This window comes from Quercus robur, chromosome 4 (genome assembly GCF_932294415.1).
Source record: "Quercus robur chromosome 4, dhQueRobu3.1, whole genome shotgun sequence".
NCBI classification, from domain to species: domain Eukaryota; kingdom Viridiplantae; phylum Streptophyta; class Magnoliopsida; order Fagales; family Fagaceae; genus Quercus; species Quercus robur.
The window spans coordinates 23,444,930-23,517,018 of NC_065537.1; the positions used below are offsets into that span (position 1 = coordinate 23,444,930).

At 34.8% G+C, this 72,089-nt stretch overlaps 6 protein-coding genes across 7 annotated transcripts; 4 read left to right on the forward strand and 2 right to left on the reverse strand.

The window, feature by feature from the left end:
* The first annotated feature begins 4,105 nt into the window (after positions 1–4,105).
* On the forward strand, positions 4,106–5,033 carry LOC126720904 (uncharacterized). Its single transcript, XM_050423750.1, has 3 exons — positions 4,106–4,348; positions 4,495–4,564; positions 4,692–5,033. Exons 1-3 carry the CDS (start codon positions 4,207–4,209, stop codon positions 4,834–4,836), a joined length of 357 nt encoding a protein of 118 aa, XP_050279707.1. The 5' UTR covers positions 4,106–4,206; the 3' UTR covers positions 4,837–5,033.
* Positions 5,034–6,284: 1,251 nt separating this feature from the next.
* On the reverse strand, positions 6,285–9,900 carry LOC126720905 (SNF1-related protein kinase regulatory subunit beta-2-like). The gene is made up of 5 exons (XM_050423751.1): positions 9,745–9,900; positions 9,060–9,244; positions 7,937–8,118; positions 7,679–7,841; positions 6,285–6,798 (listed from the first exon to the last, which is right to left on the reverse strand). Exons 1-5 carry the CDS (start codon positions 9,746–9,748, stop codon positions 6,421–6,423), a joined length of 912 nt encoding a protein of 303 aa, XP_050279708.1. The 5' UTR covers positions 9,749–9,900; the 3' UTR covers positions 6,285–6,420.
* A 16,959-nt stretch (positions 9,901–26,859) lies between these two features.
* Positions 26,860–28,993, forward strand: LOC126720906 (uncharacterized). Of its 2 annotated transcripts, XM_050423753.1 has the most exons (2): positions 26,860–27,690; positions 28,341–28,993. In XM_050423753.1, exon 2 carries the CDS (start codon positions 28,424–28,426, stop codon positions 28,907–28,909), a length of 486 nt encoding a protein of 161 aa, XP_050279710.1. In that variant the 5' UTR covers positions 26,860–27,690; positions 28,341–28,423; the 3' UTR covers positions 28,910–28,993. The 2 variants fall into 2 exon arrangements, with proteins under 2 accessions (XP_050279710.1, XP_050279709.1); XM_050423752.1 differs by having other exon boundaries at positions 26,860–28,993.
* Positions 28,994–32,578: 3,585 nt separating this feature from the next.
* On the forward strand, positions 32,579–34,414 carry LOC126720907 (nuclear transcription factor Y subunit B-3-like). The gene has a single exon (XM_050423755.1). It carries the CDS (start codon positions 33,321–33,323, stop codon positions 34,035–34,037), a length of 717 nt encoding a protein of 238 aa, XP_050279712.1. The 5' UTR covers positions 32,579–33,320; the 3' UTR covers positions 34,038–34,414.
* Positions 34,415–52,732: 18,318 nt separating this feature from the next.
* Positions 52,733–53,113, reverse strand: LOC126721590 (uncharacterized). The gene has a single exon (XM_050424639.1). The coding sequence runs from the start codon at positions 53,111–53,113 to the stop codon at positions 52,733–52,735; it is 381 nt and encodes a 126-aa protein (XP_050280596.1).
* A 16,292-nt stretch (positions 53,114–69,405) lies between these two features.
* On the forward strand, positions 69,406–71,361 carry LOC126720908 (fasciclin-like arabinogalactan protein 2). Its single transcript, XM_050423756.1, has 2 exons — positions 69,406–69,990; positions 70,383–71,361. The coding sequence occupies exons 1-2, from the start codon at positions 69,475–69,477 to the stop codon at positions 71,055–71,057; spliced, it is 1,191 nt and encodes a 396-aa protein (XP_050279713.1). The 5' UTR covers positions 69,406–69,474; the 3' UTR covers positions 71,058–71,361.
* Positions 71,362–72,089: the final 728 nt, after the last annotated feature.

Consider the following 72,089-nt stretch of genomic DNA (forward strand, 5'->3'; position numbering starts at 1 on the left):
TTGATTCTTCTCTGATTTCTTGGCGAAGTAAAAAACAAACTCATGTGGCCCACTCCAGTACTGAAGCAGAATATCGTACCCTTGTTGATACCACATCTAAGCTTTTTTGGCTACGATGGCTTCTCAAAGACTTAGGTGTGTCTACATCCTCTGCTACTTCTCTTTCTTGTGACAACCAAAGTGTCATTCATATTGCTCACAATGATATCTTCCATGAATGGACTAAACATATCGAGATCGATTGTCATTTTATTCGTTATCATCTTGTCCATGATGCTCTCAAGCTAATATTAATCTCCTCTAAAGATCAACTTGTAGATATCTTCACCAAGTCACATCCTAAGGGACGCCTTCGTATTTTGGTTGACAACCTCAAGTTGGTCTCACATCCACCTTGAGTTTGAGGGGCGCTGTTAATGTGTATAGTATTATAGACTTTAGGCCCAGCTAAATTACTTGTATAGCACACATTCTTGTACTACACTCTTACTTGTACTGCACTCATATTCCTCCTATATAAAAACACTCGTGTATTCTTTTACCATGAAAATACAATATACAATTATTCAGTATTTCTAATAGTATCATTTGGTGCAAAGGGACACTCTCTAAAAGACTGTGAAGAATTCAAAAGGGAGGTTTAAACTTTAAAGTTTAATCGGCTGACATGTTATCACAGAAGGGAAGCAAAAAAGTTAACCGTTGGATGCCTATCAATGAACTGTGTGCTTGAGGATCTAGCTACAACAAAGTAATGCATAGAACATCAAGTCCATATGATTACTTAAGAATGAAATTGTAGACTTTTAGTGGAAATATTTAACAATAGTTGCTCCAATCACACTAAATATGGGTGGTAGATAGTTGAAGATGGCTCTTGTATTGGGGAAGGATGTGCATAAAACGATTGAGGTTCAAATATACCATGAGATTAAAAGTTATTATCTTGTGGAGCTGGAAAATTTATCCTTTGAACTTTAAAATTAATTAGCAATGGCAAAATGAGATATCGTTGATCTTTGAGCATAGCCAACGAGTGAAAAAATTTTGACTCCTTATTAGGTGGCCCAGAAGAGGTTGGATTCTAGCAATCTCAAGCTGGTCCATGTTGAGGTGTTGACGGACACATTTTGGCGGTCAACCAAGTATTCTTTATTAAGGAGACCAAGAAGTTAAGCAAATGATGCAGAAGTTTTGATAGTCCTTCATTTTTTTTTTTTTTTTTTTTTTTTTTTTGCTGAATAAATACTTTATTGCTCATCTCAAAACAGGGGAGAAACAAATTGAGCCAAATTTCATCTCTATCCAAAGCTTACAAAATAGAAGAAGGCAGATTTGATATGGGAATCGGCCTAGTCTAGCTTATAGGAGTTGTCCATTGAGCCAAAAGATGGGCAGAGATTGACCTCCCTACAAATAAAGGAAGTTTTGATAGTCTAGAGGTAATGTTCGACTACTTATAGATAAATTAAAGTTTGTATTTTTATGAATTCTTACACCATGTAGTTGACATAATCTTTTAAGTTCATTATAATTGGCAGTGACACAAAAAGACAGTGGATATGTGATGGATCCTATTCCAATGGAACTTTAAGCTACTAATCAATATAATGGTGGTCTAATCTATCCAAAGGCGAACATGGTAGATATTGTACTTTTCTACCCTAAAAACTATTACAACTAATAATAATTTGATGATAGATTAATGATAATCGTACATGTAATTGATCTACAAGATTTTGAAGAACGGTTGTATACACTTTATAATTTACTATAAAATAAAAAATAAAAATAAAAAAGAAACACGAGAAAGGAATAAATAGTCTTGTATACAATCGTTAAGAACTCTGCAAATGATTTGAAAACGTTTAAAACGATATCGTTCTTGAAATTAGGAGTGTAGTAAGGGAACATACTGAACATATGAACAAAAAGGAAGATTAAAATGATATAAAAAATTATTAAAATAAAATCGACAATAGCACCCTCATCTGAAATCCAAGACGTTAAGGGCCTGTTTTGTTTGAAGTTAACTCAAAACTCAGTTCTCTTTTCTCATTTTTCATTACTCAATCTCAGTATCCATAACTCACATCTATATCTCTACTTTTCCCCTACTTTATCATACTTTTGTTTGGTTGTTGTTCTCAACTTCATATCTCACTACTTAAACTCAAATTTTTGATAAATTGGTGGAGTCCACACACTGTGGTCAGTCAAACCGGTAACCCTTTACCCGTGTGCTTCTCCTCTCTCCTCTTTCCCATTCATTTTTTGTTGTCTCACCTCCTCACTTCCTCCAACAATCTTGCCAAAGATGAGTATAGCAGTAATACAATACCTAGGAATTTCATATAAAGAATAGCATTGATTTTCAAAAAAAATATATATATATACATTCATTTTCAGGCTCTAGTGATGTTAAACACTACTGCATAGCTCAAACATGAAGCACACAATACCCAAATATTTTCAGTAATGTGAATCAGGTAGCAGAAACGAAAAATAGCTAAAAAAATCCAAATAAAATTTGGTTTAGAAGAACAAATTACATAAAGTAAATAGAGAGCACAGAAACTAGAAAATTTGCATAGAGCAACAACTCTTTACTCCACAAAGACCTAAAAAACAAATTCATACAAAAGTGAGGAGAGGACAAGAGAGTGAGGGAGAGCTTCGGTTAGCTAATGGGTTTCGGTCTTCACAGCTGCTGCTAGGTTTTTGGGTTTTCTTTTAGATGGAGAGATTCGGGTGGTCTTCGGTTGCTAGGTTTCGTTCTTCACAATTGTTGGGTTTCTGGGTTTTCTTTTAGATGGAGAGTTTCAGCTGGGTATCGTTGTTCTTCAGTAGCAGAAGGGAAAAGTGAAGATAGGACAAGAGAGAAAGGAGTAAAAAATTTATGAAAAAATGTTGGTTTGCTGTTGGGAGAAGGAGAAAGGAGAAAGAAGAAAGAGAAAGGGAAACAGAGAATGCCATTGGAGAAAGGAGAAAGAAGAAAGAGAGAAAGAGAGTCATTGGTGCTGCTGACTTGATGTAGACATGTCTTTGATGCAAGTCCCACAAAGATGTAAATATTTACAATAATGTCACTATTACTCATTTTTCATCTTGAAAATATCAAAAAGTTGTTTTTAATTTCTATAACTCAAACTCAATTTTTTTATAATTGAGTTAGGAAACTAATCCAAACAAAGCAATTTACTATGAGGCCCACAAAATTTAGAAAATGAGTAATAAAAATTGAGTATTAGGTGATGAAAACACTTAAACCAAACACCCCCTAATTATCTCTAGACCTTGATTTGTTTGCACAAATCAAATAGATGCCTCGGTCCAAAAGCAAACAGATGGATCGACAATAATCGGTTTGTAACAATGCTGAGAAATTTGTAATTGATTTCTCAGATAGTTAAATAATTTATAATCACACGATTCTAATGACATGAAACCTATGTAATTTATTTTTATATATAAAGTTAGGATTAAACTATTTATTTAAAATTAATAGTTAAGATTTGATTTGGTATCTTACAAAAAAAATAAAAGTTTGGAAATTGTAGAATTAGCCTAGATTTAGATTAATAAATTAAATTGCCATCCCTCCCTCATAAACAAATGTTTTGATGGGTCAATTATATTCATCGTGACATTAAAACAACCCATAATAGTCCCCTATGAAAATTGAGCTCCCTAAAAAATGAAAGGAAAAAAAAAAAAAAAAATTCTTCAGAGACCATGTGGAAAATTCATAATAGGACTTCAAGTTTCTTGATTACTCAACCAGACGACATGAAACAATCCGTTATATTTTTTATTATTATTATAGAGTTTCAGTTTATAACATCCGCATATGATGATTGTGCTCTTTATTATTAAATCAAGACACCAATTAGTTTTTAGTTGTAGGTGAAAATTGATTTTCAAATCTCTTATTCAACCATCAATGACTTTACCAGTTGAGTTAACTGAAACCCTGATACACCAAAAATGCAAGATATGCAATGACTAGTTTTGTCCATTCACTCTAGCAGCGAATCTACACCACATATCTGAAGAGAGAGATTCACTTTGTGACATGTTGGTCATATATTGGTCACACAAGGTTATTGTAAATATCAGTCCCCACCACATCCATATCCAGAACTAATATATGTGATGGTCAAGAAATGAGCAAAGAAAGCATACAGGAGTTCCAAGGGGAAAAAAATGGCAGCCCAAATGACACTCTCTTCCTCTCTCAGCACCCAGTTTCTACTCCCACCTAAGCCATCATTATCATCCCCTTTCTCTTGCACTTATATTTTACCAAAGACAAGGGTCCATCAGTTCAAAATATGTGCAGACTTGGGTAAGAGATATTCTCTTATTATTGATATTTCACCAAATTTAACTGTATTTTCTCAATTTTCATTGTTATTGTTTGCTTTTGTTCAAATCTTGAGTAAACTTAGACTGAAATAATAACTTGAGAGGTTAAAATTTTGGTTTTGATAGGTGGTGGGGAAGGAGAAATCAAAAAGGAAGGAAAGAAGAAATTCATAACTAGAGAAGAAGAACCACAAGAGTAGGCCTTCCACCCATTTGTAATCTTTGCTTTAATAATTCAACCAAGTTGATCTTCAACAAAACATGTCATTGGCATTGCTAATGGTTCCAATTGGCAATAATTGAAAGGGGTTTACTAATTGCAGGTATTGGCAAACAGCAGGAGAAAGGGAAGGGGAGAATCCCATGATGACTCCTCTTCCTTACATTATCATATTTGGAATGGCTACACCTTTTGTAATCTTAGCCATTGCTTTTGCAAATGGATGGGTTAAGGTCCCTGTTCGATGATTTGATTGGGACGGTTGATGCAAGCAGCAGTGTTACATGTCATGAATGCTCAATCTTTTTAGAAACCAACAATTCTCAAAGCATATGTTCTTCAACAATTGCTTGAATATGTATTGAGTTTTTTTAGATGAAACGTAGCAAGTAAATTACTATAGTTATTTGCCTGTAATAACCATTTCATACCAGTTACATGTCCACTTGATCTTGCTTAAGCACAAATTTTGATGACAGAAGGGCAACAAGCACAAAGGGATTTCTTGACTTGTCTACCCTTTACTGCAATTGATTGTTTTAACAACTTTCTCTATGATTAAATTTGATTCAAATAGGATGGTTTAGACAGCATGTGAAGGAGAGAAAATCCTTTTAATTGATGACAAATATCTGCTTTCACTGTCACCAATTACAAAATTGATGATACATCAGCAAGTCCAAATTCATCCCACTTTGTATATTGCATAACAATATAACTAGATAATCTTGGTTGTCAAGGATTCTTATGAAATTCAAATACACTTCTTTTTATTTTTCTTTTTTCTTTTTCTTTTTTGGCCAAAATGCAAGCACAGAAGAAATGGTAATCTTCATAAACGTTGATTGCTCATATTTTAAAGCGTGTGCAGCATATAAACCTGATTAAACTTGTGCAGAATTTAAACTAAAATAGAATAGGCTTAAGATTCTGATCATTTCAAAGAAGGCCGTCGATTTAAAATTTTAGTTGAACAATATAACATGGGTTTCCCCCACCGCCCAACCAAAAGAAAGGGGTTAAGGTTAGCTCCATACCGGTTTGGAAGAATTTCCTCCAATTGATTACATTGCAGTTTATAAGATTATTCGTGTATAATACTAAAACAAATCAAGTGATGCACTAAAAGAATCATATTATTAAAACTACATATAGGAAGATACTTCCAAACTATACACTTGGGTTATACTCACTAGTGAAATCTCGCAAATGCAGTCATATTACAATTTTTTTGGAAGTCTCCTCACAAATAGGAAGCTCACAAATGAAATTAGAAAACATATAATTATGAACAAAAATGAATATCAATTACACCAATGTGTTATATAACAAAAGATCCTATTTCTTTACTTAACTCTTTTCTCAGTCCACTAAATCTATGATACTAAATCAATGAAAATAGTTAGGCCAAATTACTAATTTAGTCTTATAACCATGGGGTAAAGTTCAATATGGCCAGCCAAGTATTAATTGTGTTAATTTCATCCCTCAACTTTCAAAATCAATTAAATTTCATCTTTACATCTCATCTTCATTTAAATCAGAATAAAATTAATGGATGTGGTTAATTGAAATGAATATGGAAATTGTACAAATTCAAAATCAAACAAATTTTAACTATTAATTTTGTTGAAATTAAAATGGAGGGGAAACACAAGGATGACAATGACTTGATTTTACAAGTTGAGGAACTAAATTAACACAATTAATAATTGAAGGATTAAATTGAACTTTGTCCAACAGTTGGAGGACCAAATAATTTTTCCTAACCAAAGTCACTGATGTTAAATAAATCTAAATCTTGAAATATATAAAGGAAAAATAAGAGAAGTTCATGGTGGTTTGGTTTTAAAGGCGGGCTTGTATAATATTGTGGTAATATACTTATCAGCAAACCTCTCTGTAGAGCTGACTGTCACATACTGATCTTCGTTTTCTTTGTGACCGTATAGATGATTTACTTGTGAAAATTGAGGCCTTGGTAGAGAATGGTAAACATCAAAGGAGCATGATGGCATATCCAATATAGCTTCTTCTAGCTGTGGGGGTAGTTCTGGTGGTTGAATCTCGCAAATGTTACCTTCTTTGGTTCTATAATAAAAATCTTTGTCAGTAAAAAATTTGTTGTCATAACTTGAAGGTGGGGAAGGAGGAGATTCAAAATCAGACAGATTTGCAAAACCATTTGCAGGCGCTTGAAGGACATCCTCCTACAAGTGAAACCAAATTAGATTAAATAATGATTTAAATCCGTTGTAACAAGCTAAGAATCCAACTCCAGAAAGGCATTCAAAATCTGAAACATTCGAGGGAGAAAATTAGAATTTCTTATGCAAAATCACCAAATGGAAATAATAGCTGAAAAATATGAACAGATGTAAATGAAGTTCCAACACTTTTGAATTACAGCTAAGCACAAAATTTAAAAGATATCAACAATATACATTTGATTATACCATAGCACTAAAAGGGTGACTGTATAAGAGTGGAAATGATCGAGATAAAGGCTTTTGTGCCCCTTTTGCTAACTGTGTAGCAATAGCATCCATTTTCCTTTCATCTTTACCTCATGGATAAACAAAGGACTACGAGTTTTACGAGGGAGTTGAAATGAAGATAAAACATAAGCTAAGTTCCGGATCAAAACTTGTCATGACAATATCATGTAATTACAAGGGACCAGAAAGAGAACTGGTACTTCCATCAGAGTGTTCAAACAAAGGAAGTATAGAGACCGAGACTCTTATATGATGCAGCCTTATATTATTTATTTATTTGGCTGGGAGTACTTTCAAAGGAAAAGACATGCTATCAAATATGAACTATATACTGAATCCATAGCAATTGTATCCCTCAGGTGATAGGAGGGACAAACAATTTAGATATTTAATTTTATTATACAGGATATGCTTCCTACAATGCTATTAACATTGTTCTCATTGATATAACAGATGTGTAACATAAGTGAAACATAGAACATTGTCAATAACAAGAGAGTGTGTTTATGTGCTACCACAACTAATATTATTAATGACAAGAAATATTTTATCAATTTGTAAATTACACTCAAATAAAGAACAATGAAGTTACCAGTAAATATAAGATATTATAGTGATCTCCATAATTATCACAGATCCAATCCAAGTTTGAAGCGTATGTCAACACTCCATCAACAATAAAACAGTAGTAATGGATTCCAACTGGGAGCGCCATGGTTACCGTTGCATTTTTTACTGCATGTTCCAACAACTCCCTGGTTTGAAACAAAAGAAAGTTTAGCGTGTCAAACTATAAAGTGGAAGGATAAACATGAATCTAGTAGGAACTTGGAAAAGAAAAGTAATTTACATAGTCTGCCAGTTGCTCCATGACCCCACAAGACCTACTGAATTGCCACCATAGTTCCATGTGATCTTGACAAAAATCAATTTTCCAATGAGTTCTTCTTTACTATCCATTGTGCTTTGTGGCAATGCATGCACTTGGGACTGTATAAACTGACGAAGCGTTGGCATGGGAGTCACAAGCACCTATAAGAAGACTATTATATAAGCCAATATCCATATTAAAGTGTCTGTGAGTGTTTGTGCGTGTGGAAACCAAATTTCATAAGAAATAAAGATCTTATGGGCTGTAAGTGCGTGTATAACTAAAAGAATGAGTATTATATTTTGGATGAACCACTGAATTTATATGAAGAAAAGAACGCAAAACAAGAATGAATCTTTTAAATGTATAACTATAACCAGATTTCTTGACTGTCCTCAAGTGTGTCTCTCTATGATTGTGGAAACCAAAATTGTATAAAGGGTCATATGAGCATTTTTTTTCATATGTATAGCAATAACTCAAATTTGCTAGCTATCCACTTTTAGCATGGTTAAACAGGGGTACTTACTCTCCACAGATGTTCTTAACTTCTTATAGTCTTTAAAAAAATAATTTCTGAAATACACTCCTATTTGTTTTGTGGCTATATATGCACCATAAAACCTGCTTTTTTTATTAACTACCGAATAGCAAAGGAAACATACTCCCTGAGAAAACAAAACCAACTAGATTTAGTCCAAAGCAACTTCAAATAGGTTTCACAGCTTGACAATTCATCCTAATTTTGCAGCATGTAAGATCTTATATCTTTTCATCCAATTTCCCTCAGCAAATGCATAGGAAACTTCACATGAACCATCAAACTAATAATTGTCAAATAGTCAAAGAAGTGTAAAGAAACTGCACATAACACTGTATAACCACATATCCCACTTCCCATGTACATACAGAGCCACACTTTTCAATGAATTAAAGTAGATATCTCTTTTATTCCCTAAAATTCCAAATTCAAATAACTGCTATTGATATAAACAAACAAACATGTGCTATTTAAAGATTTCTTTCTCCACAACTTTTTAAAATAATAATATGCATAAGGACTAGATGTATCTGAAAATTAAAATTGGAGAGAAAAACTGACCTCTGGATTAAAAATGAAAGGTGGCTGGTAGGCTATGTGGTTATGGGGGGGACAATGAACAATGGGCATAGGTACCATCCCATAACCTTGTGTTGAGGCCATTAAATGGTCATGGTTGTCTTCCAAATTCTTAGCTCCAGAACAGCCTGTTCCATCGTTTCTCAAACCAGCATTATTTCCCATTACTGAAAGCAAACAACCCCAGTTATATTATTGACTATTATTGTCATAATCAGTGAAATCAGGATTCAAAACCATGTTTTTATCACAGAACGATATCATTCATTGATCATAAAAAATAATAATAATAATAAAAATCAGTACTTTCATAAAAAGAATAAATTATAAAAACAAAAACTAATGGAAGTAGAAAAAAATTACTATCCCCATCAACCGAAAAATTAGAAGAATAAAAACTATTAAAGTACAAAAATGTATCAAAAAGAAAAAAGAAAAAAAAAAAAAAAAAAAGCAAAAAGCAATGAAAACCACGCCTATAAACTAAAAACGATAAACAAAACAAGCTCACGAACAAAAATCAATCAAATTAATTGAGGGAAACCAGAAGAGCACAAAACCAAAGAAAAAAAATTCAAAAAACCCAAGAAAATATACAAGGTTGGAAACAGAAGAAACCCATAAAGAAGAGATTAAAGAAATACATAAGTCTAAGTTTGTGACATACCCATACAGTAGCATTATTATTTGTTGGTGTAGTCTTTAAAATCTCTCTCTAAGCTCTGCACTGTACAAGGACTCTGAATTGTGTGAATAACATCAACAGTGGCATTGTATAGTTTTTCTCCCACGAGTTGGGAAGATTCTACGCCTTTTTCTTTTTCTTTTTCTTTTTCCTTTTTTTCTTTTCTTCTTTTTTTATTTTTTTATTTTTTATTTTTTTAACTCAAAGATTCCATGTTTATGGGGTTAGAGCATCAGCATTGAGCCAGTCATTTGCCAAATATAAGGTACATTTGGCATTTAGGCCTAAAACATGTACAACAACTCTGGAAGGCCAAAATTGGAAAATGCTAAATTTTTTTGACATAATGCTACAGTACCATCTTAAATGTAAAATGGTATTGTAGCTGAATGGGATAAAAAATAAATAAAATTAATACTCTCTCTCCCCTTTTTAACTTAGGAATTTATCTCTCCTCTCTCATTATTTCTCTTCTTTTCTCTCTCTTCCTTCTCTCTTTCTCATCTACTTTCTACTCTCCTCAAACCCAAGACCACGAGGGTTTTGACAACGGTGGAATCGGATGGCTCTGATGGCTCAACGTGAGGGCTCCGATGGTTCCAATGGGTTTGAATAGAAGCTCCGATGGCTCCGATATTGATTCCAACGAGGCATCACTGGTGGGTTTCTTTGAAGGTGTGGTGGGTTTCTTTTGCATGTTTGATTAGTCTTCTTTTTTTTTTTTTTTTGGGTTTGAAACTCTTGGATTATGTTCTGTTTTTGTTTGGTGTGAAGATGAAAGAAAATAGGAGAAGGTTTTGGGTTTTGTTGTTGTTTTAGTTTGCCTTTTTGATGGATGAGAGCGTAGTTCAACTCAGCTTTGTGTGTTTTCTGTATGAATTTTCTTCTGGGTATTGTTTGTTTGGTTAGAAAATTGGGATGGAAAAGAAAGTTTTGATGAACTATGCATTCTATTTTGTGTGGTCAGTGATGGATGGCAAGCTCAAGATAACTTCTTAAAAAATAAATAAAAAAATTTATCAAAGTTTTCTTTGTGAACTGTTTTGTTTCCTAGAAAGTTGAGGAAGAATAGAGAGAAAATGAAACTTATGAATCTTGATTCTTAATTTTTATTGTCGTGTTTTTTCAAGAATGAAAAAGTTTGTTTCAAAAGAGTGATTACCTGTGTTTGTGTGTGTGTGTGGTGATGGGTTTGGATAGGTGAATCGGTGTATCATGGGTCTGTGTGTGTGTGGCTCTGTGTGTTGAAACCAGTGCTAGAGGTTGAGGGAGAAAGAGGGGAAAAGGAATTGAAAAAGAGAAATAGTAAAAAAAAGAATAAAATAGAATATTTAAATAAAATGGGGAAAAAAAAAAAGAATTTTGGGATATTGGGTGTGTTGTAAAATGGTATAGTATAATTGGTAAAGTAGGTTTTTGAGATGGTAAAATAAGATGGGATGGCATTTTCAGTTGGAGATGCTCTTAAACTTTGGGTTACAATCCTATTTTACTTGGTTTTCCTTTGCATCCGTTGGTTCTAGATAATCATACTGGACTAGTACCAACCTATCACTTCACTACACAAAATTACCTTTTTAGGCCTATTTGCAAATTGGAATTCTAAATATTGTGTTGAGAATGGTGATGTGAGGATGATTTAGTGGACTAGATTGTATTTTGCTCTTTTTTTTTTTTCTTTTTTTTTTCCCAACGAGTTTACGGACATAAGGGTTGTCCAAAGACCTACTCAAACGAACCCACCCACTCAATTTGATTCAAATAGTTGGGATTTGAGTGGTTTTAACCATGGTTTTAAATTAAAGCTTGGAATAGTCAAAGAATTGAAAAAGGGTTCGATTCCCAGTTGAACCATCTGTTTTTACTAAATTTGCTTAGGGTTTAGTTCACAATTGAACTAGTCAATCCTATCTGTTTGTTTTTAGACCCTTTAAATCACAACCAAATTAACCTAGTTATTTAGTCAAGTGATTAACTTAGGTAAATTATGCAGATCTAGGTTAACACAAATATATCATATCATGTAAAGCAGCGGAAATATAAAGAACACAATGATATAATGACTTAGGAAAACCAAACCGGTAAAAAACCTAAGGAAGATTTAACCTATCTATCCTCAAGGTAAAATGCAAATCCACTATGAAAGAATTGAAGTTTGTACAACAAAACTTAGACCACTGACATTCTATTGCTACCTTGAGTAGAAAACTTACTACCACGACCCCATGATAGCTCTGAGTCCACGAACTACTTCTTTCTTGGCATTTGCAACAATACAAGCTCACGTGCTTGTGACTTTGAGACTCCACTCAAAGGTTTTGGATCTTCTTAAACGTTGATCTTGTATGTAGCAACTTCTACAAGACCTGATCTTGAGATTCTTCAAGGAATAACACCAGTAGAAGACATTAGAGAGCTTTTTGGTACAAAACCCTATATCTACAAAAGAGGCACAAGATGAACTCTAATCTTCCTAAAAAACCTTATAAAAACGTGCTTAGGGTTTCCTTTATATACTGGGAGAAGTAGATTAAAAACCCTAATCCTTAATGGGCTTGAACTGCTGTTTGGGCTTAATTAAAATTCTACAGATACGACTTTCGATCGGTCGAGCCTGTCTTTCGATCAATCGAACCAGGTAGATTCTGAAATTTTCTTTCTGCAGCTTATATGTTCTCGTGTATTCACGATTTGCCAATTGTTCTAAACTTTTAGAACCTAACACTATCCAATTTTCAAAGCCATGGTTCGGTTGGCAAGAGGTAGTCAACGAAAAAAGTCCAAAGTTCCGAAACTGACCTTTAGTGAATTGAGTAGGATTTTCCCCACTTAAGAATTCGATTCAACTCAATCCTTTCAACACAAACGTCCAAAGTGAGATTTTTTATGAGACTTTTATCCAAATGTTGAAAAGATCACAAGATCATTTCTACCTCTCCCTATCACCACTAGCCCTTGACCATGATGTCATTGCCGAAGTTGCACTACTATCTTCTTTAGTCGGTTTCCATCAAATTCTACCACCAATTGTGGACACGTAAACAATTGAGTCGACATTTCTGTTCAATTGATGGTAGTTTCTACCATCTCCCACCAAATTATGTCAAGTTGAGTGTTGGGTTGAGTCCAAACCTGACTTGAATTAATCTATGTACACTTTTAAATATAACATTCTCCAGAAGTGTTGATATAGCCTGTTATGACTAATTGAAAATAATAAAATAATAATGCCATTGATGGACCTAGGTGAATGAGTCGTTACTTTAATCACAACAAGTCATGTCAGCAATTGTAAAAAATATTGTGTTTCTAACATTACTATTACTAGTAAGTGATAGGCCAAAAACGAATTGACCCCTTGTGATAAATTAACTAATTAATTTAGCCAAGTGAATTAATTAAGCTAATTAACATGCAAACGCGTGGTAACACAAACAAATCACCAATAAACTAAATATTCAGTAGAAAATAAATTTGACACGGTGATTTGTTTATGAATGGGGAAAACCTACACAACAAAAACCCCACCAGGTAATTTTCAGGTCACCACTCTTGAAATTCCACTATTATCACAACAAGCGGTTACAAGTAAAGAAATCACAGTACCTTATATCAACTTATAGTTGAACCCTTACCCCAATACCCAATTGAACTTGTTCTGTAGTGACAATTTCTCCTTTCAATGCACGGCTCCCAAGTACGTGACTAACCAATTGCGCGGATCCCAGTATGTAACTTCAATCACCAACTAGAGAAGATTGTTAGCTGCAAAGTTCTTCAGTTCATCCACACAATGAAGATCAAGAAAATACTTAGTCACAAAATCCTACGGTGTACATACACAGCAACTTCTTCAGAAGAGATGAACTAGGGCAAAATTTTGTCTCCGGTCACAATTTGCTTAAACAAACTTTTCTCAAAGCTTGTGCAACTTGTGAACTCTTTGACGACACTTAAAATAATCATTTTATATGTCTAGGGTTAGGAGAAAAAAAGTCCCAAAGACAGATTCACGGATTCCATGAAAACAGATCAGAATTTCTGTTTTTCTTAAACCTCGACAGATAAGAGGTGTTGAGTAGTTGTCAAGCAGGTGTTGAGCACACAGGTTGAAATAGCTTTCTTAAGCTTGATAGATGCAGCTGTCGAGTCAGCTGTCGAGTTTTAATGAATTTGTCCTTCTTAGCTTGTTTCTTGGACAGGCTTGATGACTTCAACACTTGATCTTGAGACCTTATTTCTTGAAGTATTAAAAACACCTAGATCTACCCAATTACAAGTAAAGTGCGTTTTGTCAAAGGATTAGTCAATTACATAAAATAGTGACATATGTTCCTAACAAGTGAATCACATATGTCCTAACAATATCCCCCTTTGGCAATCCGTGACAAAACTACAACAAACAAATGAACATATGAAAAAAGTCATAAATCATTCAACTCATATTCACTTGTTGAATACAATAAAATCTATCCTAACACAAACTCTTGAAAAACTTTGCAAGAAAAGAGTTTATGGCAAGTAGACTTTGACAATCTATATTTCTGAAACACTTTAAACAAAACTCATCAAGGCATCTTTATGTAAAACAGAAATAATAGATTGTATACAAATAATAAGAAGCATATGCATAAAGAGAGAAAAGAAACAACATATGTAAGGGGTAGGTGAAAGAAAAAACATACATTTACATATGGAGAAGAATAAGTACAATGTATGTCAATAAATGATCACAAGACCTAAGGTACAAGAATAATGTATCTATAAAAGAAAGAAAAAAAAAAGATACATAAAATCCTCACTACATCCCTCAAGACATCAACACTCCCCCTAACAAAAATGTCCTATATTAACTCTCCCCTTAAGTATGACTACTCTCATATTCCAAAACTACTCCCCCTTTTTGTCACGAGTGACAAATGGTAGAGTGTCAAGTAGACATCTCATTAGTAGAGCTAGTATCTCTATCATCATCATCAGAAGCATCATCGTCATCACCATCATCATCTTCATCCTCATCCTCAAAATCAGAATCAGAAGCCACTGGAGGAGGTGGAGGAGAAGCCTCAGGAGCAAAACCGCCAATGATCACCTGTCGTCTAGCAATGCGGCCAACACGGACATTCACCTGATACAACTCTGTAGAGAGTGTATTTAGGCAAGCATCCATGCACTGAAGTTGCGCCATGATGTCTCCTAGTGACACATCGCTCGTGGAAGAGGAAGGAGCGAATGTGGATTGAGTAGATTAAGATGGAGCCGAACGAGAGGGAGAAGTTGCTAAATCCGATTGTCACGACCTGAACTGCATCCCGCTACGTTTAACGATAGCATAGTCTATGGAACAAATATGAGTGAAGTTGTCGGACACAGGAAAAGGGATGAAAAAATGCCGTAATATCCTCGTGATAGCGGAAGAAAAGATAAGTTTATCACGGGACGCCAAATCTAAATGAACATTTATAATGGAAAGAATAAAATAAGAAGGGAAATCAATAGTAAGATGCTCAAGGAGGGATAACAAAAACCGAACACAAGGCTCTGTGATGGAGTTATAATGAGAGAGAGGATGGAGTACAAAGGTCATGACCATGTTCAAAAATTAAGGGCCTTTTGCAAAGCCCGAACAATAAGTGAACTGGTGCTCACCCCACTCGGAAGGATACTTACAGATAGTGGATTTGTGCTCATCCTTGGACACAGTTCGCAGACGCTCACAACCAGGGTAGTTAGAGAACTTTACCCTAAGAACTCGAAGCACATCCGCAACAAGCTGTGGTGTGACAGGATTGCGCGTACCTCGAACGCGAGTGAAGAAAAGAGGTACTGAACAATCAATCTCGTACATGTTGGAGTAAAACTCCTGGATAAGCACGAGAGGACAAGTGACCGGGACGTCAACAGTGACTCCCATCCCCGACTATGAATGACATCGAGAAGGTCGGTGTCGGCGAAGTCCGCCAGAATGACTTGGCGTTCCGAATGAATGTCGCGTCTAGAAAAGTTCTCCAAGAATGACTTGTGGGCATCATCATCATGGAACGGAAGAAAGATAGGAGCAGAATCAGAAGATGAAGAAACTCTGGAACAAAGAGGGTTCCAAGTCGGAGTAGATTTATGCTTAGGTGCCATAGACATTACTAATGTAAACAGAAAGAGAAGGAGAGACGAAGAGACATAGAGACAAACAAAAAAGCTCCAAAACAATTCAAATAAAGCAAGTATAGTGAAATGAAGTACGTATGCATGGGAAATGCATGAACATGTGACATGTAAAGTAAATTGCATCATGAGCTCAACTCAGTCCAATCCTACCAGCACACAATCAATTATACACATCTAAAATGCATGATAATACAGTTATTATGCTAATGTGATACAATGCATGAAATTTTAAACTCATTTAAGTAAAACCCATCCAAAAATTTCAACAAACACTCATTAATTTTGAAAAACCCCAAAATTTTTCAAAATCCTCAAAACCTAAGTTTCAAAACATGAAATGCATGAAGAATGAGAGATTAGAAGCTTACCAAGTGAAGAAACTCTTGAAAAAGCTTGAAGAAACCTTAAGGAGAAGATTGGGAGTGAGATTAGAGTGTTTGGGAGATAAAGAGATAGAGCTATTGAGAGAGAGAGATCGAGAGAAATGACGTTCGAATCGCACAAGGAAGAATATATAGAACCTCAGTAAAGCTCAACAGATAAAGGTGTCGAGAAGTATCGAGCAAGGTGTCACGCCAAGTGTCGAGGATTTGGCCGTCGACAGATACAGGTGTCAAGGTACAAAACATCAGACACAAGAGATGAGGCTCAATCGATCCACCAGGTGTCGAGAAGCTATCGAAGGGATAGGAACTTTCTCGATCGATCCACCAGGTGTCAAGGAGGTGTCGAGATTACGATAAGAAAAAGCTTGGAAGCTCGACGGATAGCCAGGTGTCGAGAAGGTGTCGAGCAAGCTTTTAAAAACAATTTTTCGAGAAGAGAAAAACATAGACATGAATGCAATCAAGTATGCGACTCAATCAATGATCCAAAACACCATATTAACCTCTCAAAATCATCTCTCAACAGCAATTTTAAGCATATGAATCCCAAAAACACACACACATACTAAACAGGTCTAATCAATTTTATATTTCAAAAATAAGTCAAGACAGTTTAATGAGTATACATTAACACATGTAAAAACTTGAGATGACCAAATCACATTGTACCTGCACATGTATCAAGAGTAGCAAAGAATATTGCGTGTGAAAAATATCGCAAGATTGCATAAGTGTATACATGTTATGACGATTTGAGATATGAGAAAATCATTTTAACTCACACACAATTATAACTGTTTGATGGGGATTATCACTTTCGAGGTACATCATATAACTCTCACATCTCCTAGAATACACGCTTGCAATCATATTTAAAGCATTTTGATATTTTTGCTTTTTATTTTTTCATTGCATATTTTTCTTTTAAGCAAATCATGCATGGACATATAAGAGATAGAAAAGAAATACCCAATTATGTTAGCTAAACATCACAATTTTGCTATGTCTAAGCATACAGATGTTATATCATGATTGGCGGGCAATAGTGGTGAGATGGTTATTTATGCCTTTCTCTTAGGATTTTCTAGTCCTTCCCGTCAAAAAGAGTGATACGAGTGTTAAGTACAATAGATAACTTAATCTTACTCATCACAAACAATAGCCACAAAGCTCACTTGTGTAGTTGTGTATGGAGATGTTCATCTAAGCTACAAGAGATACAAAGTTTAGAAAATTTTGTTTCAATGGCCATCCAAGGTATACAAGTACCAATGTACACATAACACACACTGTTTTTGTATTTTTCTAATTTTTTCAATTTTTATATCAAAAACAAAATAAAAGCAAAACTAAAAAATAACTAAACAAAAACATGTTAAACAAAACAAAGCATAAAACTAGACTGACTCAAAACTTGAAAGCAAAACACACAAGTAATGCACACACAAAAACAAGAAGGGAGAAAGAGAAAAGTGATAGAATCACTTGGAGTCTTTTTTTCTTCCACACCTTGGAAGAACATTTCCTTTAATTAATCCCTTGAACCGGTGGTGAGAGGGAAGAATTGAAATTGTTCAAGTTCGAAAGGAACATGAGGGCTTTGAGAAGATCTCCATGGGGAGCAAGAGAGAATTAAAGCTAATTCTAACATCTATATGCTATCATGCTGTCACTTTATTGAGTGGCTAGCCACTTATAACAATTTGGTCAAGTATGGCCGGCAACTCCACAATGATGACAGAGATGTTGCTTCTTCTGTTTAGGCTATTGAGAGTTAGCCTTCTTAGCCCTTAGGTTCTTAGCTTCCTTCTTATCTTGCTTAAGGGGTGCTCCTAAGATAGATTTACCCTTGTTTATGTTCTCACTAGTTAAATTAGTTTTAACATCATTGTTCTTAATTTCAACATTATTATTAGGAGGAACAAAAATAATAGTACTACTAAAAGCAATATTAGAAGAAGAGAGACCATACCTTAAACCTGTTAGATCATAAGCAGATTTCTGAAGACTGAGCATCTCATCAAGCTTTGCACTTGAAGTCCTCTCCAATTGAGCTCTAACTTGAAACAGCTCCACTTCAAGCTTCTTGGTCTTCTCAGTCAAGAAATTGTTCTAGAATCTCAGTGCTCCAATAGTCTGATTAGTTTCATCAAACTTTGTGGAAAGCTCTTCACGATTAAGTTCCACATCACTGAGCTTCTTGGTGGTCAGCCTATAAAGTTTCTCATGTTTCTCAAAAAGCTTGTATAATTTCTCATAGGCTGTATGGATATCATCTTGATCATCCATCTTCTCAAACTTGGACTCCACCAATTCCTCTTCTTCATCCACATCTTCAACAATCCCATCAATAGGATTGATAGTGGCAGTAAAGGCATTCAAGATTCCGTCATCCTCATTGTTGGAATCATCCTCAGGCTCGGTGTCACTCAAAGTAGCAGCAAGTGCCTTGCTTTTCCCAATGCTCTTGAGATATATAGGACATTCCTGTTTTATGTGACCGAAACCATGACACCCAAAGCACTTAGGTCCTGCGGGAATAGTGTACATACCACCATCCTTAGCCTCCTTCTTCCCTTTGTCTTGGCTCTTAAACTAAGAAGAACTGGATTGCCTGCGATCCTTGTCAAAGCCCTTTCCATTGACATTCTTCATAAACTTCTTGAACTGCCTAGTGATATAGGACTTCATCTTGGAATCTTCACCGTCGGAAGACTCATCTGTGTCACTGCTCTTAGCCTTCAATGCCATACTCTTGCCCTTACCTGTATTGCCAATCCTAGTCAATCCTAGCTCGTAAGTTTGTAGATTACCAACCAGCTCAGTCAAAGGAATTTTGTCAATATCCTTTGATTCCTCTATCGCCATGATCTTGGCATGGAATCTCTCAGGTAGAGATCTGAGCACCTTTCTCAAAATCTTGGGTTCAGGAATGGTTTCCCTAAGATTGAAGGCTGAGTTCACTATGTCCTTGAGCTTGGCATAGAACTCATCAAACGACTCATCCTCCTCCATCTTAATCTCTTCGAAGTTTGTAGTGAGCCTCTGAAACTTCGAGTTCTTGACAGCCTTAGTTCCTTCATAGGTTGTCTAAAGGATGGTCCATGCCTGCTTAGCAGTTTCAGTAGAAGATATCTTCTTGAACTCCTCATTGGTGATTGCATTGAATAAAACATTCAATGCTCTACTGTTGAAGTTTGCCGCCTTGATCTTGGCATCATTCTAATCGATCGGCACTTCCTTTGGCTTGGTCTAACCAATCTCTACAGCTTGCCACACCTTCTCATCTAGAGACTGCAAGAAAGCTCACATACGTACTTTCTAGTATGCATAGTTAGTGCCATCAAATAAAGGAAGTATAATTAACGACTGTCCTATATCCATGAAAAACAGGGTTCAATGGATCAACACAACAAAGATTAAACCCTAATCAGAGTGTGCTTGCTCTGATACCACTTGATAGGCCAAAAAAGAATTGACCCATTGTGATAAATTAACCAATTAATTTAGTTAAGTGAATTAATTAAGTTAATTAACATGCAAACGCGTGGTAACACAAAAAAATCTCCAATAAACTAAGTATGCAGTAGAAAATAAATTTGACACGGTGATTTGTTTACGAATGGGGAAACCTACATGGCAAAAACCCCACCGGGTGATTTTCAGGTCACCACTCCCAAAATTCTACTATTATCACAACAAGCGATTACAAGTAAAGGAATCTCAGTACCTTATACCAACCTACAGTTGAACTATTACCCCAATACCCAATTGGACTTGTTTTGTAGTGATAATTTCTCCTTTTGATGCACGGCTCCCAAGTATGTGACTAATAAATTGCGCAGATCCCAGTACATGACTTCAATCACTAACTAGAGAAGGTTATTGACTGCAAAGTTCTTCAGTTCATCCACACGATGAAGATCAAGAAGATGCTTAGTCACAAAACCTTACGGTGCACATACACAGCAACTTCTTCAGAAGAGATGAATTAGGGCAAAACTTTGTCTCCGATCACAATTTGCTTGAACAGAATTTTCTCAAAGCTTATGCAATTTGTGAACTCTTTGACGGCTCTAAAAATAATCCTTTTATATGTCTAGGGTTAGGAGAAAAGAAGTCCCAAAGACACATTCACGGATTCCAAGAAAACAGTTCAGAATTTCTATTTTTCTAAAACCTCGACAGATAGGAGGTGTCGAGCACACGGGTTGAAACAGCTTTCTTAAGCTCGATAGATGCAGCTGTCGAGCTTTAATGAATTTGCACTTCTCAGCTTGTTTCTTGGATATACTTGATGACTTCAACACTTGATTTTAAAACCTTGGTTTTTGAAGTATTAAAAACACCTAGATTTACCCAATTACAAGTAAAGTGCATTTTGTCAAATGATTAGCCAATTACATAAAATAGTGTCATATGTTCCTAACAAGTGAATCACATATGTCCTAACAGTAAGTTGCCTATGCAATGCATGGATAATATTGTAATGTTTTATGTTTTTTTTTTTTTTTTTTTGGAGAATGTTATACATATATCATAGCATACTTGTTATAAAAATTTGTTAGTAATGAGTTCATCATAAGAAGTAACAATTATAAATTGCATGCACATATCTATTATAATTATTCTATTCAAGTAATGAGCAAAAAAATAAAAATAAAAAATAAAAAAAAACAAAAACAAAAACAAAAACAACAACAACTACAACAACTTTGGAGTAATATTGTATAAAAATAGTTGATAAAAGCATATTAATCCATTTCATATTATTGATCTTTATTATGTGATATAAAAAAGAGCTTCATTACAAAATCTTGTTTTTCGCTGTTTCTTCAGTGATTTGTTATTGTGGTATGACGATGCTTGTAAAACTTGTTGAGGAGTTTGTTATCATCATATGTTTCTTCATCTTCAATGTTTGAAGTTTGGTCCGACCCTATTTGTTTAATTTTTTAGCTTTCATCACTTTTTCCTTTTGTTGCATTATTTGTGTTAATCACTAATGAATTGGTATTGGAAGATTCTTGATTGGATCTTACAAAGTTTAGACCTCTGAATTTGTTGTCGTTAAGATTTTTCATAGGTATTTGCATTCATATTAAATTTCAGTGATATGACAGTTTTTTGTAAATGTTTTTATATTTTTTGTTTCGGTTAATTTAGGAATAGTGTAGCAAAAGCGTTAATATAGCATATTGGATTGTGTATTTTTCTTTTCTTCTATATCCTTTTGTCATTTGAAGGTGCATAAAAACTCTTAGTAACTGTGTAATTTTCAAAACTATCCTTTAGATTGAATTCATTCAAATGAAGTAGGAAAATGCTTTTTTTTTTTTCCAAAAATTTTCTTCAAATCATGTGGGATTCCTTCTCCAATATCAATTTGCATATGAGGAATTTAATATATATTATGACCAATAGTTTTATAATAATTTAAATAAGTTGTACCTTAATTTGTTTTTCAGCAAGATCCCTTGCAGATTTATTTAGGATTTTCTCAGAATCTTAATCAAATATCACAAAAGTTGTTTTGTCAGTTGTATTAAAAACTTCAATTTGAATCCTATATCTGAAGTACTTTGTAATTGTATATCTAGTAGTTATAGTGAGATGAATATATTATAAATATTTGGAAAGTTTGTAGTTAATGTGTGTGCCTCTAACCTTGGGATAGAGAGATTTGTTTTTATTTCACATTTTGCACACCAAAATAAGTATTTGATTAGTTAAGTAGACATTTAGTATATTATTTATGTGAGATGAGTGTGGCTATGTAGGCCAATTTAATACAGTGTCAATTGGTTGAGTTTTGTCATTTAGTTTAAAATATTTTTATAAAAATAATGACAAATAGATAATGACAACTTCATAAAAATAAAAATGTTATGCAAACTTAACAAAATAAAATAATCACACTTACCCACATTAACAATAAATAATGACAATTGATAATAAACCATTACATAATGATTTTAAAATATAAAAACTCTTAGAAGAAATTTGTAAAATTTCATGTATTTGCATTTTTTTTTTAATTGATAACTCGATATTTTTTATTAAATTTTGTTTGATTTAAATTTCTTAATCAATAACTTGAACAAAATTCCTAAAGCCACCACTGATGAAACGTCATGCCGTTATGCTTAGAGCCGTGCTGCTTGTAAATAAAAATTTTATAATGTAATTACTTTCGGTGTTGAAGACAAAGTTTTCTTAGGTCATATGTTACTTTTAGTAATTTTTTTCTATTTTGTGCATCTAAATTTATGTTTATTTGATATTGGAATATGTCTTTCATACTTTACCTTGAAGAATAGTTTATGATGCTTGAAAAAAAAAAAAAAAATATATATATATATATATATATAGGGATTCATGGAAACCAATGTTAAGGAAAAGCATACCTTAAGATGTCATTCTTCTTTTTTGCATGTTTGAGATTTTTTATATAATAATTTTTTGCACTTTATTCTTGTGTTGGTGACAAATTCCTGCGTAGTGCATCATGCCTAGATTGGAACTTCAAACTAACATAAATCCTATAATTAAATAATAATAAAAAATAGAACAAGAAACATGTCAGGTCTAAAGGATAATATGCCTCTATTGTCTTGGACTCTCAAGTCTCCACCAGTTAATACACTATCTAGTAAAATTTAGATTAATCCAGGGGAAAACATGCTTTTGAGTTTTGCTGATTTTTTCTCCCCTATCTTTTGGGCACATCACTCTTACCTAGTCACATAGTTTGGATTTTTGCAAATTGCTCCAAGTCTTTTGAGTACTAAATCAATAAAAATAGAAGGGTGGAAAAAAAAAAAAAAAATCTTAAAAAACCTAGATGAAGCAACCCACTCCAAGGCCTCCTTTAGAATAAAAATGATGCAAAATGTATGGTAAGAAATCAAAAACATCATGTGATTAGTTTTCTTTTTTCTAAAGTAGCTATCGGCTACTTTCCATGACTGCACCTATGAAGCTATACTAACTTTTTGAAAGAGAATATGTACTACAAATATATGCCTACTTGAGCATGCTTTGATTACCCCCATTGCGAAGAATAAGTAGCGAGCTAGAGAGATACATGTTGTACCACTAGAGCAAAGTTCGGTGGGGAAGTGGGTATCTCTTGTTATTTATCCAATCATTTATAAGAAGCTCAAAGTAATGCAGATGCTAGCAAATCTTAAGTTTAAAATTTCATCTTTTAGGTGGGTTTCACTTAACTTAAGTGATAAGGTCTGGAGTTTGAATCTTACCTATACCAAAAACCAATTAATATCTTAATCTGATGATATAAAACAATTATAATAGAGCTGGCGCCATTGATTAAAACTCGATCACATCTAAAAATAAAAATCATCTTTTGGCCTTTTAAAACATTGGAGTGAGAATTTAATGAGGGTGATGAGTGATCTTCTACTTCAAGAATCATTATGGGCTCATTCTGTGTAGTGAAGCACATGGGTCTAAAGTCTAATTCAAATAGAAATGAATTCTAGGCTTTGGGCCGGGCCCAACCGGTCTAGCAAGATGGAATGGGCTTTGAAAACATTTTGTGTAATAATGAGTGGGTCCAATTCTTTTTAAGATTATTGGTAAAAGCCCAACCCATATAGGCCCTAAAAAAATCCTCTTAGGCTCTTTCTTTAGTGGCCAATTTTAAATTTCCCATGTGTCAGCAATTCTTGCTAACATGTCATAATTTTCTCAACGATGCTATGTGTGGCATTTGGGGGAAAAAATAGTTTGGTTTATTTTAAGTACTTTTTTAACTGAAAATCTTTTGTCATTTTAAATATACATTAGCAAGTAGCAGTAAGTTTTAATCTCCACGTTTTATTTAGTTAATGGATGATATGACAGTTTCTCAATAAAACCAAAAAAAAAAAAAAAAAAAAAAATTCTAGTTGAAAAAGTATAAGAGGTAAGCCATACTAAAAAAAAGGCCCTAAAAAAATATTATTATGATAATTTTTATTGTCATCTTTCTATAATATTATTTCATTATCCTCTCTTTTTGATGAATCTAGTGTTCATTTGGGAAATTTTCATCTAAATTTTATGTTATATTTTTTCATATTTCTAATAACAAATTTATCACGAAATTTTATTTTAAATTCAACTAATATTTGTATTTCTCTCTCCTTCTGTATTATCTTTTTCATATCTAGATTTATATTTCTCTAGGTTAAAAAAGATTTATTAATAAAAGAAATATTATCTACAATATAAAATTATACAATAACAATAAAGAAGAATAAATACTCATAACTCTCACGAAAAAAAGTCTTAGCTCTAGATTCAAAGCAAGAATATATTATCAATTCTCCTACAATTACAATGAAACATTCATCAAAACTTAGATATGGTCCCCTCCCATTCACATTAATCGATATGCACACAACTAAAACATTCCTTATGTTACATTCCCCAACACCGGTTGGGTTTCTTGATCTCATTTCTTCTTTCAAGATTAAAGGTTTTTTAAGCTGGAAAAATATTTAATTAAATAAAATTCAAGAATTATATTAAGATTTTTTGTCTTGTAGTCAAAATAAAATGTAGTGCAAAAGATAATCCAGTTAGGGTTTCATGTGACACTGCTTTATTTGTGCAACTAGCACCTGCAATTGGCCGACAAGTGGCATCATCTTCGTTTCATTTCTTCCCTAGCACAATTTACATCTTATAGGAGGTTTTTCTCCTTTTTTTTTTTTTTTTTTACTAAACTATATTTATTTTTATTTTTCTTGAAATAGTTACAGGAACAGTTCTCAATAAAAATAAAAAGTAAAATATAGTACGAATAAGTGAAATTTTAGAAATAACTTCAGTCGAGGTTAGAGAATAGAAGTCTTTTAAGACAGAACTAAAATATGATACTACTCGTGTGAAATTAGAAATAACTTCAATCAAAGTTAGAATAAGAGTCTTTTAAGATGGTTTAGTCATGCATAACAAACTAATTAAAGAGGAAACTGACCAAATAGCCAAACAATATGCAATTGACCAAATAGCCAAACAAGAGAAAATTGACTATTGAGGCACTAGAATAGAATATATTGTGGTTTTGTAATTCTTTTCCTTTTCATTTTTTTTTTCTATGTTGAGATTTGAACAAAATTTTCGGTTTTTTCCTCTTAACAAACCAAGTTGACTGCCTTTTAGCCCTATTGCAAATTGCTGTCAAAATTATGGCTTTGAAGGATAAATCAATCAGGGTTTATATAAAAGATCGGAAATTGAGTTGTATAATTTGTATTGATTTCAATGAAATATAATTTTGTAATTATAATGAGACATTTTTGGAGGACTAAAATGAAAAATGAACAAAGAGAAAATGAATCAATGAAAGGAATGAAATGTATAGATATAATCTTGCAATTTTTTTTCTTAATTATAATTAGTAGTGTTATATCTTCATTGCACAAAAAAATTTAAAAAAAAAAAAGAAGAAAAAGAAAAAGAACAAGAGAGAGAGAGAGAGAGAGAGAGAGAGAGAGAGTTATATCTTCATTGGTTCTTGGTCCCTATCAACAAGTGAAGGGCCAATTAATGATCTCAATTAGCACAACTTGAACTAAAATATGTAGAAATCTTACACTCCAATTGACATCATTTCATAGAGTGGTGGAAGACTAGCTAGTAAGTAGCCCATGCGCCACATGCTTTGAAAGACCGTGTTATATTATATACACTCTTCAAGAAAATGAAAAATCAAGGCTGTTGATTTAAGCCAATCTCTAAGATTGCATTTCACCTACAATGGTGGGAGTGGGGCTAAGCATTTTTGGTAGGTACATATAGACACTGATGGCCCATATGTTAAAGCATACTTGAAGCCATCATTAGTGGCGCAATCCTTAAACAAAAAAAGCATGTATCATAACTTAATTTTTTAACCCTAGCTATACTCTAGGGCAGGAAGAGTTTGCGATAATATCAACTATGAATTTTATAACAGGTTGATTTATAGATAGGTGTTTCCATTCTATTTGGTTGAGGGTCAGACTATGGACTTTATTAATTTTTTTTTCTAAGTAATTATGCCATGAAAAAAAATTATATTATATATTATTAAAAGCTCCTATTTTTTTAATCTTGTGTTGTAAAGAAGAAGTGACTACCACCAGCTAATATTAGGATAGTACTATATTTTTTTGGTACAAATTATTAATTAATGCAAAGCATTTCTTTTTTATCTCAACGAATATTCACATTCACAAAATGAATAAAATTAGTCAATGCAAAAAATTACCTGAATAATGCAAAAGATTGAAATGAAATGAAGTACTTGGGTGCATGACTGTATAGGAACTAGAATAATTATTGTTTTAAGTCAAACACATTCATTTATTTGAATTTTTTATCAGTTGAATTGGTTTTTGTCTGAATTTTTGCTTTGTGCTTGTCACTGAGTTTTTGAATGGAAAAAAAAAAAAGCTCCACTTTCGTTTGTTATGTCTAGTACGATCACCTCTTTCTGCACTTAAATTTTAATGAAAAAAAACATATAATAACAAAAGGTGGGATATAAAACTACAACTTCTTTCTTCATAGGACTTGGTGTGGTACATATAACTAATAGATTCATGGATTTTCTATGTCTATACAGGTGGTACATGAGACACGTGAAAATACTCATTTTTGTTGATTGTATATAAAGATTTGATGTCATTGTAGCAAAGTTCCTGAATTTAACTAAAAGGTCTGTTCTTCTGAGCCTAAGCAAAAGAACTGATATTCTTTCAGCTACAATGATAGTTTGAATTCAATAGTACATAAGTGTTTGAAAGCAATTTGGTTTCTGCACAAAGTTGGTTTTGTTTTTTTTCCTCTATTTTTGGGTGTGTTAAAAGTCAGATGAGGCATTTGAATAGAAGACAAACAAGCTGTTATTGGTTAGAAGGAAAAAATGAGCAAACAATGAGCCTTTGATGAAGCTTCAGGTATGGTTGTGATAATAGTATTCTTGGAGTACACAGAAGCAGAAAAATAATATTGTTTTTTGTGGTCTTTTTAAAAATTTTCTTTCATCCCTAGTTTTGTTGCATTGAATTTGGAGGGAAAGTGCCATGTGGTGAGCTGAGATATGTGCACATGGCTTCTCTCATTTCCAAGCTCTGAGACCATAAACCAGTAGTGGGAAACCAGGAGGTTTTGTGATTTTCAAGAGAATCAGTTGCAGAGGAAAACGACCTGATTGGTTTTAGGAAGTAAAAACCCAGTTTTTTAGGAGCAATGGGGACTGGGGAACTGTGAGTCTGTGATAAGAGTAACAGCCCATTATTTTCAGTACAAATCCAATTTTATAAGAAAGAAAAAGAGGCAGTTTTCTCGTAGCTTTCTTCTCCTGTGCTAGCTAGTGCAGGTACATCTGTCACTCAAATCTCAAAGCACAGCTTGGCATCACAATGTTTCTTGCTTCCTTATGCATGCCATTTTCATATCCCTATTAATGTCATCTGCAGATTCTGTTTGAATCCCATGTAAAAACCTTTCCTTTTTAGCTAAGTGTTTTTTCTAATATTTGAACAAGAAAAGCAGTGGAGCTTTAAACTGTCACATGCCCTTCTTGTGTCTACAAAACATCTTATCCTCACTTGTAGTATTTGCTTTTTCAATCTATAGTAGATCCACCAATCAACTTTTATGGTATCTTCATAGCTAATTTTCTTATTCATATGCCCTTGATCTATTTTATAGCTTATACTTAATCCTTATGTCTTACTAGAAGTTTTATCTTTTCCACCCATTTTATCTTCCATTTACTGTTCTTGCAGTTGAATAAAAGGAAAAGTTCTCCTTTTTTCTTGCATAATTACTTTTCTCGGGATTACTGATTAGTAGGCTAGGCTTTTGTCTAATTCATGAACTTGGAAAACACAGTTAAAGATCAAATGGCATCTCCTTTATGTTGCTTTAGAAACCCACTACCATGGTTTGCTGTCCTTGCTCCACTGCTAATTTCTGCTGCTATTTTGGTCTTTGGGTTCTCATTCATCCTCCTAACATCTACAGTATTGATCTTTTCTACCATTTACTTCACGTTCTCAAAGCACAAACCAGCTGCAGCTGAGAAATTAGTCCAAGAAAAGGTTCAGATGGAAGATGTAAAACCAGAACCTCAGCCTCACAGTGAAACTATAACACTAAAGAAGGAAGCTCAAGAAGAAGGTAACAGTCAGATTGATGACCACTTGGTCACATCATTTGATTCACTTTCAGAGAGTGAATGTCTCTATCACTTATCGACTAGTGAGGAATCAGAAGTGGAGTGGCCGTTTCATGATAATGTGGATGATCAGAGTCCAGATTACTCCGATGGTTCAATTTCCGACGAGGAAAGCCTCATTGAAATTGCCCTTCCAAGTGGGCAGTATGTTGGTCATAAGGAAGAGTTGCCAAAGGTTAATAATCATAAGCAGCAGATCAAACTGCCAGATTTCTCACCTGAGTCCATTTTCCAGCAACATTGTCTAATGGAGCTCATATCAGAGATAAATGAGATGAATGAGGAAGAGAATTTGATTGAGATTGACATATCCATGGGCTCCATCAAGTGTTCAAGGTTTGAGATTGAAGCATGAATTTAGTGTTTTGAAAGTTTTTGATCCATCCTGGATTTTGTTGAATTTAGGATGTCATACTTCTTATCTTCCTTTACTTTGTTATATTGTTGTGAACTGTGTAGCTTTTTTTTTTTCCCAAACATTGGATACCCAGTAAGGCACTTGTATTATGGTCCTTTGTTTTCTCTTAATGCACATTAAAGTATTAAAAGTTTGAAGGCCATAGGCAATTGATGGAATCTCACTTGCATTTCTCTTTTCACTGATACTTTCTTTTTGTTCATTTGGCATCATCCTATGTTTTAGAACTATTCTGTGGGTTCCAGAAGATGAAAAAGCCCTAAAGACTAAATCTTGATGTTAAAAATTTATTATTGACTACATGTGTTCAGATACATTTAATGTAAATTTATTACCAACAAATTAAGTTATGTTAATTAAGGTCAATTTCAAATGATGGAAAGTTGTTAAACATATTACTTTTGCTTTAATCTGCTTTTGAAAAGCTCTTTGAAATGTAGAATTTTGCACCTGCAAGGAGCCAATCTTTCTCCACTAGTGCTTTTCTCGGGTATTTCTCATCGTATGTATAAGTTTGTTCTTGCTGCATATCAAAGCCTTTTGAACTTTCTTAGTCAGCTTGTGATCAGTCATCCATGACTCCTTGCAGTTTTACCTTCTTTATCTGTTTGCTAGTTTTACTATTCTCTTCTTAAGTCATGGTTAGTCTTAGTTATGCTACATCTCTTTAAAATGTAGCAATTAGCAGCTGTTAGTAGCTGATCTATCTCCACTTGAGCTTTGCTCGAGTATTCTTATTCATTTCTATGAGATATTCTTGCTGCGTATCATACCCTTTCTTAATTTCCTTGATCAGATTGAGGTGAGCCATTCATGATTCCTGGTTGTTTTTACTTATTTATATTTATTTACAAGTTTTACTTATCAGTCATGGTTAGCCTTATATTTGATTAATGGGGGACTATGTGGCTCCATCAGTCTCATCATGACACATTTTGATTAAAATACCTGATTGATTTCCACCTTCCACATACAGCACTTATTATATCCACCAAGGAACAAGGCATAAAATCAATAAGGAACTTCGTTTATCCATTGGAAGTTATTGAGGAATAATATATGGAAGTCCATAATAAGTCATCACTAGCTCGATCCAATCAGTCAGTCTTCATATACAGTAATCAGCACTTGCAAACAGTTCTGAAACTTTCATGATACTAATTAAAGCTAATCATATCTTTCTGCTTAAGGGCCCAAAAGTACATTCACAAATGTATGCTAAAAATTTTATAAACTTTAGATCAACTGAGAGGAATTTTGTGAGAGTTCTAATGTTTTTCAACTCTTAAAAAAGAATTATAAGAGAATGTATCCCTATCAATATGTAAATTGCAAGATGAAATTTACAAAACCCTGAAAAAGAAGGAAAAAAATTAAGGAGAGTGTCCAAATTTCTTCAGGCAGTCATACTTGTTATGGACTAAAGGTATTGTATCTTTCCTTCTTTCTTCTTCTTCTTTTTTTTTTTTTTTTTTTTTTTTTTTTTTGGGGGTCAAAAAGGGATATTTTATTTATTTATATAAATTATTTACATAAACAAAGTAGTTATAGAGCACTCTCTCAGTGTGCCCAGATTCATCAAGTCCTAACAAAACAGTGATATACAAAAGAGGGACAACTGTCATATTTTTATGCATTGCTCTCTTGTTCTCGACCCTTTTCACCAGCCGATTCGCACAGCTATGGTATTATAACTTTATTAAAAAATAAATAAATAAATAAATAAAGTGCTTGCACTAATTAACCATGCCTCCTCAGCTGCTGACTTGTACATTAGGTCACATACCCTCTTTGTTTCATTATGTAGGCATAAATTTGACCAACAATTTTGAAATGATCCAATAGCAAATAGAAACTTCCATATGACTTCCACCGAGTTGCACATATAGGTTTTATAAGCATGCGTCTACATCCTTTGAGGCAATTCACCAGAACTTTTGGACCACAATCTATAATTAAATTTTGATATTCAGAGATATGTGACATGAAAGGCTCCTTGGCAGGCATTGAACTTCCTGGCCTGCCACTATGAATTAGGATTTCAATAGAGATCTTAAAAGATTTGTGGACACCAACTTCACTCAGTGAACCCATACTATTCCTCAGAGCTAGCTCTGTGATGCCCATTACAAAACATAAGTCTTCCTTACTTTTTACTATGGTGTTCAAATCTCATAGTATAAAGAATACATACCAAACCCAGGTGAGTTGGTCAAGTGGTTGGGCACTTGATCTTAAAGTGTTTGTCCGAAGTTCGATTAAGTGTGCTTCCCAATTCAAGTCCAGGTACCTACACTTTGAAAAATCCTCTTGAGCCAGCAATTTACTCCACTATGATTCATCCGTCGCGAACAGTAATTAGTCTCTGGTTGAAAGTTTTGAGGATATGTGAAAAAAAAAAAAAAAAAAAAAAAAAAAAAAAACAATTGTTACATGTCTAAAGGGAATGATCTACAATATTAAGCCTTAGCATAGCTTTTAACAAATTTTAATCATCAAATTTAAGCCTTAAACATGATCAGATCAAAATGCTATATTATGGGCCATAATTTATTAATCAAGTGACCATATTCATGCACTGTTGTGTTCTTTTTCCCTTGCTAAGTGAAAAATTTTCATATACTATTTGAAAGCACGAGGCTTGGATTGAAACTGTGCAACGACAAGAAAGACATTGTCATATTGTGTGAGTGGAAACGTTGAAAAACCCACAACAATCTCCAAGCAATGAGTAATTTGTTTAAACTAATAACCAAGTCAACAAAATTATTGTGGCCATTGTGTTAAATGAATCTTTAAAAAGTAAAAAAAAAAAAAAAAAAAAACTACATGGTGATAAGTGAAAACTTTGGTTTATATTGAGAAATAATTAGGTACTTTGAACAAAGTTCACTCTCTTCCTATAAAATCATGTGGACCCTATATAAAGGACTGATGAATAGATCCCACCTTCAGATAAGTGGTGGATATATTCCATCCAGATAACCTCATAATTTTATTTTTACCCCTAATATTTTGTGGCACTGAAATATAAGATGATGTATTAAACTGTCATCCAATGCATAAATTTACTGTACCAAAATCATGCTCGATTTACAAGAAGTTCTTTCAACACCAGTACTTTCAAAAAGTGGAATTTAGGACCCACCCTCAATTTGCAACGATGTTTTAGGTTGACAAATCAACAAAGAGATTATAGCCATTGGATTAGCTGACTCTTTGAAAAACCAATTTTCAAAAAAAAAAAAAAAAAAAAGGCATTGCCTTCAAGAGTCTCAACATCAAAACGACACAAAAGCTACTGCCGTTTCACTCAAATAAACTCATCAACGGCTAATGTAATGCCACGTGTGTAGCTCAGAGATACAGACGGCTCAGATTTCATGAAATCGCCACGAGATTCTGACAAAAGTTAAAAACAGACAGTTCAACCCAACTTGACATAACCCACCACGTGTCAGCACCAGAACCGTCTAGATCTCCCAGCCCCCACTAACGATCAAACGGTTAGTAACAACCCACGTGACCAATTCTTATCGAGAAATAAACGGTGGAGAGAGACCCACGTGTCGCTCACGATGCAATTATTACCTCAACGATCCGACGGACCCCAATACCTCTCCCTCTCTCAACTCTCTCTCTCTGTCTCTGTCTCTCTCTCTCTCTCTCTAAGCTCTGCAAAACACAGAAAAAAACTCCACCCACATTCCCGGAGCTCCTCCATTTTTCCCGGCCAGTCCCTGCTATTTCCAATTCTGCCCCTCACCTTTCCTCTAAATCCCCTCCATATCCCTACCCCCTCATACCTTAATTTCTGCAAAAGAAAGAAACAAAAAATTCCCATAAACTTTCCAAGTTGTGCTTCTTTTAAATTTCTTTGTTTTTTAATATAAACCTTTTTGTTTTGTTTTTTGGTTTCAAAATAGTTGTGTTGGGTCTGGTCGTGTTAAGTGAAACAAGTTGTATAAAGAACACAGACAGTTCTGATAATGAAAGTTGATAAAAACTGTTACATGTCTAAAGGGAATTTTACGTACTTGACTGTTTTGTAAATTTGAATTAGACCCCGTAAAAATTTTGGATTTTTGGTCTGTTTTGTGAAAGTTTAAATTATTTTTGGTAACTTTTTTGGGAACTTAGTCTGACCCATATAGATTTACGGCGTGAAATTGTGGATTTTGGTCTTGTTTTTTTTTTTTTTTTGCTTTTTTTGTCTGAAACTTTGTCAGACCCATAATAGTTCTTAGCAGAAAGTTATTGAATTTTTGGTCCATTTGGGTTGAATTGGATCAGACCCAGAAAAGCTTTTGAAGTTTGAAGGTCAAAAGAGAGTTGGCTGAGTTTGGGGATGGCGGATTCGGATAACGATTCAGGAGGACACAACAACAGCAACAACGCGAACAGCGAGTTGTCAGCAAGAGAGCAAGACAGGTTTCTTCCGATTGCAAACGTGAGCAGAATCATGAAGAAGGCATTGCCAGCAAACGCTAAGATCTCAAAGGATGCTAAAGAAACAGTGCAAGAATGTGTGTCTGAGTTTATTAGCTTCATCACTGGGGAGGCTTCGGATAAGTGTCAGAGAGAGAAGAGGAAGACCATCAATGGTGACGATTTGTTGTGGGCTATGACTACTTTGGGGTTTGAAGAGTATGTGGAGCCACTCAAGATTTATCTGCAGAAGTATAGGGAGATGGAAGGGGAGAAGAGCTCTGTGGGAGGAGGTGGAGGAGGAGGGAGGCCAGGTGAGAAGGATGGAGGTGGTGGTGGCTCCGGTGGTGGCGGCGGCGCCGCAGGTGGTGGTGGTGGAAGTGGTGGGGGTGTTAGTTCGTCAGGGAATAGTGGTGGGTTTAATGGGGTTGGAGGAATGTATGCTGGGATGTATGGTGGTGTTATGGGTCATCATCAGGGACCCGTGTACGGTTCCGGTGGCTTTCATCATCATGGAATTCAGGGTATTGATAGTGGAGTTGGGGTTGGGGTTGGGAAGGGTGGCTCAGTTGTTGGTGGTGGCGGCGGTGGTGGTGGAGGTGGCAGTAACGGCGGTTCCATTGTGAGGTCAAGGTAGTTGGTAGGTGTGCTTGATTAATTTACTCTCTTAATTAGCAATTAGCATTTAAAAACTTTGTGGCAAATGGAAAATTAGAGAGAGGATCTTAATCTGAGTTGGGGTTAGACACTTGGATTATTATTATTTCTTTTCTTTTTTTTCTTTTTCTTTTTGGTACTTGTTCATGGGATTATATGATGCATAGTAGTAGTAGTAAAAAGAAAATTGTAACCTCTAATGATAGAGAGCAGCACTAGTACTGATTGAGGGAGAGGAAACATTGGGGAATGTTTGTATTATAACAATGATTCTCTTGTAGAGTTCTTTTCTGATCCCTCTAGTTCTATATGAAAGGGTTTAGTTGTTGTTGTATGGAATGGATGAATGATTTCGAAGTTTCTGTGTTTCTACTTTCATGGTACATTGGGAACTTGGAAATTGCTTGAACTGACAGGTTTTTATTTTTCTTTGGTTCTGACAGTTTTCTAAAAAAAAAAAAAAGGAGGGTTTGCATGTACATGTTCTTTTGAGGAAAGGGATTTATGTCCTAAGTTTGGCCATTTGTCTCTATGGTTACGTGTATACCCAATAGGGAAAGAGAGCTATTCCATTTAAGATTGGCCTGTATTTATCGTAGAGATCTACTTGATCAATGTTTCCATTTTAAGCTTATGGTGGCTGTATAAAGACAGTGTTGTGTCATTCATTCATTGTCTAGCTGAAAGATACCTTTATGAAAGCATATGCATTTTGGGGAAAACCAAAATTTTTTGTGGTGCTCATCTTTCTGGTTACCGAACAACATGGGAAACATAAAACAGGGAATTTTGTATTGATATTGAGTAGAAGTGTTGGTGTTTGAATTGGAACTCTTGTACGATAAGCAAGATTTCAAGCTTTGCTGACCACTTCTAGAACTTTGTTGGATAAAGTCTCTGTCTCCTTCCAACAGCTCATTCTAAAATTCAATGTAGCAAACTATCATCACTTATCACTGTTTTTATTTTTATTCTTTTATAATTTTTTATTTACTTATTGAAAGAAAAGTTCTAATTCCAACAACACAAAGCACTGATTACCAAAGATAATATTGACAAAGGTTCGACGGCCTGAAATCACATCAAAATAGTTTGGATGGTACCTCCCTAAGCACTTTAGTGGAGAGGACTCAGTTGGAGGGTTGCGTGGGATATATTTCTAGGGTAGGATTATATCTCCTTAAAGAGAATTTTATGTGGCCCACATTTGAGTGAAGGTGAAACTCATGTCTTAAGTTTCTTATTTCATGTCTTAAGTTTCCTATTTGTGAAAGTTACATGTTAGATGTAACATCTTTTAGTAATTCTCAAATGGTGTAACCCATTTGGTTAATAAACACCATGAAGTTACAACTTTTAAGCTCTTTGATGGAATGAGAGTTATGGAAATTTTCATTTAAAAGGGTTCCTAGTCTAGCCTATATATATAGCCTGTCTCCATCAAAAGGAAATATGAAAAGTAAAGGTCATAGACTAGAAGACACCTTTTATATACACTATCATCATAAAGTGAGTCTTCTTTTTCTCTAAACACTTAAACAACTATGGCTGAAGGTATGTTTATGTTGTTTTGTTTCCGCTGCACTCTAAATTTTGTCTTACATCTAAAACAGTTAAAAAATAAATAAAAAATAAAAAAGGAACCTAACCATGAGTTCATGAAGAACACTATCAGCAAACCTAACCCATGAAGGGCCTGAAATTACATCAAAATAGTTTGGATGGTACTTTAGTGCATGGGGGACTCGGTTGGAGGGTTGGGTGGGATATATATATATATATATATGTGTGTGTGTGTGTGTGTTTCTAGAACAGTTAAAATAATAAAAAATAAAAGAGGAGCGTAACCATGAGCTCATGAAGGGCCCTATGAGCAAACCTCTTTCACCTATGAACAAACAATAGCATATACACTTCTTTTTCGGCACCCCTCCCATAACAAGTGTCTCCAATCTCCTTCCTACTACTAGTAGTAAGCCATTTTAGCCTCTACTTACTCATATTTGTACTCGTTGGTCGACTTTCACTCACTGTGTCTTACGTCTTAATCTTATTAAAGACAAATTCAACATTTATTATTCTAGACTCTGACACACACACACACACACTAGCATACATCTAAGCATACAACATGACATTTTCATCCCAAACCCTAAAATACATCTATCACGCATCTCATCACATCTCAAACTCTAGCATACATCTATCACACATGGCATTATATCATATTCAAGGCAAAAACATAGACATGACAACAATCAAACAACATGTTACAGACATCTAAACATCAAGAACACATCATTTAACCAAGCATGTTCATCCAAACAAATGCATGCTCATATGAATGCATGACTTATCTTACTGCACCATAGCACTTATGCATCATTGCATGGTCATATCATGTGCATGTTCATGGCATATCAAATAAATAATAGAAAAGAAACCCTAATCTAACATGTGAAGTAAAAACAATAAACAAAACATGGAGGTAGAGACTCATAAGCATAAAAATGGACATGGCAGAGGCATATTGTATAAGTAAAACAAAGAAATAGAAGCAAAAAATGTTTGGATTAGGGTTTCTGGGTATGAGTATGCGTGTGCATAGATAGGGCTTGCGTGCGTAGCCCAGTTGTATGCATACGCATACTTTAAGTATGCATGTGCATGCATACGCATACATGCCTTAAACCCTAACCCTGAAACACAAGAACACAGAAGAATAGAAAACTTAAATCTAACAACTAGCATACTCAAAACGACAAAGTAAAGAAAACCTAAACTAAGCAGGCATGTTATAACATTAAAAAAAAAAAAAAAAAAAAAAAAAAAAAAAAAAAAAGGAAAAGGAGATCAAAGGCAAAGAAAAAAAAAAAAAAAAAGGAACTAGAACATTATGTCTCAAAACACAAAGCTCCTTAGCTTGATTTTGACCGTTCTCCTCAGTCAATCTATTCACAATCAAATAAAGAAGTTATTAGTAAGCTTGAAACTTAAAGATCAAGGTCAAAAAATGCCTCAATAAAAAAAAAAAAATATATATATATATATATATATATTGACTTAAGAATGTTTTGTGAAAAACCTCCTTTGATTCACTATTTCTAGTAAATCTTGTGTTTTCCCTTAGGATTTTCTCTATGTTTTGAAAAGGTACCATGTATGACTTCATATAGACAGAAAATAGGAGTTTAGAATGGTTCCTAAATGATGTGAGATTTGTTCCAAAACCATCTTTAATGCAGAAGAAACTTGCATTTCATTGTTTTTGGAACCCTAGCATGCATACGTATGCCCGTGTTTGCATATGCATACATTAAACATGTGCACGCAGACCATCTTTAATGCAGAAAAAACTTGCATTTCATTGTTTCTGAAACCCTAGCATGCATACATATGCCCGTGTTCGCATATGCATGCATTAAACATGTGCACGCATATCTTAAGCATGCGTGCGCATACGCGTGTTTGCGTACGCATGCCCTAGGATTTCCGTGGCTTTTATTTTTCAAAAATAGCTTATTTGATTCATAAAAGAGTTATAATTTTCCGAAAACACTTTTCGCAAGTCAATTTCAATCTAATCGAGCCTTAATCCAACCTTAGGATTTAGAATTTGAACATCATTGGGGAACAGAGGGCCAAGTTGTAAGAGGTACAAAATATGGTATTTACAGTATAGATTATAGTACATGTGATGTATAAGTAATATGAGTTTACTACAAGAATAGTACATTGGCCCTAAACCTAGTGAGCTAAACTAACATATATACTAACAACCCTAAAGGAGTGAACGTGCTAGCTCATTGCTCCCAAGCAGCCCCCATAGTCTGAAAAAGATGGAAGGGATGCATTTGGAGCAATGAACATACTAAGCGAGTGGCTTAGTCAACCCTTACAAGCATTAAAGCATAGCTCAGTGAAGTGTGCAGTAAGTTAGAAAACTTCTCCCTTGCTCTCTTTTGACACACGAGAAGAATTGGAAAGTTGTGAGCCTAATCATGATGTATTTTTTGAGTATTTTTTGAGATTTTCCATGTTGTTTGCAATTACTGAAGACAGAGAAATGTTAGGGAGAGAATAATTCTCATAGCATTTTTATGATTGGTTATAGAAAGTTGTGACTAGAGCAACATCACCTTCACATATGCCTATCCTTGAAACCATTTTTATAATTCATCAATCACAACATTCCATGTCAACAACAACCATACCCTAGCCTCAAAACTTTGGAGTTGGTTATGGAACCTCTATAAAATAATCATAATTGGCTATATGTATTCTTTTCTAATATTTTATCATATCATAATCATACTCTTTGTCACATTGTTAATTGAGATTTTTTTTTTTTTTCAATACTTCTGCTAATAGTCTCAAGTAACTCCCTTTCATCTTTTCATCAATAGGGTCACTTCTATCTTTAAGTGAATTTCTTCATTTGAATCTTATCTTTGCTTATATTTCAACTTATCCATTTTACTATTCTCATTTTAGATACATTCAATTCATGAACATGTTGCTTCTTAATATCACAACACTAAATATCATAGGGTGTAGTTGGTTTTGTAAGTTATAACAAACTTTTAAAAATTTTCCCTTAACGTAGTTGGTATTCTATTGTCACACAATACTTATTATGCACTTCTACTTTATCTACCCAGCTATTATCCTATGATTCACATCTTTCAATCTCTCAATTCTAATGAATTAATTCAAAATATTGATCTCTCTTGACCATCAAGTTTTATATCCCTTTCACCTTCGATTCTACTTAACTTTCATTTCATGTACTTTGTTTTAGTCATACTTAGCCAAAAACCGTTAGTTTGTAAATCATCCCTCCAAATTTGTAACTTGATATTAACTTCACATTTAGTTTTATATATTAAAATTATATCAATGCAAAAAGAATACACTAACGAACTTCGTATTGAAACAGTCTACTGAGCCCATCCATACCAATGAAAAAAACATTTGGACTTAATATTGATTTTTAATGCAAACCTATAGTGAAAACACACACACACACACTTACTTTTGATACATCAACTTGTTCTCACACTATTTACAATTTTGTCATACATGTTCTTAATCAATTTAATATACTTTAGAGCAACTCATTTAATCTAAACCTTACCAATAACCTCTATGGGTATCCATATCATATGTTTTCTCTAGGTCAATAAACCATTAGATGTCTAAGTAATAAAATAGTTGATAGATTGCCATAGCATAAAGCCAAATTAATTCTCTCGAATTGTAGTTTCCTATTTTAATCTATACTCAATCTCTCTCTCTCTCTCTCTCTCTCTCTCTCTCAAAGTTTCATAAGGTGACTAATAAGTTTAGTTTCACAATAATTCGTACAATTTTGAATATCTTCCATATTCTTTTACAAATGTATATGAGTGTACCTCCTCCACTCTTTGATTGTCATAAATAATGCATTTGACACAATTCAAGTCTATCGTTTTCATTTACTTGTCTTAGCAAGTTTATCATTATACTTTTCTCAAACCTTTCTCCTCAACTTGCTATATAACTCATCATAAAACTTAAATCTAGCTTCTTGGACATCAAGTTTTGCTCCTCTTTTCACTACTTAATAATTTTCATAAGTGATATTGTCTCCACATATAGATAGGCCGCTTTTATAACTCTCTCTTTTCAATCACATTGCTACTAGAACCTCCTTTTTTTTTTTTCACCACCTTGTCTTTTTAGTCAGACGCCCACATCTTTTAGATTCTTTAAATACTTCTTTAGTCACTATTTTAAAACAAATGGTCCTTTCATTCTACATCTTATCAACATTTTAGTCAAGACCACACTTAATTGACTTAAATAATCACTTTATCTTTAGGGTTAAATTCAAAGAGGCCCCCTATTGTCTGGATCATTACTAAATAGACCACCTGTGCTACAAATTTGATTTTTTAAAACACTAATGGTATTTGAAATAACATAATTGACGATTCTATTAGATTTCCACCACTTATATTGAGAGAAAAATTATCATGTGGGCATCACATAAGCCAAAATGCTTGCACATTATATAATTCATGTCTAGCACATATGTCCATGTGGTCATTTTCCGTCATTAAAAGTGATCAAAGTCTAATAGAATGGCCAATCATGTGTTAATTTGAATAGCACGAGGTAAAAAATGTCAATTTTGAACCATTGGAAGCCTTTTTGCATAGACAATTTTTTTTTCACCCCTTCAAACTCCATCTCTTTTTATTTTTTCTGAATCTTCAAACTCCATCTCTTAATTATTGAGCTTCTACTTTTAATATATTTTTGTTTTCTATATTCTAATACAAATATCTAGTGCCACCAATTAAACTATGTTGAGTGGTTACACTCTCTCTTGGTTAATTTTAAAATCTTTACACCTACTATCAATTGTTTGAATAAGGATGAAATCAATTTGACTAAATTAAATATGAATCCATTTAATTGAACTAACTGTTGGTTAATATCAATTTACCCTTGACCTCTATAATCTCTTTCAAATCTCACTTATTATTATTATCATTACTTAAAATATGATTATTTAGGTCTTCTTTAATATTTTTATCCCTCATTTGCTACACCTTGAATCTTTATATCTCAATCATGCTACAAACACAACAAATTTCACAATTTCTTTCACAACTTGCTAAGGTGATAGATTTTGATGAATACAACATTGTCTTGACATGTGACTATCACTGATATGATTTTTATTATATACCAATCATATACTGCTATCAAATTTTTTTTTTTTTTTGAGAAGACAAACTGCTACCTAAACTGTGAAAAATATCATAAAATTTGTTAAACCTCTTTAAAACTTATTGTAATATCCCTCAAGGAATTTCCACCGAGGTCCTACCTAGTCATTGTTGAATGAGATATCCATCCACCAAGGTCCAACCTACTCCACTTAACAAATATCTCCACCATAGAACTTTTTGCCTTTTTATCCCAATTCCCAAAAGTAAAGCCCACAAAACGACACTAATATATCCAAAGAAAATGAGGCCAAATATCTGCCTGTTTCAAATCACACTTTGTTATTTATTTACTTTTGGCTCATGTTCAAATCCGAATCACATTTTGTAAGTGCATTGTTAGAATGACCTTTTTAAACAGTTTGGCATTCCATGTTTGCCACCAAATAATGCACATAAATCAGTCCATTTTATAGGAAGACCACTTTTTTTTTGGGGGGCTACTATAGTACCCGTACCTAACTAGCTTTGGGCCTTCCTAGTGTTTGAAGGTTTTTACATTAAATTCATGATCAACATCATCTATTCAATCCAGCCACAACCGTACTAAGTTTTGATACCCTCCATTGTGGATGGGGGAACCTGCTACCAAAGGGCTATGTTCCACCAAGAGTGGTCACAAAAGGGCGGTTCAATTAAAGTGGATAAATTAAGATACCTACCAAGTCACACCTATAAGGCTACAACCACTTTAACAATCCATCAATCACAACTTTTTTCCCTCTTAGGATAGTGGGATTAGCCACTTCCTACTTGATAGGATCTACTACGGGCATCCCACATTGACCTACAGCCCAAAATACTAATTGTAACTTGAACTCAACCACTAATAGTGAGGCGAACCAGAACCTACTACTAGATTCTCACCCGGATTAATCACAACTTTTTTGTAACTATGACTCCATCTCAAATAAACAATATAGAACTATTAGCATTAGATAACAGCAGGATTTGAGGTAGACCATAAGAAATCAAATGATAGAAATGGAACAACAATTTTTTGCAGTAGAAATTCAATCACAATTCACTTTTTGGAAATAAAGAAATAAGCACGAGGGTTGGACTAAAAGGAATGGCACAGAGAGAAGGAATCCCAAACTATTGACATGTTAACTGGACCCAATGAAGTGAGCTCCAAGTTGAAAACAACAGGCTGGACAGGCAATAAAGTGAGCTACTAGTTTTTCTACGAGCTGAAAAGAAAATCCAAACCGTCAAGAGTATTTTTATAAGCTGATGTGGCACCGCCCAACTATTATTGCCCACGTGGCCCAGGCTTATACGCTATGAACAAGCCAGTCTGGCTGTTTTTGGAGTAAAGTGCTACCGACACATGTGGGTCTCTCTCTCATGTAAATGAAAATGAAAATGAATTAATTAATTCCCAATTACAGGAAAACGTAATAAAATAAAATAAAATACCTGGATTGGGATTTGGAAGTTTAGGAGAAATGGCAACATCAGTTAGCGTCAGGGGTTAAGCAGAGTTGCAGTTTTGCTGACATGACATTAAGAAACGACATTCTTAATAACAATTGTTTATAACAGGCGTTTCTGAGTGAGAGTGAGTGAGAGAGAGAGAGAGAGAGAACCGACAGTTTTTATAACAGCTACTTGGTTGACAGTTGAGACAAGTATTAAACCAGCTAGTCATTAGAATTGGTACGTTGGGAAGTGGGAATTGAAAAATAAAGCACGGATAAAAAAAAAAAATTTTAAAAAATAAAAGACATTTTAGTTTTTCTTTAGTGCTTGGTTTGGAGGTGAAAAAGTTTAGGGTCCGTTTGGTATATGTGTTTAAAAATTGAAAATTGTTATTTAAAAATTTTTGTGAAAATACGTGTGGGTGAAAAAGTGTGTGGAAATACGTGAAATATTGTTCAAAAACTGAAAATTGTTGTTTGGAAACACTCACCAAACACCCCCTTAATAATTGATTTTTTTTTGGTTAATAAGAAAAATAAGATAATAAAAAAATAATTTGTAAAAATTTACTTTTATACCCTTATCACATATAACATTTTCTTTTAGCGTGTTGATGTTTATCTTCCTCAGTGTTGTCTTGAGCACATAAAGGTTGCCACTCTCCCCTCCTACTCATTTATTCTTTTAAATAATATTACACTACATAATTTTTTTTAATTTGATGTCAATTTTAACAAATTCAGCATTGTATTACATTATTTTCGTATGTTCTCTAACCTCTATGCTTGTAAAATTTCAAGGTAATTAAAAATTAATAACCATGTCATCAATCAACTATTTAAATGACAAAATTTAGCTACAAAACTAGTTGTGACCTAAGACTACAACCTTATTTAATAAAATAAATATTATTACATATTTTGAAAATCTAACCATTGAAATTGCATGTTCTTTAATGTTCTTAATAAATATGTCAAATTTTGCATCAATTAGATATTATTTACTATATTATATATATATATATATATAAGCTTATATATTATGCATAATTTTAAACTACAAAAACTTGCAATTTAAAAAATTTATTAATGACATACCTATTTATAGGTATGATAGGCCCAATAGTATATATATATATATATTGGGTCGGGGGTCCGATCTAAGGACACCTAGAAGTTCGAGGATGGGTAAACGTTGTCATGGAAGTTCGCATTAGTAAATGAAGAAAGAGGTCTGGTCATGAGGGTTCAAGAAGGTGGTCCGAGAAGAAATGCCTCCTCAGCTGAGTAAAGCAGAGGTTAGAAAGTGTGGTCTGCCATCTAGAGCAACGTTTCGGGAGACTTTATTCATAAGGATACACATCAGGACAGCACAGGACAAAGGGAAGTTATGAAATATCTTACAGAAAATTACTACCATTGCATTGAATGCTCTGTAGCTAACTCTCTAGGTGCATTAATGTGGAAGTGATACCTGAACAGTGATTTTCAGCCTTATAGCTATAAGCTATTCCTAGAGACTTCAGGAAGGTGCTAATGGGACAAGGGTCAGAGCTAGCAACTTGATCTACACGTGGAGGGTGGAAATGGAAGGAAAAGGAGAGTATAAGAGAGAAAGAAGCCCCTGAATGAAAGGGATCGGAAAATTAAGAGGAAAATACTGTAGCAACAAGAACTAGATTTGTAGTCAAATTCAAAAGAAATATATATAAGAACTAACCTCCTCGGATTGAGTTGGGGACGATTTTCTTTGGATAAAACTAGTTTATCTTTGTTTTATTGTCATCTGAATCCACTAAAATTGTTATTCAACTCATTAGAGTCTAGTTTTCTAACCCACTCTTTACAAATTAATTGTATTGGACTATTTGGGCCTAAATCCTATTACCTTTTGGGCTTAGGAACCAAACTATGTCCTTACATTATTCATCTTTAATTTTCTAAAATTTTTGCAAGCATAGAGAATATAAGAAGAAGATGTAATCCAATTGTGGATTTGTCAAAATTTATCTCCAATAAAAAAATATTGAATAAGATTGTAACCTAATGCTACAACCAATTTTGTTGCTAAATTTTGTCCTTGTTTAAATTCAAGTTTTTGTAGTTTAAAAGAACGCATAAAAGATGATTTTATAGATCAAATAGGAAATAATATCCGATTGACATAAAAATTGACATGTATGTTAAGAACATATAGAACATGTAATTCAATTGCGAGATTTTCAAAAAATGAAATCAATAACAAGTTATTAGGTGGTATAATATTGCTTAGAGTTACACTAAGTAAAACTTGAATCCAACCTATATATATATATATATATATATATATGGGTTCAAGTTACACTTGGTGTAACTCCACAAGAATTACACCTTTTATACACCATAGATTCTTACTAAATCTAAGGGTGAGAAAATCATCCTCTTATGTCATTAATGTATGGTATTAATTTCTCGAATTAGCTATTTTTACTTAAATTACCCACATTTAATGCCTCACACTAATCAATCATCTCCCCCTTTCCTACCATACCGATACAGTGGTATTACCATTTAGTTTTTTTTTTTCCTCATTTGTGTCCATTTTGGTTAAAAACAAGTTAAAATTTGTGTATAGTGAAAGAAGCGAGTAGGCTCTGAATATTGGGTTTTGAAATTTTAGACACTGTAAGGTTGAATTTTATCAACCATCTTGTTAGCTTTATTCCGTGTCAAATTTGCTTATATTTTAGCCATTAGTAACCCTGTATTTAGGTGGGAATTATGTAAGGGTAGTGTGTGAGAGAGTGTAAAGAAATGCTCAAGATTGTGTAAAGAAGCAGGGACTCGCGACTAGATTTCACGGGTGGCTCGCGGCTTGCAAGCTGCCAGAAGTTGCACACGTGCCAAGCATGCCAGAAGTTGAAGCGTTATGCCAGCTGCCAGCTGGAGCACTACAAGACAAAAAGTACAGATTGGTCGTTCAGTTACCTTACGGCTGGAACTCACGGCTCTGTCAAGTTGCGAGGCCAAGCCGCCAGCTAGCTCTGTTTTGAAAAAAAAACTAACTCTTCGCATTCCTTTCTCACCCTAGTATATATACCCCTTATACCTACGAAATATAAAGAGCTTCCAGAGAGAATTTTGAGAGAGAAACCCTAGAGAAAAACAAGATTGACTCATCCCCAATCTTCACATAGAGACTCTTCAAATTCCTCTGCTCCCACCCTCTCCATTGTTACATCCTTGAGAGGTACATTACCAAAACCTTTTCTCACCATACCCATATCTGTGAGAAGGCTGTTTGGTGTTTTAGAAAGCAATTAAGAAGGGACCAATTTCATATCGGTTGATGTTATGGTTTATAGTGGAATCTGATAAGTTAAAGAAGAAATAGGTTCGCCATAACCTCGTTGAAGTAGGAGCTTGGAGGGCTTAGGTACACTGGCTAGATTAGGCTTGAAGGGTTTTCTGTTGTTCATGTACCCCAACTACATTCTTTAGTGGATTATTTACTGCTTGGAGAGCGGCGGAAAGGTTTTACGCCGAGGGTTTCGGTTTTCCTTTCGAAAACACATTGCTGTGTTGTCCTTGTGTTTGCATCCATTTTCCCTTAATCTTTGTCATTTAATTTCTACTATGGATGTGATTTTATTTGGTTTAGATTGTTTATCAATTCTGTTTTAAGCTTATGTTCATATTCCGCACATTAATTGTTTGATATTAAGCTTGAATTGATAATTTGTAAATTGAGGTCTAAACGTTCAAGGTGTTTTATACACTAATTGAACATTCAGACACTATTAATTTTAGTTTTTATTTAGTCTTTTTATTTTATTTTCTTAGTTTGGTGGATTTGAAATCTAACTAGCAAGCTACCAATACAATAAAAATGAAAATGAAGATTAGATCTGGAACTGGAAGATTAAAATGAAAATGGACATATATGGTTTTGGGTTTTGACAATGGATGTAAGAAAAATATAAAAATGGAGAAAAAAAGAGGGGAGGGAAATTTATTTAGGTGGACTGGTAGAGGAGAATGTTAATATAAGGAGAACATTGAAGTGGTGGGTCACTGCAAGATTTTTAGAAGTATCTAATACATTTTAGCTAATAATAACAAAGAATGACGAAAAGAGGAGGCTATCTTTCTTGTGCAAGAAAAATAAAATCGGCAACTTAAGAACGTTGAGAATAGGCACTTGTGCAAGGTTAGGGATGAATTAATTAGGAGAGAGAAACAAAGTAGAAAAGAAAATAATATAATATTCTCTTAAATTAATTAGGTTAGCTAATATGGAAAGCTATTAAGCTATTAATTTTAAAGATGACATTGATTATAGTGATTTTCTAACCATTAGATATGTTAGAAATCATCGGTGTATAAAAGGTGTAACTCTTATGGAGTTTATGGAGTTACACTAAGGGTAATTTAAACCCATCTCATATATATGTATATATATATATACAAAAAAAAAAACAAAAAAAAAAAATTTAAACCTTTTTTTTTTTAACAAATAGGAAGTAATTGTATTATTTATGGTAAGGACAACAACAACTGATAAAGACAAACAATGAGAATAGAAAATTTAGGCAAACAAGTGAACCTCATCACTCGGCAGAATTAATAACAAATAGATGTACCAATGTCATTTCACATTAAGAACCTTCTTCTTCCTTATTTTGTCTTTAATTTGGGGGGATTTGTTTTTGGTGGATCCGGGTAAAAAAAAAAAAAAATCACTCCAAAAATCATATTTTTCCTCTTTATCAGATAACCAAAAATCATATTTTCTCTCAACTTTTTTCACTCCCATTTTTCATCCTCCCAAAAATTACTCCAACCAAACGCACTATTAATTAGAATAGTTCTATTTATTTGTAATTAGACCTTTAACAACATCAAATTGTCCAAAGTTAAAGGTCTGATAATTTCAAACCCAATTATATAATTAATTTTGAAAAAATTAAATTTCAAAGCCTAAATTTAGGTATGTAACATATTAAACCATACAGTTTCAAAAGTACTAACAAATTGAACCATAAGGGCTCAAAAAGTAGCCCATTAAATCCTAAATACATTGTCATTCAATTTAAATGGGTTAATGACTAATTTGTTACCTTTTGAAACCTGAAAGTTTTATTTATAACTTTTGAAACTATATAATTTAATTTTTTTTTTAAATCTCAAAATTTCATTTGTTAGTTTTGAAACCACAAGGTTTAATTTATCACATCTCTAAAATATGAAATTTAAAATAAAAATTTCTTAGACTTTTTTCACAATTTACTTAAGTAATATATTGTGATCCATGCATAATAAAACTTATAACAATTGTAGGAGAGAATATCTCCTACAACGACCGAGTTTACAAGATATTTTTTCTAATAAGAGGCCTATGAGATATTTCTTAACTTTCTTTTAATCATAGACTCATATAAAAAGATGTTGTACCAATCATAATCAATTTAATACATTAATAGAAACTTGTATCCCTCCCATTGCAATTTGTAATCAAATTGTAAAATGACTTGCTAATATACTTATATTGATGGGAGTGCCTCTACTACTGTAATGTATCTATCTTTAGGAATGTGACGTATTCCTTTGGTCAAAATCAGTGACCCATCTTTCGGTCATTTAGTAAAGACAAGATTTGGGAGAAAAATATGTATCAACTAACTTAAAGAATATCCTTTAATAATTGAGGCCAGTAGAGTACGCTTTCTTGTTAGAAATTGAATCGTGGCAATTACAATTGTCTCGTCCTAAAATATTTTTTAATAAAAATGTTTTTAGTTAGAAATATTTTAGTATTTTTTTATTTATGTTTTATGATATTTCTTAAAAATACTCCAAAAAAATATTTTTAGGTATTTGATTTGTATGGAAAATTACTAATGAAATTTACACAATTTCTCAATTAATTTCCCCTATACAACAGAATTCTCAATAAATTTCCATTGCACAATAGATTTCTCAGATCCTTTGAGGGGGAAAAACAAACACTAAATTTAGGAGTGAAAAATAAAAAATCCATAACAAATTTTTTCGAGAAAAAAAATTTATTTATGTACCAATCACAAGAAGATTAGAGTGAATCACACTTATCCAAAAAAAAGAAAAAAAATTAGACATTGGATATAAGATTGGTTAAGGAAGGTGGTGGGTGGTGGCAATTTTTTTTATTTTTTATTTTTTGGGGGGGGGGGGGGGGTTGGGGGTGGCATCACGGTTCTTGGCACATGTATATTATGAGTTCAAATTAGCAAGATGATGGTGTTCGAAAGTCAAAATAGCAAGAGGCAGAGAGGGACAAAATGGGCTTCTGCCCTTTTCAGCCAAATTAATTAGCCTTTTGCTCTTCTTCCCAAACTAAATAGGGAAATGCCCTTCTTTTAAAACTCGACTTTCTCAAAATCGAGTTTAAAAAAAAAAAAATTCTGGAACCCTATAGTGACGTTTTTAAGGACCTATAGTGACGTTTTAAGAACCTATAGTGACATTTTGTAACTTAATATCTAGGAAATCGAGTTATAGGCAATTTTATTGCCTATAACTCGATTTCTTGAATATCAAGTTACAAAACGCCACTATAAGTCTTTAAAAACGTCACTATAGGTCTTTGAAAATGTCACTATAGGGCTTAACTCGATTTTGATAAAGTCGAGTTTCAAAAGAGGGGCATTTCCCTATTTAGTTTGGGAAGAAGGGCAAAAAACTAATTAATTTGGCTGAAAATGGCAGAAACCCATTTTGTCCGGCAGAGAGACATCATGTCTACGGTTGGATAGGCGAGAGGTTTAGAATAGCCTTTATTCATGCAAGTGAGGGAAGGGTGGCATTAAGCATAAGGCATTCAAGGGCCGTTCGGTTGCAGATTTTTAATATTGTTGTTTAGTTTGCAGTATTATGGAAATATGTGTTTAAGTGTTATAAAAATGTGTCAAAAGTGTTATTGTTGTTTAAATATTGAAAACTAGTATTTAAACACAGGTACCAAACAACCCCTAATTATTTTACTCCTTTTAGAGTATTAGCATCTGGTATCTAAAAAATATATCATTTTATTATCTCAAAAACTACTTTATCTATTATACCATACTATTTTACAATACACCAAACATTTCAACTTTTATTTTACCATACAATACATTAAAATAATATAACCCAATACCCAAATAAAAACCCAAAACCCAATAAAATATTATTTAAAAAAAATACCATCTTGCTACAGTATTAGCATAAAAGTAGGATGGTACTATAGCTCAATGGTAAAATATTTTAGAATTAGAAATGTGGGTAATGTAAGATTTATGAAGTTTGATGCTAAAGTTTAGCATATTTAGAGTTTTAACATGCCGGATGTTGATGCTCTTATAAAGTGGAGTGTTAAAATAGATAAAGTAGTATTTTGAGTTACTAAAAACTATATTTTTAAATAACTTTATTGTGAATGCTCTAAGAGCACCCACAATAGATGTGGCAAATGTGGCAAATGCCAAATATTTGTCACATTTGCCACATCAAACACAAAAAAACACCTCCCATCAGATGTTGCATATGTGCCAAAATTATACCATTTGTATCTGTATCGTTGCAAATTTGCAATGGTACGGACACAAATGGTAAACCAAAATATTGTTTTTTATTCGGCTTTCTCTCTCCTCTCACTTCTGGTCTTGATTTTTTCTCTCTCTTCTCACATCAGACCTAGCTCCTCCCTCAACAAAGAAAGAACAAAATGACACACTCCACATCTTCAAACAATAAGCTCCAAGGAAAGGTGGCCATTATCACCAGAGGCATAAGCGGCATGGGCGAGGCCACTCTGATCATCGCCATCGTCATCGCCATCCTCATCGCCGATCTCTTTCTCTTTTTTGGTCGTTGGTTGTTTTGATTGCTGGTGGTTGGTTGATTTTGGTTGATGGTGGTAGGTTGATCGGGTTATGGGTGTGAGATTTGGGATGGGTATGAGATTTGGGATGGTCTCAGATCGGGTTATGGGTTGTGGGAGTGAGATTGGGTTGTGGGTGTGAGATTTGTGGCTGTGGAGGGGTCTCACCAGCGCCGCCATCGATATTGGTTGTGGTGTTTTTTTTTTTTTTTTTTTTTTTGGTGTAGGGGCTGATATTGGTTGTAGAGTTTGTTTGAGGTTTTTTTTTTTTTTTTTTTGGTAGCAATGGCTGATATTGGTGGTCGGTGGTTGATCTGTGGGGGTGGCCGGTAGTTGTGGCCTGTGGCAGTTGATCTACGGTGTGGGTTGTTGTTGCTGTTGTTGATGATAATGGGGGAGGGGATAATATATTATTTTAATGTGTAGTAAATATTATTTTAATGTATAGAATTGAATGATAAAACATCTGATAAATGAGATGTTGTAAAATGATGTGGTAAAATAATAAAGTAGGCCTTTGGTGTGGTAAAATGACATAATTTTTGCAACAGCTGCTACGGATGCTCTAAGGGGGCATAAAACAATTTACTCCATGTGGAGGGCTTTTTCCCAATGAACCCAAAATCACTTTCAATTTGACCAACATTTTGGGCCAAATACTAGAAAATTTTGGAAAATGTTTTATTCATAAATAAACGTAACCATAGTGCAATTTTAATGGGTATAGCACGTTCTCCCCATGCATGTAACAAGAGAAATGCATGTTCCCTTTGAACTTTTCAGAATAAGTACTTTGCCCTCTCTATTATATTTTCTTTTAGATTAACAGAAAATGCATTTTATTTTTCTTTGTTTAATTTTGAATTTTTTGTCTGGACCTTAATTCCCTTTGTGATTTTGTTTTGAAACTAGATACAAGTAGAAAGAAAAGTAAGTACAACAGAGTTCAAAAAAGACCAGGAAGCTTCTAGCTAACTATAATTTGTTGAGATAAGATTTTGAAACATGGGAGGAGAGACTCCTATCCATCTTTGAGAAGCCTCATTCCTCCTGGCAAGTTGGGCGAGCTCTTGATCTACCCTGTTGTATCCCCTTTTCACATGCTTAATTTCCCACCTGCTAAAGGACTCAAGGACTTGACTAATACCAGAATACAAGTGGCCTAGACTTCCATCAGTTTCTTTATCAATTATACTCTTCACCACTGACAAGGCATCCGACTCTATGATTAACTATGAGAGCTCCAATTCTTGGGCAAAAAGGATGCCACACTCAATAGCAAGTACTTCTACTTCAGAGGCAGTGAATAGGCCAAAAAGGTACCTTGAGCATGCTGTTACCACCAAGCCTTAGGAGTCTTTAATGATCACCCCCATACTTGAGTTCCTTCCATTTTCTGATGTAGCTCCATCCACATTAATTTTAACCATACCAGCTAGTGGGGCTACCCATCTATTGCCCTCATGAGGCCTAAGAAGGCTTAAGTGCAAGATTGCCTCCTTAAAGTCCTGTAAATACCTTCTAGCAAAGCTCTAAATTTGATTGGGGGACTGGCAAGCCGACTCATGCACCATCTGGTTCCTATTGTACCAGATTGACCATGCCGTGACAAAGAAAAATCCAAGGGGCCTGAAGGGATCTTAATAGGGTGGCCCAACCAGCAGTCCCAAACTATCCTAGCGATGCTGCAAGTAATTAGGGAATGAGAGATTGACTCAGGTCCTCTTTCACAGCATGGGCAAAGCTCATCAATATCAACCCCTCTCTTTTTTAAGTTTACCGTTGGTGGGAGGCCATCCATACATGCTTTTCACACAGAGATTTTTGTCTTTGCTGGGATTTTAAGATGCCATAACCTTTTCAAAAGAGCATTCCTACCATCCCCAGTGGAACTTTCTCCTTCATCCTCCATTCCAATCACCTTGAGGGCAATGTAATAAGCACTTTTAACTGTAAATTCCCCCTTTCTATTACCAACCCATATAATCTTGTCCTCAGGCAGATTATAGCATAGTGGAATATTAAGAATGGTGTTTGCCTCAAAAGGAAGGAAAACAGATTTGACAATATCAACTTTCCATCTTCTAGTATCTCTATCAATTAGCGAGGAGACCATGGGAAAGTCATTAAACAACTTTGGGGGAGGGGGGGGGGGGGGGGGAGATTACCTTGTAGGTTATGGGCGTGAGCATCCATTTGTCATCTCAAATGTGGATCAAATTTCCATTACTTACTCGCCATCGGGTTCCTTGCTTAATCACTTCCAACCCATTCAAGTGTATGAGGGATTTGACCCAAGCTTTGCTTGGAGGACATCTCCATGGGGATAGTATCGGGCTTTGTAGATTCGAGCCACAAGGGAGTCTTGTTTTGTTAGCAACCTCCAGCCTTGCTTTGCTAACATAGCAAGGTTGAAAGCTTGAAGGTTTTAGAATCCCATTCCTCCTCTAAGCTTTGACTTACACAACTTATTCCAACTCACCCAAGCTATTTTTTTTTTCTTTTTTATGCTGTCCCCACCAAAATCTTCGCATCAACCCTTCCATCTCATCACACAAACCCTTTGGTGGTTGAAAACAACTCATTGCATATGTCAGAATTGCTTAGGCAACTGTTTTATGAGGACCTCCTTGCCGCCTATAGATAGTATTTTTTCCTTCCAACCCGACAGCTTTTTCCCCACTCTCTCTTTGATTTCTGTGAAGACTTCAGTTTTTGACTTGCCAATAATAGATGGTAGGCCAAGATACTTGGAGTGCCGAGAGTCACTCATAGGTCCAAGGGTACTCATTACCTTATTCTTCACTTCTTCAGGGGTATTACGACTAAAAAATATTGATGATTTATCAGTATTAACCTTTTGACCAAATGTAGCTTCGTAGAGTTGGAGGATATCAATGAGTTGTTGGCACTCATAGACACTTACTTTACAAAACAGCAGGCTATTGTCCGCGAAGAAAAGATGGGTGACCATTGGAGCCTCTACTAATGGTTATACCACTCAACATTTGATTTTGGACAGCATTATTGATTAGAGAGGAAAACCGAGGATTCTGGCATTTTACCCCTAATTTTTTAAAAAAATTAGCAATATGCTCCTGTTTGCAAACTATATAGGAGCGTGCCCCTGTTTCGATACTCGATTATCCTAAAATCGAGTTCAATTACATACTCGATTTGTAGAAAATCGAGTTATGCCCGATCAAACTTAAAAAAAATATATAAAAAAAAATTTCCATGGAACTTGAGTTTCAGGAAATCGAGTTCCATGCAAAAAAAAAAAATTTATAAGTGTGATTGCCCTATATTCAGGGAGACCTATAGTGGCGTTTTTAATCCCTATAGTGACGTTTTAAAGCCCTATAGCGGCGTTTTCCTGCAAAATTTTTTTATAAGTCCCCATACCAAGTTCAAGGGGCCCTATAGTGACGTTTTTAAGCCCTATAGCGGCGTTTTGGAACTCGACTTCCCTAAAATCGAGTTCCATGCTTTTTTTTTTTATTTATTTTTTTTTTTATAGTTTTATTCGGCATAACTCGATTTTCTACAAATCGAGTATTTCATTGAAACTCGATTTTAAGGTAATCAAGTATCGAAACAGGGGCATATCCCTATATAGTTTCGAAATAGGGGCATATTGCTAAATTTTTTAAAAATTAAGGGCAAAAGGCTAGAATCTCCGAGGAAAACCATCTGCACATAACAAGAATAAATATAAGGATAAAGGGTCTCCTTGACGGAGACCTTTAGTGGGGATTGTACTTCCATAAGCCACGCCATTCATCAATAAAAAGTAGGAAATAGTAGTTATGTAGTGCATTATGAGACTTATCCATCTTTCATGAAAACTTATTTTTTCCATAACCTTCTCAATAAATGCCCATTATACTCTATCCTAAGCCTTGCTCATGTCCAATTTTACTGCCATGTAGCCCTTTTTTCCATCTTTTTTGTGTTCCAAATAATGCATAAGTTTGAAGGCAACCAGGACATTGTTTTTGATTAGCCTTTTAGAAAGGAAAGCACTTTGATTTTCTATTATAATATGGGGCAGGATTGCCTTTATCGATTGGCAAGACCTTTGATATGAGCTTGTCGGCCACATTACTTAAGCTAATGGGTTTATATTCAGTCATTTTGGATGGACTATTTGTTTTTAAGACTAAAGTGATGTTGGTTTTATTAATTTCAGTAATGGACATGTTACAATTCAAAACATTCAACACCATGCTAGTACCATCAGTACAAATCACATCCCAATATTTTTGGAAAAAAATAGCGGACATGCCATCTGGGCCAGGGGCTTTAGTTGGGTGCATTTGCTTGAGGGCTGTCTCCACCTCCTCCTTGGTGAATTGCTTGATGAGACTTTGATTCATTTTAGGCGTGACTCTAGTTGGGATTGCTCTAGTGAGCTTTGAGATACGGCTAGGATGGGAGGTTGTATACAATTTTTCAAAGTAGGATACATCAACGTCTGCAATACTCTTGATGGAGTCACACCAATTCCCATTTTCATCCAAGATTCCATAAATGGTATTTTCCTTTCTTTGGTCTGAGGCTTTGGAGTGAAAATACTTGGAATTATGATCCCCTGAGTTCATCCATTGTACCTTTGTTCGCTGACGCCACATTATTTCCTCTCTATCCAAGAGGTAATTAATCTCTTTCCTCAGCTTGTTGATTTCACTACCCAAGTTTCCATCCCTTTCTCTAAGGACTAGATCATTGAGAGTCCTTCTCTTGTTTTGGCACATGTCCAAAGACTGATTTGTTCCATCTTGACAGATCAGCAGCGCATCGTTTAAGCCTATCAGCTATCCCATTTGCAGTGTTTACCTTCAAACACCCTTCCCAAGTAGCCTTAATAACAGCTTTGCAATCTTCTCTTTTAGTCCACATAGCCTCATAATGGAATCTTCGCTTTTTAGGAGGCTTCTGTGGCAGAGTATCAATGACTAATAAGGCACAATGGTCTGATGTGGAATCCACCAAATGGTACACCCTTATTTCTCTATAGTGATCAATCCAATCAGTCGTGGCCAATGCTTTATCCAACCTTAAATATACTCTATCATCCCCTTCTTGCATATTGCACCATGTAAAATTAGGCCCACAATACCCCAAATCCTTGAATCTACATTCATGTATTGCTTCCCGAAAGTCTTCCATCTATTTTTGAGGTCTCATTACTCCTCTTTTTTCTTCCATGGATACTATCTCATTGAAGTCTCCAAAACACATCCATGGCAATTTATATCTTTTGTTTAGAGTTCGGAGCAGGTTCCAAGACTCCTTTCTCCGATGGGTTTCTAGGTGCCCATAAAACCCAATAATACGCCTCTTGAAACCAGATGAAGGATCAGTAACAATTGCATCAATGTCATTGTCTAAATACCCTTGTACTTCCACCGAAATGTCCCTTTTCTAAAGTAATGCTATTCCTCCACTTCTACCCGAGCTTGGAACGATCAACCCATTAGCAAAGTTGCTTTCTCCTTTTCTTTTTCCATAGCTTTCTTCTTTAGTTTTGTCTCCGATAGGAAGACAATTTTGGGATCCCATCATTGCACAAATTTGTGCAACACTCTAACTAATCTGGGGTTCCCAACCCCTTGACAGTTCCACCCAAAAGCTATCATTGTTCTTGGCGGTGCTGCACTGCAGCCACCGTCGTTTCATCAGGAAATGAAGCACTCCCATCAACATTTCTATCACAGACTCTTTTTTGACTCCTTCCTTCTATTAAAAATAGATTTTCTACATTATCAAGCCATTTTTTACTTGTCTTAGGGGATAGCATGACCATCTTTGCATCTTGGGCTTTACCCACTTCTTTGGCTATTTTCTTCCATTTAGCTTTAGTACCGACCTTTTTTCCTTTTCTTGGGTTGCCTTTATATTCTTTTGCTTCCCCACTTGCTTGTACCTCTATTCTAGACTCTATTATGGGCTTTAATGGGCTAGACACTTACAGATTTTCTTCATTAGGCCCACTTAACTTACCAACCCTTGACTGGATGTCCTGGTTGCCTTTGAAAACTGCCTTGACCAGATCTTTTCTAGTTACCATTTGCTTGTCACGTGTTCCACTTTCTGACTTCGTCCCATGCCCTATCTTTTCATCACTGTCCCATCTGTGCAGGTTGTTCAGTGCCATTGGACTTGCTACATCCATTCTTGTCCTTTCCCCTGAATTTTGTTCTTTGGTCACATTGAAATTTAAAACACCACTTAGCCCGCCGCTCCTCCTTTCCTCTGCTTGTACGGATGGCCCAATGTTTTCTGTCCCCAATTGGGATTTTGATCTTGTATCTTCACTTTCCATGCTTTCCTAACTTTTGTGACTTGTTGGTTTTGCCTTGTCATCAATTAACCGTAATAAAGTGGTGATAGTATCATGGTTTTAAAAACCGAACCGGTCAAAGAACCGTTTTTTTTTTAAATTTCCGGTTCAACCTCGGTTTTTGACCGGTTTTTGGCCGGTTTTCCGGTTGTTGACCGGTTATTGACCGGTTTTAGAGCTTTTAACCGGACCGGATTGGCTTCCGGTTCCCGGTTGAACCGGTCGGATCGGCCGGTCCGGTCCAGTTTTTAAAACAGTGGATAGTATTAAGGCCAATTTAGTGTGGGTTTGAATGCAAAATTCTATAAAATAAATTGAATAATCCTTTTTCTTTTGGAATAATATTGACAACTTATTTTTTTTATTTTTTCATGTTTGAAAAGAAAAAATCAATAATGATGGAACTGTGTTGTGGAATTTTTATTTTATTTTATTTTTTATATTGTATTGTGGAAAAAGGTAAAGCTTAAAAAAAAAAAAAATAGTGTGGTGTAATTTTTCAAAATTCTGTTTGAAAATGGAAATAGAAAATTGATGGATTGTGATTATCAAATCCACAAAAATATGACTTTAATTATTGGATACTCTTAGAGTACCATAAATGCGTACTCCCCCCTCTCATATAATTGTAGGTCCCATTAATTAAATTTATGGTGGGACTCACAATTCATGTGAGAGAGGGAGTATGCATTTATGATATCCTTGGAGTATTCAATAATTTTTCCACTTTGTAGACATTTTTTACAACTGTCCTAAATTTTAGTAGTAACTAAAAAAAAAAGAAAAAAGAAAAAAAAACTGATGGATTATAATTTTTAATTTTTAATTAAGTTTATTGATCGAATGAAATTTGACGTGTATGTTAAGAATATAAATAACATGCAATCTAACAGTTAGATTTTCAAATTAAATTCATATCCAATAAAAAGATATAAAAGGAGTTTGAAGGATTTCTCTCTAAACTAGTTTGGATAAAAACCTTGTCTAATATTAAGATCAATTTGACATTGGTTCAAACCCAAAATTCTAAAAAAATTGAAAGTTTTGATAATTTGATGGAAAATAGTACCTAAATGCTTATTCCGATAAGTTAAATGGGGGGAGGAGGACTAGGAAATTTCAAGCTAAAAGAGGACATTACAACTGTCCTAAATTTTACTTTCTTTGTTGGAAATATTTTGCAAATGATACTAATCTATTTGATCTTAGAACCTAGAATAATGATATTTCGTGATATTAGGGTTGTAAATGAGTCAAGCTGAGCTGAGTATTAAAAGTTTAGATTTGTTCTTTTAATTTTACTAGTAAGTTGCCCATGCAATGCATAGATAATATTGTAATATTTTATGTAAGATGATTTTGGAGAATGTTATACATATATTATAGCAATATTGTTATAGAACTTTGTTAGTAATAAGTTCATCATAAGAAGTAACAAAAAATAAAATAAATTTACCTATAGAGGTTTTAGTGGCTTGATGGTGGTGGGAGGCTAGCATGAAGAGGGTCACCCTCTAGTTTCCTCTTTTTCTCTCCCTTACAAATGTTTAATAAATATCAAGTCTTTTATTTTGGTAATAGTGAAACAATGCATTTCATTTAACAATCAACATTTTTGTGGTAATAGTGAAACAATGAATTCATTTAACAATCCACATTTTCGTGTCTTTCTATCTCTCTCCAGGCCGTTATTTGGTTAACTTAATTATTATTATTATTTTTATTATTATTTTTTGCTTTTGATTTTTAATACTAAAACATTGGAAATGCTAAAAGTCATAAAGAAGAGAGAAGGGTGTGGTATAAGCTCATGCAAATAATGAGAGATTAATGAGATAATAGTAAAAATAGTTTAATATGGTCTTTGGGTAACAATAAAAAGAATTAATGAAAAGAGGCAAAAAAAAGAAAAAAATTAAATGCAAAATTAGAGTGTCACATGGCAGGACCTCATACACTCCTGCATGAGGTCTTTGCTTATATATATATGAAAGTTTAAATAGTGTGTAAAACACCCTTGAACGTTTAGACCCCCAATTACAAAATAACCAATTCAAGCTTTATGTCAAACAACTAGTGTGCGGAAAACGCTATAAAACAGAATTGGTAAACAATCTAAGCCAATTTAAAATCACAACCCACAGCAGATAATAAAAGGCAAAGATAAAAGGGAAGGAAGATTCAAACACAAGGACAACACGCGATGTGTTATCGAAGAGGAAACCGAAGCCCTCAGCATAAAACCTCTCCGCCGCCCTCCAAGCGGTAAGTAATCCACTAGAAAATGTAGTTGAGATACATGGACAGCAATAGACCCTCCAAGCCTAATCTACCTAGTGCACCTAAGCCCTTTAAGCTTCTTGCTCCAACGAGGTTGTGCCGAACCTATTTCTTTTCTAGCTTCCCGGATTTCACTACTTGACCGTATCATCAACCAATGTAGATTGGTTCATTCCTAACTGCTTCCCAGAACACCAAATAGCCCTCTCACAGTAATGGATATGGTGAGAAAAGGTTTTGGTAAAATGCCTCTCAAGGGTTTAACAATGGAGAGGAAGAGAGTTGAGGAATTTGAAGAGACTCTTATGTAAAGAATGTAGATGAATCAATCTTGTTTTACTCTAGGGTTTCTCTCTCAAAATTCTCTCTCGAAGCTCTCTTTCTTTTGTGGGTATAAGAGGTATTTATACTGGGGTGAGAATGGAATGTGAAGAGTCAGGTTTTTCAAAACAGGGGTGGCTCGCGGCTTGACTGAGTCGCGAGATCCAGCCGCGCGATAACAGAACGGCCAGTTGTCCTATTTTGTCCTGTAGTGCTCCAGCTAGCATGACGCTTCAACTTCTGGCATGCTTGGCACGTGTGCTACTTCTGGTAACTTGCAGCCGCGAGTCACCCACAAGATCCAGCCGCGAGACTTTGTTTTCTTGCACACTCTTGAGCATTCAACATTCTATCTCACTCACTACCCTTACAACAAACCCACCTAAATACAGGGTTACTAATTGCTGAAATACAAGCAAATTTGGCACAGAATATAGCGAACAAGATGGTTGATTAAATTCAACCTTACAATCTCCCCATTTGGTTATTCCGTGACAAAACCCTAAAACAGACTCTAGACTTAACATGTGAGTTGGGAACAGTTGAGCATAACTCACCCACACCTAATTCTAGAAACTGTGAGACACTTGAATCATATGAATATGAAACTCCTGAAACACAACAATACACCATGATCGTTGTATGTAGAAAACATGAAATGCATATGAAACAGGCATAAAGTGATCAAGCAAAGATGAAGTTAAGAAACAAACCATGACTTGATCAAACAAGTAATCACTACAAGGTAGTGATCACAATGCTCATTCACACTTGAAATGAATACTTGAACATACAAGCTAACAAGAACAATGCAAGTTACTTGTATGCCCAACACTTAACCAATGCATAATACACTAAGTATATGCATCTAGGAACAATCCTATAATGGCACAAGAGTGACAGTACTTAACCAGAAAATGCATGACATTTAGATAGAAGTATTGATTTAACAAAAACATAGAGGCTACATAAAGTATGGTACAAACCATAACGCCTACAAGAAACCCTAAAAGCTTACAAAAGCAGCATGGGTACAAACACAATATAAACAGAATAACAACTTAAACTGAAAAACAACTTAAAGTAAAGTATTGAAACTGCTTGCAGAAACACTCCCGCTTAGGTAATTTCCTCCCCCTCTGATCAAGCTATCACTCCCCCTTTCATTACATTCCCCTCCCTTATGACATCATCTCCCCCTTTTTGTCATGGAATAGCTACACATTCTCTTCTAGCTTCCTCTGAATCTGATCCAATTGAGTTTGGAGTGAGGTAAACTTCATATCCCATCGAGTGCTGTGATGGTGTAGAGTAGATGTGAGTCCGGACATCTTGGTATTCAATTCGTGTATAGAGGATACAATGTGATCAAGTTTTTCGTCAAGGGAGAGGGTGCTGAAATGCGAACCACTGTGAGATGTGGAAGTTTCCGGTTTGGCTCTCTTCCGACTATGACCAATGCTTGCGTTGAATGTACGCATGTTGATTGGACTCGGTTTTGAGCAAGGAGATTCATCTGCCGTTGGATAAATTCCTTTGAGCTTCAAGATCCTTGAAATGAGACAGCAGAAAGGAACACATATTCGGGACTCAGTTCGTAAACCGTTTTGCGCAGAACATGAAAGATATGAGCACAGATGTCAATCTCTACATCAGAGATTAGGTTATGAAGAAACAAGGCACGTCCGAGGTTCATATACCCAGTGCTTGATAGGGGGTACAAATTGTGAAACATCACAATTGTAAGCACTCTCAGTTTTGGAGGAAGAAAGGAAACACTGATGAAGTTTCCATTGGATGAGAATTCCAAGTCTTGTCCAAGACCCTCCTTAAGGAGTTCCTCATCAGGACAAAGATCATCATAAACCGGTGAGTGTCTAAGCATTGGTCGGTTGATGTGAAGGATCTCTGCCAAATATGCAGGAGAGACTGAAAAACTCTTTTTCCTAACCCAGCACTTAAGTTCTTCTCCTTCCACAATCGCGTTGGCATAAAATTCCTTGACCAAATTCTCATAAGCGTCATCCAGATCAGAGAAAAGGTAATTCCAATCCTTGTGAGCAAACCATTTCGGAATGTCAATGTCATGAAGTGACGATTGGTCAACTGGTCTTTCCAGGAATGGTGTAGCATTTCGGAAATAATTCTCATGAGACTGAAAGGCAGCGTAGGATCTGAACTTATTGGGATCGAACCCTCTTGATGAAGAACGAGTCCCTTTTGTTTGAGGTGAGTAGTCATCGACATCAATGACAGGTTTCTTTCCTTTGGAACTACCTCCTTTCACAGCTGCTTTCTTGAATGGAGACATTTCCAGTCTGTATCATGTAATAGAGGAAAAGAAAGAACACAATTCAACAGACATTATTAGCAGTGGGTTAGAGTCAAATTAGGGATAATGAAGAAAACCCTAAGAGCTAGATGGAAATGACCAGAAAATAACAATGAGGGATAATAATGACCCAAATGTTGCTACAAAATAGAGTGGATCAGATTAAAACCACACAAAAATGAGAACATCAGACACTCAAATAACCAAACACAGGTAAGAGATATATGAATACCAAATAGAACACAAAAACCATGATAAAAAGGCAATAATTGAGAAAAAACAAAGAGTAGAGGACAAAACCCATACCTTTCCTTGAAGATTGAGAGAATGGTAACAAATTGGTGAAAAAATTTGAAGATTACCACAATGATGTTGAAATAGTGAAAGTAAGACCAGAAAGTGAATAGTCACAGAATGCGAGACAAGCAAATGAGGACCCCTTTTTGAGAATAGTGTTGAAAACGAGCTCATTTTGCAAAACACGCGATTTTCGCGACTGAGGTAAGTCACCAGAGAGTTGCCAAGATTACCTGCCAAAACACTTCAAATTGAAAATTTGAAAAATTTGCTAAGTGTTTTTTGCGACTGGAAGTCTTACTCACGAGGGAGCCGCGAGCTGAGCCGCGAAAATCTCTGTGTACCCCTCGCGACTGGACCTTCCACTCGCGAATAAGTCGCCAAAATTAACCCGCGATCTCGCGACTGAGGCATGCGACTTGACTTACCCGCGACTGAGTTGCCAAAACAGGGCAATACTGTTTTATGAAATTTTCAGTTTTTGAAGAACAAAATACTTTCTAAAAACAACTAAAACACTCAAAAATATTTTTGTGCTTGAATCAACAAAGATTGAGCATGTGAAAACACATTTTATCAAGTACAATCACACAAATGAATATGACATTTATTGAACATAAACTTGTGTGTTGTGTGTAAGTATCAACAATGAGATAGTCCTTTGTCTAGTGTGAAGTTTTAATGATCAATTCAACCAAGGCATACACAATTAGCACTAGATCATGTAACCCATCTCAATTACAGAAGTATGCATATATGACCTCCCACAAGACTTGATTACATAATTTGGAGCTTTACATTTGACTCCACTTTCAATCATAACATTTGATCTTTTTGGTCCTATTAAGACAATCACCTCTCATTGTGAGAGTGATATTTGATATTTCACCTTGATGAGATAGCCTTTGGCTTTTTGAATAATCATTCACATAAATTTTTGGTCGCTTTCCCTTTTCCTAGTCAAATATTAGTATGTGCGACAGGCTTTTGCAGCTCAATATCTCTTTTCATTTGGAGATTTATATTTGGTGAGCTCTTTTTAGCATAAACAAAAAAAATAAAGAGTGGGAAGATATATAGGCACAAGTCTATGTATGTCTCAAGATCAACATAACCATTCACTAATCATTCATGACAAGTTTGAAGATCTATTTACAATAGTCACATAGATTTCAAGATTTCTTCCACAGTGATAAGAGTGCAAAGGTACAAGCTATGCTCGTAAATGCATAAAGCCATTAGCACAAAGGTACAAGGCAAAACAAGTTTTGAGACAAAACTCAATAATGTCGATCAAACTTTTTGATTTTCTACTTTTTATGTGGTTTTTGGATTTTTTGACACATAAGAAAGAAAAGATTGATAAAAAACAACAATGTAAAAACAACAAAAGCAAACAAAGCAGTTAACATCCAATAGAATCATGCTATACAAAAAGCCAATAAAGTAGCGTGTGCCCCAAAAAAAAACTAACACATTGTAAATATGTGAAGCACACATCATACAAGAGATTCAAGGAATTGTACCAACACCAATGGTTTTACGGAGGGATTCAAACTGTGGACCATCGAGAGGCTTGGTGAAGATGTCCGCTTTTTGATTGTCGGTGTGTATGAATTCAAGACACACAACTCTTTCCTCTACTAAATCTCGGATAAAATGGTAACGTATCTCTATGTGTTTAGATTTTGAATGCTAGACAGGATTCTTAGAAAGATTGATGGCATTGGTGTTGTCACAGAAGACACACATCATCTCTTGAGGAATTCCATAGTCATGAAGTAATTTCTTCATCCAAAGAAGCTGGGTGCAGCAACTTCCAGCAGCTATGTACTCTGCTTCAGCAGTAGAGAGAGACACAAAATTTTGTTTCTTGCTCATCCACGAGACAAGATTGTTACTAAGGTAGAAGTAGCCTCTTGAAGTACTCTTCCGATCGTCCACACTACTAGCCCAGTCAGCATCTGAATACTCGGTAAGACAAGCATTTGAGTCTTTTGAATACCATAGACCATAGTCTGAAGTTCCATTAATATATCGAATAATTCGCTTAATCGTAGTCAGGTGTGATTCCTTTGGATTAGCTTGATATCTGGCACAAACACCAACACTGAATGCAATGTTTGGTCTACTAGCTATAAGATAAAGTAAACTCCCAATGATACTCCTATAGAAGGTAGGACTCACTTCCACTCCAGAAGAATCCACATTCAGTTTAGTAAATGAGCTCATGGGAGTGGAAGCATGTTTTTTGGAGTCTAGTCCAAACTTTTTGACAATATTTCTAGCATACTTTTCTTGTGAAACGAATATACCTTCCTTCTGTTGTTTAACTTGAAGGCCCAAGAAAAATGTGAGTTCCCCCACCATACTCATCTTAAATTCTTTCTTCATCTCCTCAAAGAATTCAATAGCTCGATCTTCAATGGTAGCCCCAAACACTATGTCATCAACATAAACTTGTGCCACAAGGAGATAATCTTCATCATTTTTGACAAATAAAGTCTGGTCGGTGTATCCCCTTTTGAATCCTCTATCTAGGAGGTAATGTGTAAGCCGATCATACCAAGCTCTAGGTGCTTGTTTTAAGCCATAAAGGGCTTTCTTCAATCTCAACACATGATCAGGAAAGTGAGGAACCTCAAATCCTTTTGGTTGCTTAACAAACACTTCTTCATTCAGGTATCCATTTAGAAATGCACATTTTACATCCATTTGATAGAGTTTGAAGTTCATAGTGCATGCAATGGACATGAGAATTCGAATAGACTCAAGTCTTGTCACAGGAGCGAAGGATTTATCAAAGTCTACTCCTTCTACTTGAATGTATCCTTGAGCTACTAACCGAGATTTATTCCGTATTATCTCTCCATCTTCATCGGTTTTGTTTTTGAATATCCATTTCGTGCCTATGACATGAACATTTTCAGGCCTTGGAGCAAGTTCCAACACATCATTCCTCACAAACTGATTCAGCTCTTCATGCATTGACTCAACCCAATTCTCATCTTGAAGAGCCTCTTCTACCATTTTTGGCTCAAATTGAGCAAGGTAGCAATGATATGTTACATGATTGGCCAAAATGATGTTTCCTTTTCTGAGGCGAAGACCTTCATCTAGAGACCCTATGATGTTGCTTTCCGGATGGTTCTTAATCACTCTTGATGATGGCTTCTTTGATGTGGAGACTTCATCACTCCGTGAGATAAGAGGATGGACTTCCAGAGGAGTAAGAGGACTTGATGTTTTAGATATCGATCTTGTTTCCATTCTTGGGTTCATGGGAGTTGATTCTTCTTCTGGTGTAGATTCTTCAATTTCTATATCAAGAGCTTCGACCTCAACATCGGGTTCTTTGGTGCTCGGCCCTTCTCCATCATCAATCATCTTCACCTTAGTTAAGGCATCATCAATCTTGACATTGATGGACTCCATCACTGTCTTAGTTCTCTTGTTAAAAACTCTATACGCCCGACTCGTAGTAGAGTACCCAAGGAAAATACTTTCATCACTTTTTGCATCAAACTTCCCAAGATTCTCCCGATCATTTAGGATATAACACTTGCTTCTAAACACTCGGAAATACTTTACTCTAGGCTTCTTTCCATTCCAAATCTCATAGGCGGTCTTCTTTGTTCCTACTCGGAAAAATATTCTATTGCCAATGTAACACGAGGTGTTTACAACTTCTCCCCAAAACTTCTGAGGTATTTGCTTGTTAAGTAACATGACTCTTGCCATTTCCTAAATCACCCGATTCTTTCTCTCTACCACTCCATTTTGTTGAGGAGTTTTGGGGGCTGAAAATTCTTTTTTGATTCCATTCTTTTCACAGAAAGACTCAAATCTTGCATTCTCAAATTCCCTCCCATGATCACTTCTTATCTTGGCAATAGGGACCCCTCTCTCGTTTTGTAGTTTCTTGCACAGAATTTCCAACCTTTCACATGCTTCTGATTTTTCTCTAAGAAATTCAACCCAAGTGTATCTTGAGTAATCATCCACAATGACCATAACGTACCTCTTTCCTCCAAGACTTTCAGTTCTAGTAGGCCCCATTAGATCAGCATGAAGTAACTCTAAACAACGAGAAGTAGCAATCACATTCACCTTGTGATGATTTGCCTTTGTTTGCTTTCCCATTTGACATGCACCACAAATAGTCTTCTTCACCTTTCCAGACTTAGGAAGTCCCTCAACTACTTCAAGTTTGGACACTTTAGCTACTTGTTTGAAATTCGCATGCCCAAATCTGTGATGCCAAAGTTCCAACATGTCAACACGAGCACTTCTACACGAAATGGGTGCCGTAGGAACTACTCCATAGCAGTTGTCTGTAGTCCGATTTCCCTCCAAGACTTGAATCCTTTCTTCATTGATGATTAAGCATCCCTTCTTAGAGAATTGGACCAGGAAATCCTCATCACATATTTTAGTGATGCTCAGAAGATTTGCCTTCAGCCCTTTGATGTATAAAACATCTTTCAACAGAGGTAATCTAGGTATCTCGATAATCACTTTACCGAGAACTTGAGCATGACTTCCATCTCCAAAAGTCACATAGTCACCAACCTTTTCTTTGAGTGTCTTAAACAGTGACTTATCCCCTGTCATATGACGAGAACAACCGCTGTCAAGATACCACAAGCATGAATTAAATACCTTCAATGAGGTATGCACAAATAAGCTCACATGAGACAAGCATTCTTGACCTTCAAACAGAATCTTATCTTCAGTTTTCATGCTTCTGTTAGATTGACCTTTCATTTTCAGACTCTCAATCATCTCACACAACATTCTATTTTTTCTTTTGTATTTCTTAATCAACGATTTAGATTCAGATATGCTATTGTGTAAGATGTGATTCTTATTTTCAAAATATTTCAGCATGTGAACAAATATCCTAGCATGTTTCTTTGTTTTTAACAACTCTACGAGTTCATTGTTAAGACACCCTTCAAACATACTCATAGAGTCATTTTCACAAACACTTAAACTACAATTCAGCATGGCATTTTCCATAACAGCATCCATAACAAAGGGGTTTAGGATCACACTTAGGTAATTAAACCACAACAAGTGCACTTGCTCTGATACCAATTAAAAGTTCAAATAGTGTGTAAAACACCCTTGAACGTTTAGACCCCCAATTACAAAATAATCAATTCATGCTTTATGTCAAACAACTAGCATGCGGAAAATGAACAAAAGCTATAAAACATAATTGGTAAACAATCTAAGCCAATTTAAAATCACAACCCACAGCAGATAATAAAAGGCTAAGATAAAAGGGAAGGAAGATGCAAACACAAGGATAACACGTGATGTGTTATCGAAGAGGAAACCGAAACCCTCGGCGTAAAACCTCTCCGCCGTTCTCTAAGCGGTAAGTAATCCACTAGAAAATGTAGTTGGGATACATGGACATCAATAGACCCTCCAAGCCTAATCTACCCAGTGCACCCAAGCCCTCTAAGCTTCTTGCTCCAATGAGGTTGCGCCGAACCTATTTCTTTTCTAGCTTCCCGAATTCCGCTACTTGACCATAGCATCAACCAATGTAGATTGGTTCCTTCCTAACTGCTTCCCAGAATACCAAACAACCCTCTCACAGTAATGGATATGGTGAGAAAAGGTTTTGGTAAAATGTCTCTCAAGGGTTTAACAATGGAGAGGAAGAGAGTTGAGGAATTTGAAGAGACTCTTATGTAAAGAATGTAGATGAATCAATCTTGTTTTACTCTAGGGTTTCTCTCTCAAAATTCTCTCTCGAAACTCTCTTTCTTTTGTGGGTATAAGGGGTATTTATACTGGGGTGAGAATGGAATGTGAAGAGTCAGGTTTTTCAAAACAGGGGTGGTTCGCGGCTTGACTGAGTCGCGAGATCCAACCGCGTGATAACAGAATGACCAGTTGTCCTATTTTGTCCTGTAGTGCTCTAGCTAGCATGATGCTTCAACTTCTGACATGTTTGGCACGTGTGCTACTTCTGGCGGCTTGCAGTCGCTAGTCACCCGCGAGATCCAGCCACGAGACTCTGTTTTTTTGCACACTCTTGAGCATTCAATACTCTATCTCACTCACTACCCTTACAACAAACCCACCTAAATACATGGTTACTAATTGCTGAAATACAAGCAAATTTGACACGGAATAAAACTAACAAGATGGTTGATTAAATTCAACCTTACAATATAGATTTTGGATATGAGCTGAGCTTGAGCTCATTACCAATTAAGATTCTATATTTAAGCGTGGTTAATTTTCTTTTCGAACAAACTTTAGCTTGTTCATGGGTTACATGATTAACTTTTTTTTTTTTTTTTTTTTTTTTTTTTTTTTTTCATATATAATAAAACCATGACTAAAATTTCTTACCTCCCTTTACAAATCTATGAGTTTTACTACGAATAAAATATTTATATCATCAATAAACTACTAATATGAATTTGGCATTATATGAACCTAGTTATAAACTACATAATCCATTCTCAATTCTATATATGTATAATTTTGAAAAAATGTACATAGAAAAATATATTATTATATAGATTTAAATCGAGCTTGCACGAACATATTATTATAATTAAGTTCATTCAATTCATTTTTTTTCTTTTTTGATCAAACAAAGACACCTTAAAAGAAAGAAATGAAATAGAAACTTCTATGTAGTCAAATTTATACAAAGAGAATATGAATAATGAATATGCATTCATTATTTGATTTAATGACATGAAATTTAGCTCTATGAGTTTAAGAATTTGCACAATATATTATTTTGTAGGGTTTGGATTGTTCTACCGTTTAATGTTTTTTAGTATTAGAAATTTAAAAAACAACAATGATTGTGAAGCATAAATAAATACCCTTCAAACACTAACATTTGAATTATCATCTCTTCCAAATTAAATCAACCATGCAACGACGGGTACACATCCATTAAGAATCTAATGAAGCCTGGATTTATCTACCCATCATTATAACAGTGGCTAGAGTTATGAAATTGTTCCTTTGGTGGGTGATATTTTTCTATATCGTACGCACATGGCTTCCTTTTGGCTTTATTTCCAATGGGATTGCAAGAAATTATTCTGTCCCCATTCCTCTCTTCATTCAATGAAGTATGTGTGTGATTGTGTTCCTTACTCCTTACTTTCACTATTCCTCAACTCAATATTAAACATTTATTTGAATTTTGAATTATAATAATAAGAAAATCTTAAGGCAATGTTGCCTCTAACCAAATTCGAATGTGAAACTAATTTATGTTCTCACCAAGTTAGAAGAAATTCCAGTCATGGCCGGTTGATGCCATGTCTAATTTGGTTTGAAAACAACGTTTTGCCAATCGATTTGGAGAAAACTTGAATCAAGTGGAAGAAGCATGGCAAACATGTGTTGAAGGAGCAATTTTGTCAATAAAATAGTAAAATCTATTACATCCCAAATTACTAATTAAAAATGACCAGTAGGTATCTAGATTATTAGATGGGTTTCATGCTTCCAAATATAAAAATGTTTTTCAAATGTTATATTCATCTAAACCATCATATATGAGACATGTTTTTCAAACTATATCCCTCTCATCAGTGCCCCATAAGGTACCCCATTATGGACCCCATCCAACCTAATGCCAAGCTAGCACAATCATACAAGAATTTTGGTCCCATGCTCAATTACTTAAGTCACAACACTTTCTTCCTCCTTCACACTCCAATTCTAGACTTCTCTTCTCTCCTCTGCCTCTTTCACCATCACAATGAGGCAATCACCAGCACTCACCTCCATATTCGCAATCCCTCTCTTGCTATTATTCCTATTCCCCTCTAGCAATGCACACAATATCACCCAAATACTTGCCCAACACCCCGAGTTCTCGACCTTCAATCACTATCTCACCATCACCCACCTCGCCTCTGAGATAAACCGCCGCCTCACCATCACTGTCCTCGCCGTGGACAATGCTGCCATGTCATCCCTCCTCTCCAAACACCTCTCTGTCTACACCATTAAGAACGTGCTCTCCCTCCATGTCCTTGTCGATTACTTTGGTTCCAAGAAACTCCACCAAATCACAAATGGTTCTGCCTTGACTTCCTCCATGTTCCAGGCCACAGGCTCAGCCGCTGGTTCCTCAGGCTACGTGAATGTCACCGACCTTAAAGGTGGTAAAGTTGGGTTTGGTGCTGAAGATAGTAATGGCAATCTTGATGCTGTCTATGTGAAGTCCGTGAAGGAGATTCCTTACAATATCTCCGTCTTACAAATCAGTCAGGTACACATTAATTAATTAGTAGTAACAATAATTTGCAATTTTTTTTTCCAAAATTGCAAAAGGCAGTAAGCAAATCAATAAAGTAATTTTAGAAATTGTTAATTCTAAAGAATATTTTGAGTATTTGACTAGAACAAAACAAGGATGGATTCTTAGATAACTGAAAATAGCCTCATAAATTTGTTTCTGATAGCAAGTTTTAGAAAATCAACTCATAGATATATAAATTCAAGTATTATACATCACATATACTTTTTTGCCATGAGTAAATATTAGTGCACACAGTATATTTTGTAAACTAAATACATCACATATACCAAATATATTGATTCTTTACCATAAAAAAAAATTATATAATTATACTAATAAGAATTTGTAAATGGAAATTGTAGGTATTAACTTCCACTGAAGCTGAAGCACCAACACCAGGTCCAGGCCAGCTGAATTTAACGGCTATATTGTCCAAGCAAGGCTGCAAAGCATTTGCCGACTTATTAATAGCTTCAGGAGCCGACACAACATTCCAGGAAAACATTGACGGAGGTTTAACAGTTTTTTGCCCAACCGACACTGTTATTAACGGCTTCATGCCTAAGTACAAGAATTTAACAGCACCACAAAAGATATCATTACTGTTATATCACGGAATTCCTGTGTACCAGTCTATACAAATGTTGAAGTCAAATAACGGAATCATAAACACGTTAGCAACTGACGGAGCTAACAAATATGACTTTAACATCCAAAATGACGGCGAGGAGGTTACGTTGAAGACGAAGGTTGTAACGGCAAAATTAACGGGGACGTTAAAGGATGAAGAGCCGTTAGTGGTTTATAAGGTTGATAAGGTATTGTTGCCTAGAGAGTTGTTTAAGGTTGCACCAACAACAAAGGCTGAGGCACCTAAGGCCGCCAAAGAGGCCGCCGCAGCAACACCGGCAGCCGATTCGCCTGAGGGTGATGATGTGGGGAATCAGACGGCTGATAACAATGGGGCTAGTGGATTGGACGGTGGGAGATTGATCATGGTGATTTTGAGTTTTTGTGTGGGGTTTTTGGCTCTATGATTAGTGGACTAGTGGTGTAACGTTAATATCACATGAGTGTGACACCCTGGCGCTACATAAAAAGTTCCATTGCTATACAGCTTTCATCGTGAGAGATTTGATTTTTTTTTTTTTTTTTGGGTACTTTTAATATTACATTTTAATTATGGAAAAAAAGAAAAAAAGAAAAAAGAAAAGAAATAACGAGCCCCATTTGCTCGGGCCCTTTCATAATTTATTTGATTTGTCTTGATGTATATCATGTGTTGTATAGTGCCATTCAGTTGTCATGTCTATGTGATCTGTAAAGAGCACAAAATTTCTAGTTGCGGTGTGTATTTTATTGTTGCTTTTTTTAAATACTATTAGTATGACATAAAATATAAGATCATTGTCGTGTACGTTTTCAGATTTATGGTAAATGCCAAGACAAATTTATGATTTGGAAATGTGTTCCAATCGTGAACATGATGATGATACGAAATGGTGACACAGGTCATTCCTAAGTCATTACTGTACTAATACAACATTAGTAATGGGCTTAAGTTGCGTTTCAAGCTTTGCAAATGGTGTGAACATATGTTATGTGAATGTTCTCTTGGGTTTTCCTTGGAAGCATAACTTAATATCAAGATAAATATATGAACAAGAAAATAAATGAGACAGATAAAGAGAAAGTGTACGGGAAGATAAGAAAAATAGAGCAAATGAGACAGAGAATGCGAGAGAATTAACGTTGTTTGGCAGTAGAAGTGTACGTCCATAATGGGAAGTCTTCCATAGTTACATTTTTACTAGTAAGCTCTGTGTATGACATGCAATAAAATCATTCAATGGTATATATAGTAAGCTAACGTTGAATCACACTACTTACACTATAAGTAGGATTAGAATTACTTGTAGTAATTAAGTCTTAATACAATAAACCGACATATGATATATTATAAACTTTAGCCTTTCACCCAGATTGGTCCTGATATCTCTAACAAATTGAATGAAAATGATAGGCTTATCTAAATGCTAGATGTATGTGGTGATCGAGGCTTGATGTTA

Bases quoted from the DNA above. Each gene is read 5' to 3' on its own strand.
- LOC126720907 (XM_050423755.1), top strand. From the start codon at position 33,321: ATGGCGGATTCGGATAACGATTCAGGAGGACACAACAACAGCAACAAC.
- LOC126720906 (XM_050423752.1), top strand. From the start codon at position 28,190: ATGAACTTGGAAAACACAGTTAAAGATCAAATGGCATCTCCTTTATGT.
- LOC126721590 (XM_050424639.1), bottom strand. From the start codon at position 53,113: ATGGTCACCCATCTTTTCTTCGCGGACAATAGCCTGCTGTTTTGTAAA.
- LOC126720908 (XM_050423756.1), top strand. From the start codon at position 69,475: ATGAGGCAATCACCAGCACTCACCTCCATATTCGCAATCCCTCTCTTG. The intron at 69,991-70,382 runs GTACACATTAAT...TGGAAATTGTAG, and splicing joins CCGTCTTACAAATCAGTCAG to GTATTAACTTCCACTGAAGC.
- LOC126720905 (XM_050423751.1), bottom strand. The intron at 8,119-9,059 runs GTCAGTTTTTCT...GTCTTCTTATAG, and splicing joins CTTTCATTTTTAATCCAGAG to GTGCTTGTGACTCCCATGCC. The intron at 6,799-7,678 runs GTAACTTCATTG...TTTCACTTGTAG, and splicing joins ATAATATCTTATATTTACTG to GAGGATGTCCTTCAAGCGCC.
- LOC126720904 (XM_050423750.1), top strand. From the start codon at position 4,207: ATGGCAGCCCAAATGACACTCTCTTCCTCTCTCAGCACCCAGTTTCTA. The intron at 4,349-4,494 runs GTAAGAGATATT...TGGTTTTGATAG, and splicing joins CAAAATATGTGCAGACTTGG to GTGGTGGGGAAGGAGAAATC. The intron at 4,565-4,691 runs GTAGGCCTTCCA...TACTAATTGCAG, and splicing joins AGAGAAGAAGAACCACAAGA to GTATTGGCAAACAGCAGGAG.